Genomic DNA, 71,742 nt, shown 5'->3' with positions numbered 1-71,742 from the left:
ACATGGATGGATCTAGAGGGTATTATGCTAAATGAAATAAGTTGGAGAAAGACCAGTACTGCATGATCTCACGTATATGTGAATCTAAAAAACAAACAAAGCAAAATAAAAACATGCTCATAGGTACAGAGAACAAACAGGTAGTTGTCAGAAGGGTGGGGGTAGGGGATGGGCAAAATAGGTTGAAGGAGATTAAGAGGTATAGACCTCCAGTTATATAATCAGTAAGTCATGGAGATGTAATATACAGCATAAAGAATATGGTCAATAATATAATAATGTTATATGGGGACAGATGTTTACTAGACTTCCGGTGATCATGATATATGCAAATGTCAAATCATTATGTATGAAACTAACATTATATTGTACGTCAACTATATTTCAGTTTAAAAAAAGAAGAAGCAGGTAGAGCAGAGTATTAGGAGCTGTGAGGACAAGAAGAAGTTATTTATACTAGCCCATTACTCTATTTCATTTGTTGCTCTGCTTATGGGTTTACCTAGATTCTGTTGGGTTGAGGGAAGACAGTCCCTTGGTGAGCATGAAAACCGGTGGAGACAATGATGGGTCCTTTCAATATTTTCTCCTGCATGCCTTGTTTTATTATTTTACATTTACTTTTTGTTACCCAGTAATTCTGCATGTTTATCAGTTAGAAAAGCAGTGATCCATTCTTCCTCTGACATTCTTCTCATATGCTTCGTGTAGACAGAGGGGGAATATTCTTATCAATGGAGTGTGTCTTCCCATTCTAGCCATAGAAATGTTTGACTTGGTAACTATGAGGAAGTTTGTCCAGTGGTTCACCTTGTTATTTGGAGTTTCTACCTGTGTAGAGAATTATTAGTTATTAGATGTTGTTTAAGATATAGGAAAGAACCAACAGCAGGGAGTATCTAGAGTAGTTGCTATATTGATATAGGGAGTTGGGAATCAGTATTGCAGTATCTGTTAGGAGAAACAGGTTTGTGTTTTACTTTAAAGGTTGCCCTGGGAAAAGTAAAGAGCTTCCTTTGGGAAGTCTGTAGAGAAGGGCAGGATTTGACTCTCTTGGCCGTGATTCCTTAACTTGTTTGGGTCTAAGACACCTCTGACCAGCCTTAGAAAGCTATGGATCCTCACCCTAGAAACCATCCATTGTATGTATACATAGAATTGTACATACAATTTCAGAGCTTTACAGATTCCCTGAACGTGTCCTGGTTACTCCACTAAAAGGATGGAGTTCACCTGGCACTTTGATAGAGTGTAGTGCTCAGAGACTATTACTGGGAGGAATCTGTTGAAAACCCCAGGTTGTGGTGTGGCTTTGCAGTTTGCCACCTCTTTGTTCTTTTCCTAACTAAATATTGCAGAATTCTTGATATTGGAAGTGACAATGAATAGGCCAGTTGTAGTGGGGGAAGTTGGCTTCTTTCCTATTAATTTCATCTTCTTTCTATCACTTTTTAAAAAAGACTGACTGCTCCTGGGGCAGAACACAGCAGCTACACCACATCGTGGGCTTTGGAGCAGAAAACAAAGAGTCAAAAACTCTATGGGTAGCTTTAAAGAAAAACGCATGAACTTACAATTGATAATTTATCCAGATTCTAGGGAAATTATCTAATCACAAAAAAATTATGACTCTCACCCATACATAATCGGAGATCGTCAGTGAACCTGGAACAGAATATCCTTGGCTGTTGTGAGAAGGCATTTATTTTAGTCCTGAATGTGAGCAAAGATGCTGCAGGAATGCTGTGGGTTGTGGCTTTGGTTGGTATAATTATCTGATGGCTACCTTACCTGTGCAGTTTAGCAAATACTCTCAAGTCAGATGTGTATTTTGCTTGATGCTGGGAATTCAAGTAGTTGCTCCTGCTCTTGCACTTGCAGTCAAGTGGCCTACGATGTGTACTCAGGTAGAAAAAAGTTTATCAATCCAACTGATTTTCTCCCCCTCCATTTTTCCACTCAGCTTTTCCCCAGACCTGGCTCTGGACTCACCAGGCACTGACCACTTTGTCATCATTGCCCAACTGAAGGAAGAAGTAGCCACTCTAAAGAAGATGCTGCATCAAAAGGATCAAATGATTTTAGAGAAGGAGAAGAAGGTACTGTTTAGTTAGTGCTTCCCAGGTCAGAATGAGACAGGCGGGTAAGATATGTGGTGCAGGGCATGATGCTGTTTTTTTGTTTTTGTTTTTTATAAATTTATTTATTTATCTTTGGCTGCGTAGGGTCTTCGTTGCTGTGCACGGGCTTTCTCTAGTTGCGGTGAGCTACTCTTTGTTGCGGTACATGGGCTTCTCATTGCGGTGGCTTCTCTCCTGTTGTGCGGTTTCTCTCTTGCACCTGGGCTTCAGTAGTTGTGGCATATGGACTCAGTTGTTGTGGCTCGCAGGCTCTAGAACGCAGGCTCTCAGTATTTGTGGCGCATGGGCTTAGTTGCTCCGTGGCATGTGGGATCTTCCCGGACCAGGGCTCGAACCTGTGTCCCCTGCATTGGCAGGCGGATTCTTAACCACTGTGCCACCAGGGAAGTTCCAAAAGTTGATTTTTCTTTCTTGCATTTGGAGGAAGCTTCCACTTCTAAGGGAGGACCGATGTTGACCAAGCTTACAGAGATGATGTGTAAAACTATAATGTCTGCCTCTTAATTCACAACTGTAATGTCTGCCTCTTAATATAACAGAGTACTACTCTTTTCAGCATAAGCTGTCTAGGAAGCTTGTAATCAGAGGTTGCTGAATGAGCACGGAGTTGGGACAAGAGGAAGTAGTTACATAATTGGAATTTTTAGTACTCTCAGGCTAGGAGAACCTGATGCCTCCGTCTCTATTATTGGGATGGCTGTGTCCAGGGGACAGTAATACTCAAAATATGTGGGCCAGGTCTCTCTCCTCCCTGGACAGTGTTCAGGTAGGCCTTCCTCTGTAACTGCATCACTTTGTTTCTATTGCTGATAACTCCCTTCCTGAATGACCTACTCTTTGAGCTCATTAATATCTTCAGTAAAGCCTTATTCTGGTCTAAGAGCCATCTCCCCCTCTTTCGGGGAATTTTTTATGTCCTTGTTCTGATTCATATCTATTGTTTCTTATTTTCAGATTGTTAGAGAATATCTCATTTTTGCCTTAATATTTTAATAACAATAAAAATAATAGCTAACTTTTTTGGAGGCTTACTGTGTGCCTGACCCCATTCTAAGTGCTTATATATATTAACTCATTTATCCCCATAACAACACTTTGAGGTAGGAATTATTGTTATCATCATTTCATAGATAAACAGTACCTTCAGTATTTTTCCCCTTAGGGTTCCAGTCCCTTCCTCTAGCTCTGTTTTCTTCCGGAGGCTGTTATGTTGTTTTGCACTGTGTTCGGAATGCTATGATTCATTCTGAATGGCTAACAAAGACATTTATAATGTTAAAATCTTTATGTGCATTCTTTGCATCTGATTTCTACCTCATCTTACAGATGAGGAAGTGGACCCAAGAGGATTAAACGACCAAATTAAATGTCTGAATCACACAGCTGATAAATGACAGAACAAAGGAATGAACCCAAATCTTCCTGACCCTACTGTGCTGTGTTTCTACTCTGCCAGTAAGGTGGAGATTCATGGGAAGAGACCAATATTCTTTCCAATTTACTACATGACTGTCAGATGAAAGCAGACCCAAGTATATTTTCTTCATGAACTAGATAAGAATGACACATAAAAGGATTTTTGCAAAATAGAGACAAAAGGAACACTTGTTTCTAGTGCTTTGCAACTGCGGGATCTTAGTTCCCTCACCAGGGATTGAACCTGGACCAGGGCAGGGAAAGCGCTGAGTCCTAACCACTGGACCGCCAGGGAATTCCCACAAAGTTAGGGTTTTAGAAAGCAAAAACAAGTAGTAGATTATTTCCCATAACTTTCAGGATCAAGGTCACACTCTTGGGTTGGAACACAGGCTCTTCCACATCATGCCTGCCTATCAGTAGCCTCATCTCCTGACACTCTCTTCAGTCATTTGAACACACTCTCAATTATCTCGCACTCTGCCTGTGCCCATACTGTTCCCTTTGCTCGGATGCCCTTTTCCTTACCTCATCTGCCAGTTGCTGCTTGTACCTCAAAACTCAGCTCACACATCACTTCTCTGATTTAGATACCTCTTCTCTGTGTTCCTTGAATAGCATAGTCAATAGAAGGCCTGGAGTTTGAATTCTAGCTCTGCTACTTGCTAACATGTATGATCTTGGCCACTTTACTTAACCTTTTCTAAGGCTTTGATGTTCCCATCTATAAAATGGGAAGAATAACATTACTGTCCCACAGGGTTGTCATAGGATTGAATGAAATAATATAATCAAACAGTTTGCCTGGAACAAGGTAAAAATTCAGTAAATGGCAGCAGCTGTTATTCTCATGGCTTCTCTCAAACTGTCAGTCATACTTGTTATAATCACTGATTTATTTGGAGGTATTTGAAAGATTATTGCATATATTAAATACATGAAATATCTAAAACCTTCTAGTAAGTGGTTAAGTATCAAACATGCTATTTCAGGATTTTGTGTAATTTTCAGGAAATCATTAGAAAGAATAGGATACACAGTTCCCTGGCTTTGATTTAGGTATGAATCTTTAGGAGAGCCCTGGATTTCATTAATTTGGGGGACCATTTAGCACTCTGGTGCCAAAACATTTCTCATTGCACAGAGATTTCTTCTGGTCACTCTGCCTTTTTTTCCCTCAGATCACAGAGCTGAAGGCTGATTTTCAATACCAAGAATCTCAGATGAGAGCCAAAATGAACCAGATGGAGAAAACCCACAAAGAAGTTACAGAACAATTGCAGGTGACTCTTCCTATTTAATATGGTAACTCTGGTTTATTTAGCTGATGGTATTTTAAGTGATCATCTCTTAGATTTCTTTTTTCTCAGAGAATTGACAAATCACATTAATCCACCTTATAGATGTCTTTTAATATTTTCTCTTGGATGTGTTCTGATCTTTTTCTCTCAAAAACAGTGGAATTAATAAATGTATTCTTTGATTTTTGGGTAAACCAGATGTGATTCCAGATGTCTGAATTGTAAATTCTGTTTATCCAGCACATTAAGGCACTCCACAGTTCGTTTGTGTTGCATAAAGCATCCTTTTGTAATAGTGGATCCCAGGAGATTGAAGTACACTGATTAATCTCCAGCAAATACTTTCTTCCCTCTGAACCAAACCCTAGAGCTTTCTGTTGTTTTCTGCCTCTAGAATTTGTTCACCTCTTCCTGACCTCTGCATTGTCTCCCTTAGCATCTGCATGAAAAACATAGCCTATCCTGCTAAAACGTCTTGTGTGCACTGATTTTTTTTTTTTTAAAGGCCAAAAACCGAGAGCTCCTGAAGCAGGCAGCTGCCTTGTCCAAGAGCAAGAAGTCAGAGAAGTCAGGAGCTATAACCTCTCCATGAGAGACCACAAGGACGCTCCTGGCAATAGCAATGGATTCCTGGGTTAGGGTGGCAACGTAGCTGTTCTCTGGGAATTGCAAGCTTTCTTAAGAAATCTCTATTTTACTATAGTTATCCTTCTTAGTGCGATTGCAGTGGGGCTGAGTGGAAACACCTGGTTTGTGCTGTATTATGACTGCATGCTTGAATGTTTGGGGTTTCAGGCTCTCTCTCTCTCTCTCTCCCACTCTCTCTCACTCTCCCTCACTCCCCTCTCTACCCCCAACCCTCCTCTCAGTACTACTGTCTCTCTGTCTGTCTCTATTTTGTTACTTTTTTATGTGTGTGTGGTGTTCACTGCTCAGTGTTATGTGCAGAATGGTTTGGTTTTTTTTGTTTGGTCCATCATGGCATCCTGCCATACCCATGAGCAAATAGTTGGCATTAATTACATATCACTGCCACCCTCTGAACTTTGAAAACTGCCACCTTAAGACTTGGTACAGTGGAAGAGAATTTTTCTCTCCAGTAAACCTTTTGCTTCAGGGTATACTCTTGGGTTTTTTTCCAGGTGTATTATGTACTTTGTACTATGTATAGCCAGAGTTTTATTTATTTTTTAAAAAAAGAAACTTTTTCTTGATAAAGGAGTAATGGTAGCCTAGCGTGTTCTTCTTGTAAAAGTGATGCCTCTTAAAAAAAAGTCCTACTCTCTAGCGTTTAGTAAAAGAATCAGATCTTTTCTTTCTTGTTACCTTGGAGTCTTAAAAACTGATTGCTAAGGTGAAACAATTCAATATATAAGTATGGAGTTAAGTGCCTTTTGGAGGATTTCTTGGAAGACCATGTAAGAAGATACTTAAGGGAGGTAGCAAAGATTTGGGCAGTCTGTCTTTCTAAGTAAAGGCAGAAAGAAGGGTTGTCCAGGTTGTACTGGACACTTCTCTCCCCCACCCCTTTCTTGATTGTTTTACGTGACTGATTTTAAATTCTCACACTGCCACCTCTTTTTTAAAAAATGCCCTTTACTTATATCAGTTGTCATACTGGGCCATTTTCAGGTAACTTTTTTTTTTACATGATTCAAAATGGGATAATATTCAGACTACAGAGCATTTTGGAGGTTAGTATGAGCTGCTCAAGTATGGACTGTAAGTCCTGGGAGAATGATATCACTGTACCTTTTCCCCACTCCTCCTCACCCACCCCAGCCTGTACACTCCCTGCCTTTAATGGAAATGTGTTGAAAACAGCTGCTTCTCAAAAGCAGCTTGGCTGCAGCCTGAACTGTGTCCTGTTTTCCTTTCTTGACCCAATAGGCACATGGATTCTCTTTTCCAGGTGAGAGGATAGATTTGCATTTCTAGCTGTACTCTCAGGTCCTCTAGATGATGTTTGTGAAAGGAACTAGAGATGTGTAGTGTGCCATGAAACAGTAAAACCAGCTACCTTGGAATCATTGATGCAGGGGGTGGTACTAGAGTTAGAGGTAATCATAAGGGCAGATGACATTTGTACCTCAGTCTACCAAAAGTGTAGCAGTAAGTTTAACTTGCTAGGCATTTCCTAGGAGCAAATGCTTCTAATCTGTGAGCATTCTCACAAGTGGAGCCATGCACATAATTGGACAGAGATGTGGCAATGAGTGGCTTCCTTCTGGTAAGAGGAACAATGGACCATGTTACTTATCTATCACTCTAGTAGAGGATGTAATTTTCCCTTCTAAGCAAGGGAAATGGCAGTGCTAAACAGTTTTGTAACTTTTTGAATGAGAAACTTTTAGGTAAAGATAAACTGTCAGATAATATTTTCAGCTGCATTTACATTGACTATGGGGAAAAGATTGTGAAAAAAGTTAGTCATTTTTTTTTTAATTTTAAAGACTTGAGAAATTCTGTTACGTGAAGTGACAATGTAAAAACACATTTAGTTTTATACTAAATCTTTTTTTAAGGTCTTGGCATTTAATATAAAGCAAATCCACACATTTTCTAACTTTCCACAAGTTCCAAAAAGGGAAGGAAGAAACCTCAGTCTTGAAATTTTGGTTTTTAAAAATCATGACACTGTTTTACCGTGAAATTGAGTAGCTAACTTTTGGTAACACCTTTTGTTTATTTGTATGTTTGTAATAATGGACCTTTTAAAACACAGGAATGTTTTGGTTTGTACAGACTTTGAAAAATGTGTGTTAATAAAAATTCATATTGACTTAAGTATAATTGTTTTTTTTTTTCCATTTCTTGCTGGTTCACCAATAGACATATCCCATAATCCCCTTCAACAACTGAAAAGAGTCAGTTTGTCTTGCTTGTAGAATTTAAACAATTAAAAACCTAACAGTGCTAATAGGGAGTTTTGTGTCCATAAAATCATTCTCTTTCTTCTTTGAGTTTATTTATTCAGTTTAAGTGCTTGCTTTGTTATAAGCACTGGTAGGCAATGAGGATACAGCAGTGAAGACAATTGACAAAGTTACTCTCCTCATGAGGCTCCCATTGAATGGAATATTGGACACCACCATTGTTCCTTCATTTTATATTTACCATTATTACTCAAAATTAATACGGGATGAATCTTTATAAGGTATGAGTGAAAGGTTTTTGAGATGTCATCTCAAGGAGAGGAATGTATTGGTTTGAAACATTGGTGCTAGTAGGTTTCTAAATAACAGGTGCCTTTCAGACATTATCACTGTCACATCCTGGTCATTCTGTTCTATAGGTGCAATGACAACTTATTTTCTCTAAATAAAGATAGTTTTATAGGTGCTATGGTCTGAATGTTTATTGCCCCTCTCCTCTCTGCCAGATTCATATGTTGAGATCCTAACGCCTAGAGATGGTGGTGGTAGGAGGTGAGGACTTTAGGAGGGGCTTAGGTTCTGCCCTCGTGAATGGGATTAGTGCCCTCATAAAGGATGCTCCAAATAAATCCCTTGCCCCTTCTACCATATGCCAGCTATGAATCTGGAAGAGGGCCCTCATCAGAATGCTGACCCCTTGATCTTGAACCTCCCAGCTGCCAGAAATGTGAAAAATAAATTTCTGTTGTTTATAAGCTACCCAGTCTGTGATATGTTGTTATAGCAGCCCAAACAGACTACAACAGTAGGTTATGTTTATGACCACATTTATCGTGTGAATTACCTTAATTTACCCATTTACACAGCCGTATAAACGGCTGTAGGGGAAGAATATAGTATAAACAGAGAAAGATATCTAGTTCTTCAGGAAGTTCTTCAACCACTCTAACTAACCTTAAAAGCAACTTAGCAGGATTTTGGTTGCATCCTTTTCAGTTTACGACCGTATGTTACCTGCAGTATAGCTATCTTCAGCTAATGGTCAGTTCGAGGATTTGGGGGGAGGGGCCGTTTTCGGGAAGGTCCAAACTGTCAGGACCTACAGAGTGTTGTGGTTATTATTCCTGCATAACAAATTACCCCCAAATTTAGGTGTTTTGTTTTTGTTTTGTTTTTTGGCTGTGCTGGGGGCTTGCAGGATCTTAGCTCCCTGACAAAGGCAGTGAAAGCACTGAGTCCTAACCACTGGACCGCCAGGGAACTCCCCAAAATTTAGTGTTTGAAAACAACCATTTTAATATGCCCACAAACTCTGTTGATCAAGAATTTGGACAGGGCACTGTGGGGACGACTGGTCTTTGTTCTTTAATGTCTGGGTCCTCAGCTGGGAAGATTCAAAAGCTGAAGGAAACTTATTGGAACTGAAATCATCTCTCTGAAGGCTCTTCTTACTTGTGTATCTAGTGCCTGGACTGAGATGACAAAGTCTAGTAACGCTGACTGAAGCACCTATGTAGGGCCCCTCCATATATACCTTGCCTTCTCCAGCATGATGGGCTCAAGGTAATCAGACTTCTTCCATGGTGGATCAAGACTCCAAGCGCAAGTGAACAAATCTGAAGCTGTGTTTCATCATCTGACCTGTCCTCAGAAGTCACATTACCTCACTTCTGCAGCATTTTATTGGTCAAAGCAGTCAGGAGTCCATCCAGACTCAAGGGGAGGGGACATAGATCCCTTCTCTTGATGAGAAAGTGACAAAGTAGAAGAGCATGTGGGATGGAAGCTACTGTGGAGGCTATTTTAAAAAATATAATCTGCCAGACTTCCCTGATGGTGCAGTGGTTAAGAATGCGCCTGCCAATGCAGGGGACACGGGTTCGAGCCCTGGTCCGGGAAGATCCCACATGCCGCGGAGCAACTAAACCCGTGTGCCACAACTACTGAGCCTGCTCTCTAGAGCCCGCGAGCCACAACTACTGAGCCCATGTTCCACAACTACTGAAGCCCGTGTGCCTAGAGCCTGAGCTCCGGAACAAGAGAAGCCACCACAATGAGAAGGCCACGTACCACAGCGAAGAGAAGCCCCTGCTCGCCGCAACTAGAGAAAGCCTGCGCGCAGCAGCGAAGACCCAACAACGAAGACCCAACGCAGCCAAAAATAAATAAATAAATTTATTTTTTAAAAAAATATATAAAATCTGCCACATAGAGAATGGATTTTGGAAACAAACCGAGTTTAAGAGAACAAGGCACAAGGCAGAAGCTGCAATGACTTTCATGGCCTATCTTTGGATGTCACACTGCATCATTTCTGCAATACCCTATTGGTTACAGAGGACAAATTACACTGGACTTCCCTGGTGGCATGGTGGTTAAGAATCCGCCTGCCAATGAAGGGCACGCGGGTTCGAGTCCTGGTCCGGGAAGATCCCACAAGCCATGGGGCAACTAAGCCCATGCGCCACAACTACTGAGCCTACATGCCCCAACTACTGAAGCCCGTGCGCCTAGAGCCTGTGCTCCGCAGCAAGAGAAGCCACCACAATGAGAAGCCCGCGCACTGCAACAAAGAGTAACACCCGCTCGCTGCAACTAGAGAAAGCCTGCACACAGCAACAAAGACCCAACGCAACCAAAAATAAGTAAATAAATTTTTTAAAAAATTACTGACCCTATTCAATGTGGAATGGGACTACCCATGTGCATTCATATCAGGAGGCAGAACCACTGGGGTGCATCTTGGAGACTGGCTACCACATTGACCTTTGACCAATAAGATTGATTAACAACTATGTGAATCTCTGGATTTTGAAGGCAGGAATGACAGTTGGCATTTGGGGGAAAGGAGTTCATATTTCTTAGTTATGACTGGAGTCAAATAACCACTTTGCCTGCCAGTGTTTGTCAGGCTGTCACTGAAGCAGATGATCAACTCTACTTGAAAAGTGAGACTGTGTCAGGCTGTGGTTAGCTCTAAAGTCAGACTGCCTGTGTGTGAGTTCTATCTCTACTTAGGGTTGTTGTGAGGATTAAATAATGTATGTAGAAGTCTCTAAAACAGTGCTTGGCACATAGTAGGCACTCGATTTTTTAAGCTATTATTATCACAGAATCTACATTTTCTGTTTCTTGAGAGAGAAAACAGTGACAAAATAGAGTGAACATATATGTTCACTTTTTTAAAATTTATTTTATTTATTTTTACTTTTTTGGCTGCATTGGGTCTTCGTTGCAGCGCACGGGCCTTCTCCAGTTGCGGCAAGCGGGGGCTACTCTTCGTTGCAGTGCGCAGTCTTCTCATTGTGGCGGCTTCTCTTGTCGCGGAGCACGGGCTCTAGGTGCACGGGCTCAGTAGTTGTGGCTCACGGGCCTAGCTCCATGGCATGTGGGATCCTCTCAGACCAGGGCTTGAACCCGTGTCCCCTGCATTGGCAGGCGGACTCCCAACCACTGCGCCACCAGGGAAGCCCTGTTCACTTGTTTTTTGTTTCCAAAGTTACTTTATCTCCAGATCACTTTATCCCCAGATTCACGCAAGACACAACTTTTATATCTTTTTTTCAACTCCACATTACCCACCTCATGCGTGCCACTTCATTACACTGATCCTTAGAGTGCCATTTTTCTTTACGTTTAAAAAGATATAACTTGCATATGGTAAAATTTATCCTTCTCAGTGTATAGATCAAAAAGATTTTGATGGATGTATGCAGTTGTGTAGTCACCACAATCAAGACATGGAACATTTCCATCAGCACAAAAACTTCCCTTGTGCCCCTTGGCAGTCAGTTCCCTCCCCCAGCTCCAGGCCCTGGCAACCATTAATCTGATTTCTATCCTTATAGCCTTGCCTCTTCCAGAATGTCATATAAATGGAATCAAACAGTATGTAGACTTTCATGTCTGACTTCTTTCATTTAGCATATGCATTTGAGATTCATCCACGTGGTTTCAAGTCTCAGTAAATTTATTCCGTGTTTCAGTAGTTTGTTCCTTCTTATAGCTGAAAAGTTTTCCATTGATAGATGTACCACAATTTGTTTATCTATTCAGCAGCTGACGGATATTTGAGTTATTTCTAATTTTTGGTTACTATGAATAAAGCTAACACATTTGCATATACATCTTTATATGAACATGTGCTTTCATTTCTCTTGGGTAAATACCTGGCAGTGGGATTGCTGGATTGCGTGATAAATTTATGTTTAATTGCCTAAGAAACTGACAAACTTTTCCAAGTGGTTGTACAAGTTTGCATTCCCACTGGCAATATATGATGAGTGCTAATTTTAACACAATCTTCTTTGCAAACTTCTTTGAATTTCTCCACTGACTCTTCCCTACATTTCCCAGAAAGCTTGTTATATTGGTGATAATGATACTTTATTTTTAAAATATGAGATGTATTTACTGAAGTGTAGCATATATACAGAAGAGGACACACATCACAAATGTATGACTTGATGAATTTTCACAAAGTAAACACAGTTATATAATCACCATCCGGATCAAGAAAGACTGCTACCAGCACCCTAGCCCATCTCATGTGCCCATTCCTAGTCACTCCCTCTCTTCCTCAAAACTGAGAGTTCCATGGTGGCCTAATGCTTAGGATTCCAGGTTTTCATTGCCGTGGTCCGGGTTCAATCCCTGGTCAGGGAACTGAGATCCTGTATAGCTGCACAGCAAGGCAAAAAACCAAACCAAACCAAAAAACTAACTACATGCTACTCTGAATTTTAATAATATAGATTCATCTTGCTGGTTTTGAACCTAATAAATATGGGATAATACAGAGTGTACTCATCTTTGTCTGCTTCTTTTGCTAGACGTTATGTTGGACAAGGTCACCCACATTGCTCACATAGCAGTGGGCCATGAATTTTCATGCTCTATGATACTACAATTTATCCATCCTACTGTCAATGTACATTTGGGCTGTTTCCAGTTTGGAACTTGTGAAAATAAATGCTGCTCTGGCCATCTTCATAATAGCTTCGAACTGGAAACTATCCAAATGCCCATAAATAAGAGAATGGATAATCAAATTGTAGTAAGATCATATGATAAAATACTACTCAGCAATAAAGACCAAACCACTGACATATGCAATATCATGGATAAATCTCAAAAACATTATGTTAATTGAAATAAGCCAACACTAAAGAATACATAACGTATGATCCCTTCTTGATGGAGCCTGAGAATAGGCAAAACTAATCTGTAATGATAAAAATCAGACAGTGATTTCTGGGGATGAGGAGAATTGATTAGAAAGGAACACAGCCTGGACTTCCCTGGTGGCGCAGTGGTTAAGAATCCAACTGCCAATGCAGGGGACACGGGGTCGAGCCCTGGTCCAGGAAGATCCCATATGCCGCGGAGCAACTAAGCCCGTGTGCCACAACTACTGAGCCTGCTCTCTAGAGCCCGCGAGCCACAACTACTGAGCCCATGTGCCACAACTACTGAAGCCTGCGCACCTAGAGCCCATGCTCCACAAGAGAAGCCACTGCAATGAGAAGCCTGTGCACTGCGACGAAGAGTAGCTCCTGCTCGCCGCAACTAGAGAAGCCTGCGTGCAGCAACGAAGACCCAACAGAGCCAAAAATAAATAAATTTAAATAAATAAATAAAAATAAAAAAGACATTGGTGACTTACAAAAGAAAAGCATCTCTTAAAAGAAAAAAAAGAAAGGAACACAGCCTGAGGAAACTTCCTTGGGTAACAGTGAAAGTGTTTTATTTCTCAGTTTGGATGGTTGTCACGTGGGTATATACAAATGTCAAAATTCATTGAAATGAACACTTAATAACTGTGTACTCTATTGTGTGTTAATTATGATGAAATAAAAATTAATACAGAGAAATGCTGCTTAGTCATAAAAAATGCTGTCATGAACTTTCCGATACTTGGTTTTTGGAACACATATGGATGCACATCTGTTGAGTATACAGGTAGGAGTAGAATTGCTGGGTCATAGAATATGTATGAATCATGGCTCTGCAATTTAATAGCTGGATGACATTGGGCAAGTGCCCAGAACCTCTAGAGAACACCAGTTTCCTTATCTGTTACCAAGGAGCTAATCTCACCTTGATGGGTTCGAACCATGAAAACTGTTTTTGTCAATTAGCAAAAAGACATAATGCTGAGAAACCTCATTTTCTAAAAGCACTGCTTTTTCAGAAAATTTGCTATTTGAAATATCAGTAAGAACGGAATATTCCACTCTCGCCTGGAGGATCTGAGTTACTTTGACACAGAGAAGCAGCCTCAATTTCCAACCCAGGTGCAGAGCTTCAGATAAGGGGTTTCCAGATACAGCATTCCACATTTATCTTCACGCTGTAGTTTCCAAGGAAACAGGATTCTGAGTCTTCTTGTTAGCTCAGGCCTGATGATAATCCCTTTACACATAGCCTGGTGTGCTTTGAGGCTATCAAAAACACTGCTTCTTTTAAATTTTACCTACACTCCATCTTTCCAAATCCTGGAATAATTCTATCTCTCCTGTGCTTGGTGAGATACCCCATGATTCCTCTGGTGTGTAGTCCCCCTTGCAGCAGTAAATTAATAAACCTAACTTTGTCAGACCATATAAAGATAAAGCCACTTTATCAGATGGGCTTCATCTTGGGTATTACCAATAACTTTGTAAAATGTGTTCACATTACCTGGATGGACATTAAGAAATGATAGTTATTTTTTATTATTCACGTATAAATTCAATATATGTTCATTTGACATCTAGTATTTGTGAGGCACAAATGTATTGCTATGAGAGATAGCACAAGATAGCCATGGCACAGATGGAAAACCACTTTTTATTTTAGCTGGAGAAAGAAACCAACAATAACAACCACCACTATGTTTTCAATCCTAGGAGAAAAATACCTTTACTGAACTTCACTTTAAATAGAATCAAATGTAAATGAAAACATTCTCAAGACTATTTTATAGGTAAAAAAGTACAATGTACACGATTTACTATAAGATAGGACATAAAACTATGGATTCTAAGAAATCGTATGGTTTTAATAACCAGAATGAGAGGACCCAAATGTCATCTGTCCTTTTCTTTTTTTTTTTTTTAAAAATAAATTTATTATTTTATTTATTTATTTTTGGCTGCATTGGGTCTTCGTTGCTGCGCGCAGGCTTTCTCTAGTTTCGGCGAGCAGAGGCCACTCTTCGTTGCAGTACCCACGGGCTTCTCATTGCGGTGGCCTCTCCCGCTGTGGGGCATGGGCTCTAGAGCACAGGCTCAGCAGCTGTGGCGCACGGGCCCAGCCGCTCCGCAGCATGTGGGATCCTCCCGAACCAGGGCTCGAACCCGTGTCCCCTGCATTGGCAGGCGAACTCCCAGCCACTGTGCCACCAGGGAAGCCCTGTCCTTTTCTAAAGAGAAAAAATTGCTCTTATAAATGCTCCAACGAAAAATAGAGACAGCATTGCTTACAAAAGCTCTAAGGCTGAATGCAGGCTCATTCACCCATTTAGGGTCCCCTCCTACACAGGCAAGCAGCTTCCTCTCTTGGTCATTCCCCAGAGATTGCAAAGCAGACTGGAGTGAAGCGGGGTGGAGAATACAGGAAACAAACACTGCCAGTTCCCCTTCACTTCTATCTTGATCTCCTCCCAAAGCAAAATCCTACTCTTGTCTTTCCATCTAACATACGCTCACAAAATGCAGTCTTCTATGGGAACATTGAGGTCATACACTCCAAATTACTTAAGAGAATGATTTTAAAAATTTGACAGTCTAGTTCTCCAAGAAATCCTGGTTTGGGATATAGATAGAGAAGTTATTTGGGAGGGATTTAGATGGAGAATGAATTTGGTAATATGAGAATGCATTTTAGGGACATAGCAAGATGACAATACAATTAGCTTAGTGTTTGGGTTTTGCAGTCAAATCTCAGAAAAACAAATTAACCTCTATGGTCTTAACTTTCTCAACTGTAAAAGGGAAAATAATAATGCTTACTCTGTCGAGTTACTTTACTTCAACATTAAAAAAAATCGATTGTCCGTTATCTAGTCTGAAGGTAAAAATATAGTTAGAACATCGTCCCTTGCTGTGAAAGAGCTTATGAACAACTGAATTGCAGTGAGGGGATCACAAATAATACGTGCTCAAGAAATCTTATTATTATCATTTTATTGTTTAGACTAGAAGAGGGGTGGAGGGAGAAATGAAAGTAATTTGTAAACCATAAAAGTGCACTCCAATAAAGATGTAAAAAAAAAAAATAATAATAAAAAAAAGTGCTCCACAAATCCTAACAAAGCCCTAGAGGATGGAAGCAGAGTGAGGAATTTCAGGAGTTTGGTTACGGATCTGGGTTTCAAGGCTGTCGAATTCTCCATATTTGGGCCTGAATGCTCAGAATAGAACAGAATAGGATGTTAGGGCTGAGATCATCTGGTACAATTTTATGCTAATCGAAAAATTCTTGCCTTCTGTCACCGTGCCCTGGCGATAAACAACACCGCCACCTCAGATTCTCCAATCCGAGCCCCAATGGTATGATGTCATCGCCCCGCCCCGCATCCCCAAGCTCCAGGGCGTCACGTCTCTAAGCTACCGGGCCTACACCAGTTCCAGAGGCGCCTGCGCAATGTGGGGGAGCCAGGGCGGACGTGTGCGCGCTGCGAGGGGGCGGGGCTAGCGCTCACGCAGCTTTAGCCCCTTCCCCGCCCTTTCTCTTCCCGGTTTCCCTGTCAGCCTGCTGGTCGGGTCTGGCGGCTGCTTCCGGTAGGAGCGCGGTGCAGGGCGAGTCGGTCTCGGCTCCTCGTCATGTCCTACGGTCCCTTAGATATGTACCGGAACCCGGGGGCCTCGGGGCCCCCGCTCCGGGACTTCAACAGCATCATCCAGACGTGCAGCGGCAACATCCAGCGGATCAGCCAAGCCAGTGAGCCGGGGTACCGGGCTGGGGGGCGGGGGCCGTCCCGGGGACAGGCCCGGGTGGGGCTGCCGGGACGCGGAGCCCGGCTTGGGCTACGGCCAGGGCCACACCTGAGGCCGTCTTGGGTGCTCTGCTCTGGGTACGGCGGGCTGCTATCCCCGAGTCTGCCAGGCCCAGGCACCCCGAGGGTCCGAAGCCCCAGCTGCAGCTCGAGTTTCTTCTCAGGAGTTCTGCTCTTACCGTGTTGGGGCCAAGACAGCAGTCCTGACAGCCGCAGGGTGGGAGGGTGTGTGTGTGTCCCCTCCAGGCAGTGAATGAGTCGACTGGCTCCAGTGGTCAGCCTAGTTTTTCCTGTCATCTGCCTCCCTCCACCCACCTCTCTTTCCTCTTTGGCCAGCTTGGATCGGGAGCTGTTTACTGGTTTAGACTTTACATTCTGCTGAGCTTCTGGCTTCTTGGAAGTCAGAACCTTTCAATTAAGGGAAGTGGAGAGTGCATGTGTTTTGGTGACTTTAATACAGTTCTTCCTGTAAGGAATTTGGAAATCAGATACAATGACTTGTATTCGAGGGGTGAGATGACTTCTACTTTAATAAAGAGAATTCACCAAAAACATTTTAGTTTACATTCTTTTGTCTTTTGTAGCAAAAGATTTGCATGTATTTTTGGATTCCAAGCCAATGAGGCTTTTGTTTTCCTTCCCCACCTAGTTACTCTTTTGAACAAGCATGATACACAGAGAAGCTCAGGGACATGGCCACAATCACATAGCAAGTAAGACATGGTAGAGGTGGTGGTGGATTTCAGAATGTCATTGCTTGTCTTAAAACTCCCTCCCCACCATTAGGGTCTGAATGATACTATAGTTGAATGAGTCAAATACACGTTATTCCTTGTGGCTGAAAATTAGCTCAGAGCCTTATAAACAGGAGGTCAGCAGCAGCAACTACTTGGAAAGAATGGTATCATGATCCTTGTTGTTTATTATTGTGTTTTTGTGAGCTTGGCTGTACCCTGTTAATAGGTACAACTAGTTGGTCCTGAATTACAATTATGTTCTATATTTTAAAGAACAATCTATCACTTAGCTTTTAAATTTAAACATACAATGAGAGAGGGAAGTTTCTGATGGAAAGCATTTGAATCTGGGCACTTTGGAAGTGGAAAGAAGAATATGTGGTCTGTTAAATCCAGAAATTTGAAACAAAAATTAATGTGACCACTGGTTAGAAAGTATAGTACTTTGTGTTCCAGTTTCCTTTTGTGAGGGAGCTGTAATACAGGTTAGATCAGAATATTCTGGTTCAATACTGAAAGTTTCTTATTGAGGCCAAATATAATTTTAATGTCTATTTGTGAAATTTTCATTCTGCATGTATTTGGGTCTGAGGCATGTAGTATATATAGGAACTGACATGGATTCCTTCAACAGGGAGCCTGTGGCGTACATAATGACTGAAAGCGATCGCTACTATAGAAGAGATTTAATAAAACTATAGATATTCAGGAGAGAAAGACACCTTTTTCACTTGGGAGAGGCCAGGGAAGGCATTATTGGCATTTGAGCTAGGTCTGGAAAGATGGTGGAAAGTATTTGAACTTTCGAGAGTAAAGAAGGGAAGAGCATTCCAGGAGGGAATAAAATGAACAAGGCATGGTAGTGGGAAAGCATGTGGTGTGTACAGAAAAGTAGAGTGATTTAATTTGGCTAGACTGGTGGAGTCCAGAAAGTAGTGGAAAATAGGATTGGAAAGGTAAGTTGGGGCCCAAACATGAAGTGCTTTAAGTGCTACACTAAGGGGGTTTGGATATAATTCTTTAGAAATGTGTAAATTGAGTTGGAAGGGAGAGAGACTGGAATCAGAGACACCAGTTAGTATCTGAAAATGAAAAGAAGGAAAGGATAGGAGAGGTGTCTGGTGATAGAATTGATAAGGTTTAGCTGTTGATTAGGCATCAGGCTCAAGGGATAGTTGAATTCATTTCATTAATAACATTAATAGCTCACATTTGAGTACATACTGTATGCCAGGCAATATAAGTGCTTTACATGCATTATCTTAATTTTGTAACAAACCTGTGAAGTAATTACCAATATTATTTCTTTTTATGGGTTAGGAAACAGGCTGAGAAAGGTTAAATAATTACCCAGCTTACAAATGGCAATACCTAAATTTGAAACCAGATCTGTCTCTTATGACCAGCATTCAGCCTTTTATAATTTTTAATTAATATTACAGTTTTATAACAGTTAGCACTTCAAGTTACAAGTGACTTTTCTTTTTCTTCCTTTTTTTTTCCCTCTTCATAGGAAGCTATGGGGAGTACCTGAGGCTGTGGAACTTTCTCTTCTTGTGGTGTGTCTGCCTCTCCTGCTAGATTGTTAGTTCCTTTGAAGAAATGGGACATGACTTATTCATCTTTATATTTCTAGTACTTATCTCAGACCCAAGTATATGTTAGATTCATTCATTCACTGTTCAACAAATATTCTATGAGCACCTGCTATGCACTGGGGATGGAGTGAGGAGCAGGACAGAAAAAACCCTGCCCTGATTGTGTGTATGTGTGTGTGTTTGTGTATGTGTACGTATACACACATATGCATACATGCACATATATAAACAATATTGAGAAATAATAAGTGCTATGAAGAAAAAAATAAGGGGACAGAGAGTGAGGAGAGCAAGAGGGTGGGTGTGCTATTTTATATTTTTACATCAGTTGGTCAAGGAAGGCCTCTCTGAGGGGGTGATGTTTGAGTAGACACCTGAATGAAGTGAGGGAGAGAACCTCGTGAGTAGCTGGGGGAAGGCATCCTAGGCAGAGGGAATAGCAAGAGCGAAGACCTCAGTGCTTTCAAGAATAGCAAGGAGACTAGTATGGCTGGACTGCAGTTAGAGAAGGGGAGTGTAGTAGGAAAAGAGGCCAGGGAGGTAGCCAGGGATCATATCATTTAGGGTCTTGATGCTTAGTAAATTGTATTTAGTAGATTTGAATGAATGAGGTTTCTCTACCATTTTGGAACTCTTCCTGACTCATTTACCTTGTGCTGTGTGGTTCCTACCACATCTTATGACCCTAGTCAGTGTGAGTTGGAATTCTCCCCTTGGGATTGTTTACTGAGGCACTGGGAATTTGAAATTGGTAGGGTGACATTGCTTCTACCCACTTATCAGGCTGGTGCCCATCCCCCAGACGTGGCCAGCATACCTAAGTATACAGTCTGAATGTGACCTCCCAGACATATGCCCACATCCATATAGTCCTGCAAGGACCTGTATCTATTGAAAATTTGAGAGAATAGCTATTCTTTTTTCTCAACTGTGGGTTTTTTCACATATGTGGGTTTGGAATTGCTGAGCATATCAGCCTGAAATACGGCAGGCCACTGCATGGGTTGTTATAGGTACAGCTAAGGTTGACTGCCTGGTACAAGGGGTTGTTATCAGTATGTGTGGGCTACAGAAGAAAACTGCTTGACTCTGTCTATTGTGAAACAAAGGGTCTGGGCAAGTATTGCTGAGGCAGATATAAGGAAATAACCTTAACAGGCGCCAAGTTATCTCTGAAGAGATTAAAGAACATCATTTCTGTTCTTTAACGTTGCTAATTTTTTTAAAATTTATTTATTTATTTATTTATTTATTTTTGGCTGTGTTGGGTCTTTGTTGCTGCGCGCGGGCTTTCTCTAGTTGCGGCGAGTGGGGGCTACTCTTCGTTGCTGTGTGCAGGCTTCTTATTGTGGTGGCTTCTCTTGTTGCGGAGCACAGGCTCGGGCATGCGGGCTTCAGTAGTTGTGGCACGCGGGCTCAGTAGTTGTGGCTCACGGGCTCTAGAGCGCAGGTTCAGTACTTGTGGCGCATGGGCTTAGTTGCTCTGCAGCATGTGGGATCTTCCTGGACCAGGGCTTGAACCGATGTTCCCGGCATTGACAGGCGGATTCATAACCACTGCACCACCAGGGAAGCCCAACGTTGCTAATTTATTGATATGGTTCTGTTTACTAAAAAGATTAAAAGCAGTTGAACTTTTAAAACTGATTATCGTGTGCAATCCTCTGGGTTGTTCTTTCAGAGTTATTTTCATATTGGCCCCTTGCTCTTTATTTCATTGTCCTCCTCATAAGTCTTCATGATCTCAGCCTCTGTCGTCCAGCAGCCTAGTCTCAGTGTCTCTGTTCCCATTCTAGTTCATCCTGATAAGGCTATCAGCAGTATGTCTAAAGTCCTGTTTTCATTATACCACTCACCTCCTCAAGAGCCTATGGCGGCTCTCTGTTGTCTGCTGTATCAGATCTTAACATTCCACCTTGCTTTCACTGTCTCTGTCATCTTAACCCAAATTAGCCATATTTTCTACTTCTCTTTGTTACAGGCAGGCTGTTTTTCTTAACATCCCTAAACACGGGGTTTTGCTGCAAGTTTTTGCTCTTTCTGTTCCTCCTTTCTTTAATCTTTCCCTATCTCACTAGCTACCTAAATTATAAAAATCCTTTGAGTTGCGCTTAAATCCTGCCCCTTGTAACCAAGCCTTCCTTTGCTTTTGAAAGAGTGAAGTCAGGAAGAGCCTGGGTCTTAAGCTCAGTAGATCTGTGACTGAGTCCTTGCTCCTCTGTGTTGTACTGTTCACCTTGGGCAGGCTAGTTCCCCTTTCTGTCTGTTACCCCATATGTAAAATGAATGGTGTTGTTAAAGTGGGACGTTTGAAAGTGCCTAGTCTAGTGCCCGGTACATAGTAGACATTCAGTAAATGGTGATATCATTGGTTGAGCCCCCTGCTCCACTATAGTTTAGTAGTTAAGTGAGCAGGCTCAGGAGTCAGACTGCCTGGGTTTGAGTCCTAGATCTGCTTCTTACTAGCTATGTAAACATATTGCTGTACCTCTCTATTTCACAGCTTCCTCATCTATAAGATGGAGTTAATGATAGACTCTACTTCACAGGATTGTGAGAATTAAGTGAGGTAATTTATATAAAGTGCTTAAAGCAGTGCCTGCAACATTGTTTAAGAAATGTTAGCTATCATTTTGGTTTTTTCCTTTGAACTTGCAAGCTTAGCACTTACTTTATTCTGTAGTCTTTAATTCATGCTTTTTGACCTTGTTATTCCAACTGAGAGATTACTATTAGTTTTGTTGTGGGGATAGTGATCACACATTGTACAGCTGTCTTTAGCTTCAGTGCCTGGCACAGCAGTGGATATGTGGTTAGCATTTGATATGTACTTAATTGATTTTATCATTGCTAAGTACATTTTTCTTGGTCTCGAGTTTGATAATAATAGCTATCCTTAATTGAGCTCTTTTAAGTGCCAGACGTGTTCTAAATTTAGCTTCATATTATCTTAGGTCATCCTCACAACAACCATATGAGGGTTCTCTTGTTTTTCCCATTTTTTAGGTGAGGAAACTGAGGCACAGAGGAATAGAAACTTTTGCTAGGAAGTGGTGGAACCAGGAATAGCACGCAGCAGTCTTAACTGAGAGTCTGTGCTCTTAACGAGTTCGTGTCCTGTCATGGGTATGGTAAATAGAAGATTATACCTTTGATGTTTAGTATTCATGTTCAGTTTAGTTTAGAGCTTTACTATTGTAGTATAGCGGCTACTTTTTTTTTTTAGTTGTTTTAATTTTTTAGCTGCATTGGGTCTTCGTTGCTGTGCGTGGGCTTTCCCTAGTTGCGGTGAGCAGGGGCTACTCTTTGTTGCGGTGCGCGGGCTTCTCGTTGCTGTGGCTTCTGTTGTTGCGAAGCACGGGCTGTAGGCGCGTGGCTTCAGTAGTGCGGCACACGAGCTCAGTAGTTGTGGCGCGTGGGCTCAGTAGTTGTGGCTCGTGGGCTCTAGAGTGCAGGCTCAGTAGTTGTGACACACGGGCTTAGTTGCTCTGTGGCATGTGGGATCTTCCTGGACCAGGGTTCGAACCCATGTCACCTGTTTTGGCAGGCGGATTCTTTTTTGTTGTTGTTGCTAGAAATCTCTCCTGTCTTAGGAAGTTGACAGAGAGATGCTACTTTTTTTTTTTCTTGAATTTTATTTTATTTATTTATTTATTTATACAGCAGGTTCTTATTAGTTAATCCATTTTATACATATTAGTGTATATATGTCAATCCCAATCTCCCAATTCATCACACCACCACCCCGTGGCAGGCGGATTCTTAACCCCTGCGCCACCAGTGAAGTTCTATAGTGGCTACTTTTAAAAAGTCAGGTCATTTTCATCGTAGCTTTGCAAAAGCAGTGCAAACCTAATTTTCAAAGACACTGAGATGACTTCATTGTAATAATGACCACATAGGCTATCGTTTTCTCATTTAATGTAAATAATGCTCTTTCTTTGAATTTATATTTGCTTGTTTAATATACTGATTTAGAGCATTCGAGTCTCTCAGATGAAGAAGTTTTTACCTGTATGGTAGTTGCTTTTGATATGACTAGACGTTGATTTGGATTAAGGTTCATTTGCAGATTCACATTCTGCCTATATCAGCTAAAAGCACACGAAGAGTGTTCAGTTTAGAGTAGTTCCTAGTGTGGATGTTAGCTGTAATGTGCAATAAATTGATTTGCTTCGTAGTCTTTTAAAAATTTTAGCCAGGACATGCTTTTAAAAGTGAGAGGTCAGTGATAGGAGAAATTGAGGCCTAGTTTTAAAAATAACAAAATTGCTTACACGGCACTGAGGCCTAGTCATCTGGTTTCCAGGATTATGTAGCATTTCATAGAGAATAGATACCCAATTATTTTCATCCAAAATATTGTGACAAATCAATCTAAAGTAAAACTTTTATTTACTAGAATGCTTAGAAAAGGAGTTTTCTCATTAACCAAGCTGACCAGAAAACCCTTTTAGATGTAGCCCATTTTGGTAAAAATTGTTCCAAGAAGTATCACTGTACTTTTTGACATTTTAAGTACATTCAAGTGAAAATAAGCATGTATGTAAACATTCACACTATTCTATTTCTTTTTGTGCTTTAGGTTTAAGGGATACATTTCTTAGTTGTAAAACAGATGGGTCATTAAGTCACTATTTTCAAATAAACCTCTGATGTTGGTGGTTATGGAGGGCGGTATACAAAACAATGATACTTCCAGTAGATGTAGACACCACTGTCTTTATCGTTTGAGTTTTGGGGCATCTGATACCTGAGTCTTGCTGGAAACTTTTAGGAAAATATCAATATGCAGGAATTTAGATAGAATTGATGGAGGCTTGGATTCATTCTGGTGCTAAACTAGTAAGTGACCCTATAAAGTCCTCCTCCGCCCCACCCCCCATCCCAATTCAGGTAATCTCAGCAAACAAAAGAAGTCAGAAAAGTCTAGATAAATAAAAGCTCTCAGCTGAGAATATACAAAGAGCAGCTGAATTTCAATTGATTTTTTCCCCCCCAAAGTCTGTAAAGTCCCCTTTGCTCTCTAGGGCATTTAATATGGTTTGATAGATGATTAACAACTTGAAACTTTGACATACCTGTAGAGTTTCTAAGGAGAATGCTCTATATAAAGACAGTCAGTAAGATGAAATGTTTCCTTGAACTGCCATACCAGTAACATTTCCCTTTATATGTCACCCTGTAACCAGCTATTTTCTGGAGGGGTATGTATGTGTGTGTGGTTATGCAAAAATGAGTAGAATGTGGTCAGTGCCATCAGAGGCATATAGTCAATCCAGTCCCATTTGTACACAGGCAGAGTCTCTCTAAGCCAAACTCTGGCTTAAAAACACTGCTTGGTTACACAGCATCATTCTGGGACTAGAGCTTCTTCATTATTGCTGAATTTTAGCATTGAGCAGTGGTGGGAGTACTTAGAGATCATTTAGTCCTTACATAGTTGTAATAATTTAATGAATACAAAGCCCCACACAAATAGTAAGTACTGTGACAAATAGTAAGTACTCAATATATGTTAGTTAAACCTGAATATCATATACAATTGGTGAAAGAGACCCAGCAACATGAAATGACTTGTCTGGTGCCATACATGTAGTTAGTGGTCGAATCTGGCTTAGAGTTTAGGTCTCATTATTCCTAGCTCATGTTTATTCATATCTTCTGCCTTGAAAGTGGCATGACATAAAACAGAGGCTAACTCAATTAATCAGCAGTTACTTATTACCCGCTGGGTGCTGGCACTCTGCTGAACTCTGGTGAGTACACAGGAACCTTACCAAAGGTGGGAGGGAGTCCGGGAAGGGAGCAGGTTAGAGCAAGGGCATCAGCCTATCTGGAGCAGAGAGCTATTAAGTTAGGAAGCTATCAGATAAGCAGGTGGGGCGAAGTGGAACACTGGGAAACGGAGGCCTGCCCTAAGTCACTAGTTCTGTGTATTTCCTTTAAGCGTCAGCCTTTTGAGAGAACCTAGTGTGGCATAAAATATATAGTCATTGGGGGCTTCCCTGGTGGCGCAGTGGTTGAGAGTCCGCCTGCTGATGCAGGGGACACGGGTTCGTGCCCCGGTCCGGGAAGATCCCACATGCCACGGAGCGGCTGGGCCCGTGAGCCATGGCTGCTGAGCCTGCGCGTCCAGAGCCTGTGCTCCGCAACGGGAGAGGCCACAACAGTGAGAGGCCCGCGTACCGCAAAAAAAAAAAAAAAAAAAAAAAAAAAAAAAAAAATATATATATATATATATATGGTTATTGGAATTAGCCCTCCTGGGTTTGAATTCTGGTTTTTATGACACTCTGCTCAAAACCATCAGTGGCCTCACATTTCTTTAAATTCGAAGTCCTTGCTCTAGTTTACAAGGCCCTGTGTAATCTGGCTCCCCTCTCTCTCGCTCCCTCTAGGCCTCCTGTGCCTCCATCACAAGTGCTCTTGCCTTGGGGATTTTGTGCTTAATGCTCTCTGCTACAGAGCTCCCCCAGAAATTTCGCATGGCTTGATCTTTCAGTTCCTTTAGGTCTCTGCTCTGTGTCACCTTATCAGAGAAGTCTCTGACCGCCCCGTGTAAACTAGTACCCCCTCCCTACCAGCCTTTATCTGAATTTATTTTTCTTTATAGCACTTATCACCACCTGATATATGCTTATTATCTCTTTTCCTTAAAATGTAAGCTTCTCGAGAGCAGTATCTCATAGAGCATATAACAGTGTAGAGCAGGTATTCTGAATGAATGAATGAATGAGTTTTGTAACACTCAGTGTGAGCCTCAGTGTGCCCATCTGTAATAATGCTTATTTAATAAGATAATACTTATCAAGTGTGAAGGAAACACGCTTCTGTGTTTCCTCCACTGTCAATACTTCTGACACCAGATGTGTGGATTTACCACACACCAAGCAATTATCATATTCTCTGGACTTCAGTTGGGTGTCCTCCAATTTAACTCAATTCTGACACTACCTGGAGTTAGCATCAGATTCCACAAATTAAGGACTTAGTCCCACAAGACTCCCCCCACCCCACCCCCTTCAGATGCCAATTGTAAGTCCAAGTTCTTATCTGTGCTTCTGACCAGTGAGCCATATTGGAGGTTCCCATGAGCCCCTCCTCAGGTTCAGCTAGTTTGCTAGCTCAGCTCACATAACTCAGGAAAACATTTACTTACTAGATTACTGGTTTATTATAAAAGGATATAATTCAGGAGCAGCCAGATAGAAGAGATGCATAGGGCAAGGTATGTGGGAAGAGCTCAGAACTTACATGCTCTCTCTGAGCGCTGACACCCTCCCCGCATCTCCGCCCCCCCCACCCCCCCACCCCCCCCCACCCCCCGCCTTTCCAGAGGTTGATGGGTAGAACTGAAAGTTCCAACCTGATAATCACTTGATCTTTCTGGTGACTAACCCCACCCAACCTGAGCCTATCAGGAGCCCTACCCTAAGTCACTTCAATAGGTAAGCTCAGTATGCTCCAAAGGAACCCTTTATGAATAACAAAAGACACTACTATCACTCAGGAAATTCCAAGGGTTTTAGGAGCTTTATGCCAAGAACTGGGAACAAAGACCAAACATATTTTTTATTATACCACATCAAGTATGTAGCCCAGTGTCTGGCACATGGTGAATGCTCAGTAAATGCTAACGTCTGTCCTCTTTCTTAAATTATTTGTTTGGCCACCCAGTAGATAGCTTTGACTCTGATTCCCATTTGATGTAGGTAAGAAGGACATTATACATCTTAGTGATGAAAAATGATTATTTATATCTTACATAGTGTTTTTTTAGCAGAATGCAGTATTTTATAGTGCTTACATTTTCCAATGGAACCAATAAGCTAAAAACCCTCATTTAATAGAATAGTTATGTTTTAGGAAAGTTTGTCAAAAGGCAACTTTTTAATCAAGTGAATTCTATATTTCTATTGTAAAAGTGGAGTTATAGTTTTACTTAAAAAATGGCCTCAAAATAAGATAAAATCATAATTTGAAGTGTTAAAAACCAATATATTCTTGACTTTGCAAAATTTTGCTTTGTTACACCCATGATGACACAGGGATTTGGGCTAGCGAGTGTTGACCTAAAACAGAGACTGCCAGATATTTCTCCAGCAAAGAGGGGTTTATTCACGGTCAGCAGAGAGTTGCAGTTTGGGGTCTGCAATCTTGGCTAGCCAAGTGGAATCCCCCTCCTGGCAAGGGAAGGGGAAAAGGAAGTTGGGAGGGGTATAGCAAACAAAGAGTCCATGGCTTTTCATTGGCTGAGAGGAGTCTTCTTCATAGCAGTTGGGCTTGGCTGTTGTGGCAGGGTGTGCGAGCTCCCCCTTCTGGTCTCCCAACTCTGTTTAACTGAAGTTTCTGTTTATTAATTTTTTACAGGAGAAATAACTTGTACATGCTGCTAAGGACTAAGTTGTTCAGTTTCTACTTAGGAGAAGAGTCACTCAGCAATCACCTGGAAGATTTTGCTTAATTATTGTTTCTTAACAGACTTAGAGGCTATTAACACATCTGTGTTTTTGTAAGGTAACTGGTACTTAATAAACTTCGGCTTGCCTTTTTACTACCCTTGGTGACCGAATAAGGGCCAAGGTTATGACTCTGACCCCCAAATTTTGTTATTTAAGAAGCATCTTATCCTAAGAAACAATTAATTTTTATTTATTAATTTAAAAAAATATTTATTTATTTTGGTTGTGCTGGGTCTTAGTTGCGGCAGGTGGGCTCCTTAGTTGCAGCTCACGGGCTCCTTAATTGTGGCACGTGGGCTCCTTAGTTGCGGCAGATGGGCTCCTTAGTTGTGGCACGTGGGCTCCTTAGTTCTGGCGTGCGAACTCTTAGTTGCGGCATGCATGTGGGATCTAGTTCCCTGACCAGGGATCGAACCTGGGCCCCCTGCATTGGGAACACGGAGCCTTAACCCCTGTGCCACCAGGGAAGTCCCAGGAACAATTAATTTTTAAAATTTAAAATTCTAGTAAGTGCAATTTCGTTTTCATTGGACATTGAAGCTTTGTTTATATATTGTTACTATGAGATATATACAAATGATACAGTATACAGTGGTTTCCTCATCTTCTTCCACTACGCCAGTCATTTAGCAGTCTGGTGTTTCACAGGTGAAACTTGGGCATTAATCCTGAGAGGGTAGGAAAGGCCCTCACAAAGGACACTGTCTTTTGGCTAGAGGAGCCATATATTACCTATTGTGTTATAGTATCTCTTGAAGTTCTAGTGAGACTTGAAGATAATTAATTGTGTTTCCCCTGGGCAAAAAGTACTCTATTATTGTGTTCTGTATTCCAGCTACTTGCAATAGAAGACAGGGAATGCTCTTAAAATGCAAGCGTGTAAACAAACAAAAAAGTCGTACAATAAAATTCCAAGCTCTGCAAATGAATGAATGAATGAATCTCCCTCGTCCTCCCTGCCAACCAGAAAAAGAAAATAGAAAGCAGGACATGGGAAATCAGGGGCTCTGTTCCTGTTGCAGAGGTCAGTGAGGGACAAGGGTGTTCAGATTCCCAGGCAGGCTGGTGTTTCTCCTTATTGAGAGATAATCCATTCCTCTGCTTTCCTAGTCCAGGACTAGGGGCTTAAACATCTAGGATTCAAACATGACCATTCCAAATCTTAGCACAATATCTAGGTAGAGTAATCTGAACAAAACAATACACTGTTTGTCTACAGACAGCATAGTTAAAATATAGGCATTGCAGTCTGATGTACCTGGGATTGATTTTTTTGCCCTGCTACTTTTTGTGTGCCCTTTTATAAGATATTTAACTTCTTTAAATATATTTCCTCATCTGCACAGTGGAGATACATCTACTTCAGACTGTTGCTGTGAAAATTAATAAGATTATGTATACAAAGCTCCTAATATAGTATTTGGCACATAGAGGTGCTCAGTGGTAACTTAATCATAAGTGTACATTGTCTTTCCAAAAATGTTTGCCGTATAAAATATTGTATATGAGTGAATTTAAATTTTTACTGTTGTGAATTGATATTTGGTACCAAGGCCATTGCAAAAGCAATGAACATTTTAACCAGTGCCATGGGAAATCTGGCAAAATGTGGGAGTTCTTTGGGAGTGACGAACAAAACCACCACCCTCTACTTAGTGGCACAGTTACTCTAGAGGAGAAAGGCGGACCTTATAAGTAGCTTTAGACGGGAATATATATGCCAAGGTCTTGATCATAGCATGCTTTCTATTAGTTGTATGTACTTATTCAGGATGTGGAGAGAGACCAGTGATCTGAGAATTAGGATGCTCGTGATGAATGTATTTTTCTTTTTTTAAAAAATTTATTTATTTTATTTATTTATTTTTGGCTGTGTTGGGTCTTCATTGCTGAGCGGGGGCTACTCTTCGTTGCGGTGCACAGGCTTCTCATTGCGGTGGCTTCTCTTGTTGTGGAACACGGGCTCTAGACACGTGGGCTTCAGTAGTTGTGGCACGCGGGCTTCAGTAGTTGTGGCTCACGAGCTCTAGAGCCCAGGCTCAGTAGTTGTGGTGCACAGGCTTAGTTGCTCCACGGCATGTGGGATCTTCCTGGACCAGGGCTCGAACCCGTGTCTGCTGCATTGGCAGGTGGGTTCTTAACCACTGCGCCACCAGGGAAGCCCTGTGTTTTTCTTTTCAATAAATCTTTTTTTCTTCTCTCCCCAGCTGCTCAGATAAAGAATTTGATGAGCCAACTAGGAACTAAGCAAGATTCAAGCAAGCTACAGGAAAATCTGTGAGTAGCTTCCTAACAAGGTTGGGATTTGTGAGGACCTTCTGGGGACACGCTTAATACCCTTGCTGCCTGGCAGCTGAGGTTTCAGGCCTGTGAAATCAGAATGAGAGGCAGTGGGATATGAGGTCATAGCTGGATCTAGAAGGGGAGCAACAAAATATATTAATGGGTTGTGATCTCCGTTGCCTCGCAGAGTCCTTGAACGCTGCTTCTTTCCTCCCTTGGGCAGTTTAGCAGAACAATTTAGGGAAGCAGAGAGGGAATCCCTACCACTCCTAAACTACATTCTGCCTAAATGAGCTTCCTTGTTGGCAGAGGCCTCCTGATGAGCTACAGCGCTCGTCTAATCTGGTTGGATTTCCAACTGTCTATCATATTAGAAAAATGTATTCAGAATGACCCGAGGAGAGTCTGAGGGAGAGAATAGTGGAATAGATTCTTTTTATTATGTCCTTCTTGACTCCATCTCTGCTTTTAGAAGTTCTAGTTTTCATCTTTAACACGCACTGAACAATATTCTTTGTTTCCTGTCCTACACATTGTGAAGTGAGAGAATGACTTACTACTTTGAGCTTTTTCCAGGGAGATGTGAGACAGCTCTGGGTATGTTAGTACTGCCTACGATGCTCAGGCTTCTGATTGGCTTCCCTCTTGGGGTTTTTTTGTTTGTTTGTTTGTTTTGTCTCCCTCTTGGTTTTGACTCCTTTGTTTTATTTATTTTTTTATTTTTATTATCTTGGAGGCCCCTTTGCAGTGAAAAAAACATTAGTAATTAGTGGTGTGGTTTCCCTGTCCTCCTTTAAACCCTTTGTACAAATGGCCAGATAGTAGAGGAAACCATGACTAAAGGAGCCTTTTTTTTTTTTTTTTTTTTTTGCGGTACGCGGGTCTCTCACTGCTGTGGCCTCTCCCGCTGCAGAGCACAGGCTCCGGATGCTCTCCCGTTGCGGAGCACAGGCTCCGGACACTCAGGCTCAGTGGCCATGGCTCACAGGCCCAGCTGCTCCGCGGCACGTGGGATCCTCCCGGACCGGGGCACGAACCCGCGTCCCCTGCATCGGCAGGCGGACTCTCAACCACTGCGCCATCAGGGAAGCCCTAAAGGAGCCTTTTTTGTATTTCTACTACCTTTCAATCCCACTTAATATAGCACACATTCTTCCCTCTTTAATTTCCTTCCCCCTCTGCTCGTTACAGTTTTTTACACAGTATAGGGCTTCTTTGTTTTGGAGGGAAGAGCCAGAAAGTCAGGCCTAAGGGACAGGTAGGGAGCCAAGGATAAAGCTGAAAAAGCATGAGCTTTAAGCAAGAGCGTGGGAGTAGATCTTTGGAGGTTGTTCCCTAGGGTGGAAGCTGTGCTTCTAATGCACATTTCGTCCAACCTCCAGTGCCTGGATTCTGTCACTGGTCAGTGGACTGTGACAGACAGTACCCATGCAGGACTCCTGGGCAAATCAATATGAGAGTTTTGAGAGAGCGTTCAGTGTGTTAAAACTCTTAGATTGAGGTGTGGGGGCAGTTGCTCTTCTTCTATCAGAACTGCTGAGAATGCTTTTCCTTCCTCCCCGAGGAGTTAAAATACCCAGTCAGCAGGTTTCCTTGAGGCAGGTTCTTTCTACTCAGTAACATGAAGACGACTTGAGGTGAGTATGACTGGGTAGTATTTCCGGAATTTTGTTGTGAACCTGGGCATCTAGGAACCCATTTCTTCAAGTGCCCTTTCATTCCCTGCGTTGTGAGACACTGAGAATGAACTGATACCAACAGCTCTCAAGAAGTGAGAATATCCTAAAACATATCTTTTCTCTCTTAGGCAACAGTTACAGCACTCTACAAATCAGCTTGCCAAGGAAACAAACGAATTACTGAAGGAATTAGGGTCCTTGCCCCTTCCTTTATCTACTTCAGAACAGGTTGGTATTTTGTGGGGTTTTGGCTTGTTTTTTAATAAGAAAGGACTTTGTTTTTGTGGAGAGGCAGTGTGTGAAACAAAAATAACTTGGCCTTTGGTTCTAGATAGACCTTCTCTGAACCTCAGTTTCCTTATTCATAAAATGGATAAGTGTCTTTTGTGACAACAGAAAGAACGCATGCACCAGATCTTGCAAAGTGCCTAGCATTTAGTAGGTACTCAATATGGGTAGTGGCTGCTCTTATTAGTAATAATATATCAGTAAAATGGGTTTAACTGGAGAAGAATGTCCATGTTTGCATCTTGTTGGGGTTTGACCTGCAGCTTTATGCTTTCGGGCTTGATCCTAGTTTTCTTATATCCTGTATCTATAAATTTCAAGCAGACGTCTTTTATATTTTGTGGTCACGTTCATGTCGCATCATGAATCATTTATAGGTCTCAGGTTGAGGAAATGCTCAGGGAAATAGATTCCTCTATTTAAGTCATTTTCTTCAGTGGCCATTTAAATCCTTTAAAAACACACAATTTTTCCTGGAATTCATTGTTCCCTTGATATGCGTGCCTTTTCTTCAGACGTTCCTGAAGTCAGATGTGCCCCCTCTATTGTGGCTTGACTTTTTAATCTATTATTCATGGTCTGCCTCAGGCCTGAGATCCTCTCTCTTCCAGGGCAAAAACCTTCTCCATCTATCTTAGCCTATTATGATTCTATTTTGCTTTTAGTTTCTGTACCATTCATGGGAGCACTTAACTTACATTTCTTTTTATTATTGAATTTTTTTAAATGATGGTATCCTATCTCTGATGGCTCTAAAGATGAAGCCTACCACCTCCCTATCCCGGGTTGTCTGTGCATTGTGACTATTGGAACATAAAACAATTTTAGTGTGTTATGATCATCATTTATAAAAATGAAACAAAGTAGAAATATCAGAGTGTGTAACCATGTAATAAGGGTAAATACTGTTAATGAAACTTTCATACATATGTATATATATGGTGCTAGGTCAAGATGTCACATTCTTATTCTGTGTCTCCATCAGAAAAGTTTGAAAATCATCAGTTTAACCCATTCCTGGCAAGTCATTTAATGAAGTATACGTTCAGTCTTTGGCGTTTTGGCATCCCCTTGCACAAAAGAAAAGAACCAAAACTAGGTGCTTTTGTCATCCTGCTACAAAGTAGTAACCTTAATGTAATCACCCTTTGACTATCCGCATGTGCTGTTTGTTTTGTTACTCATCCTGATATTTCACCTATGGACCAGTTCCCCCTTGCCATTCATTATCTCAAATTGTTCCCAAATCACCCCTTTCCTCCTCCCAGCTGTGCACTTAGGGAATACACACTTGCAGATAGTTTTAGCAGTAATAAAAAGGGAGTCTAAGAGTCTGATGTAAACAGAGTATTGAAAGTACTTAAGTGTTAAGTAGTAGCCTAAGCAAAATATAAAGTTCAATCTGCTTAAAAATAAATCTAACGTATTCCAAAATCAAATAGAATTGAGTTTTGGATTATGCATGCTCTTGTTCCCTTACGTTATCTTGGATCATTAAGAACATGAAATAAATCTACAGACATATTCTCTCTGGTGAAATACAAATCCTTGATTCCCTTCCTCCTATTGTGCTGAATATTCTTTGCCCTTTCAATTGTTTCTTTATCTAATTAATGTTAGCCCTGTCACCCATCTTTTTGTTACTGGACTATCAAACCATACATCCTACTCTCAGCATTTTTCTCATACTTACGTGCTATCATCAGTAATCTTCTAGTTGCTAAATCCAGTGGCCTTTTTTGAGTTTATTCACTTTTCTTTGTTTCATTTGATCCTCTTGCCCATCCTGTCTTCGCTGAAACTTTCTTCTTTCCATGATCTCTGTAGTAAAGCCTACAAAGTAGTTTTCATGTCTCCCAACTCTGGTGATCCCTTTCTGGCCTATTTTCTCTTACCCCAGGTTGAGTCTCAGCCTCCTTCTCTGACTTTATATCTTCCTAGAAGTGGGTGTGCCCCAAGGCTCTGCCATTGATCCTGTAATTTTATTACTCTATGCTTTCTCCCTCAGGAGTCTTTTCTACTGTACTTTTATGAGCTTCCTGTCACCTTTATGAATGTGATCCCCAGATCTTTTTCAAGCCCTAGCCCCTAAACCTCTAAGTATTTGGCCCATATTGCCAATTCCTGCTCTAACATCTCCTCTTGAATATGCTGCCTTCATCTAAAATTTAATGTGTTGTCTTATACTGAATTCCTCCTGTTTCAGCCAAACCCCTTAACTAAGCTGATTAACAATGCTTATTGTCATAAAAAAGTTTGTGCCTTTTGACCTAATGTTCCCACTCATGCAAATGTGTCTGCGTTCTAAGAAAAAGAAACCAACTATATACTCTGGAGCCAAATTTCCTGGATTTAAATTCTACCCTGCCTGATCATAGGCAAATTGCTTAACCTCTCTGTGCCTCATTTGTCTGATCTGTAAAATAGGTACTATAATAGTACCTAATTTATAGGTTGATGTATGGATCAAATGAGTTATTATATAAGGTACTTATAACAGTACTGGTACATGATAAGCACTGTATAAATATTAGCTGTTACAATGGGGCTCACTTTAGCTTTATTTATAATGGTTAAAAATGGAACAGTCTAGAAGGAATGTTTACCTAAAATTTACTAGATCAACTTGATGGAGTATTATATAACAAAGACCATAATTGTGAAGAGTATGGTAACATGGAAAATGTTAATGATATACTTAAAAGATAGTACTTTTGTATAGTGAGATTGGGGAGTGATGGGTTTTTTTCCCCCATTGTTATAATGTTTATGTAAAAATTAATATCCAAGAAAAGGGATAAAAAGTCCCTTATCTAAATTTGCTTTTCAGTATTACCATCACTCTCCCAGGTGTGAAATTTGAGTCATCCCTTGACTTTATACCCCTTTCCCCACAGCCAGTCACATAATATTCCTTAGATTCATTTCTTTGTGTTCCCATTACTGATACCACGTCTTCCTAACCTTAAATCTAGATTATTGCAGTCATCTTTTTGACTTGTTTCTTTTTCCCATTCCATCACCATCACAGACTAATTTTTCTAAGTTATCATTTTGTACCCGTCGTGTTCTCCACACAGAAATCTTCGTTGCTCTTTGTTCTGTAGAGGTTGAATCCCAAACTCATTATCTTGGCATTTAAAACCTGCCGTGGCCACCCCCTTTCCTCCTTTTCCAATTTTATCTTTTAGCTATGCTCATGAAAAAGCCTTTGGTTCAAGCCAAACTATCTTTTTCTAGATCCTCTGCAAATTTCTGCCACCATGCCTTTGCTCACACTGTTGCCTTGCCTGGATTCGCCTTACCCCTTCTCTCTGCTCTTCACGCCTTACTCTTCCTTCAGTGCCCACCTCCTCTGGAGGCCTTTTGATCACTTAGATTCTTACTGATCATACTTGCCTCTGTATAATGTGTACAGTACTCTGTATAGTACTAATTGAATATAGCAATTATTTGTATTGATTTGTTATTTGTATATCTAAATTCTTTATCTCCAAATAGATGATAAGCTGTTTGAGGTCAGGGGTGACTTTTTACTTCTGTGTTCTCAGCACCCAGCAAGTGCTCTCAGTATGTGTTTTTTGAGATGTAGCATCAGTAAGCTTAGTAAAGGTAGCTTGTAACTCTACAAAGTAGTTTTCAGGTTCTCAAAGATTTTGAACCTCACTACAGTGTGAAGGAAAATGATTCCATGGTTTTCAGGTAAGCTGTGAACTCAGTATAGATGAATACAGTTTTAACATTTTAGCAAGAAAACAATCTCTGTTGGGTATTCTGCTTTTAGATTCTCCTGGGAGCTAACATTTTGAATTGTGGTTCCCTCTGAGATTCCCTTACCAGGTAAATGATACCCAATTCCCAGGTTTGTCAGAATGAAAGAAGGAAAACTCTGACTTGGCCTATAGTATTAACCAGGGATTTGAGTTAGAAAAGGACAAATTTATTAATTTAAGGAAGAGCCTATTTCATAGTAATTTTCCTAGTTGGAACTCTTTAGGAGGTATAATTTTGCTTTTAATGGGAATTAAAACCAAATGATTCTGGGGTAATGTGAAATTTCAAGTTCTTATTTAATTTCCTTAGCGCCAGCAGAAACTTCAGAAGGAACGTCTCATGAATGACTTCTCTGCAGCCTTAAACAATTTCCAGGCTGTGCAGAGAAGGGTATCTGAAAAGGAAAAGGAGAGTATTGCCAGAGCAAGAGCTGGATCTCGTCTTTCTGTAAGTTTATTTCCAAAAGAAGACCTTTGCAAATTTCAGGATGTTCTTTCCTAAGTTTTTAAAAATTTTTTGACCATTTTCTTTGCTTACTATCCCTCCAAATAATAAACATAGACGTTAGCTGCTGTGAAAATGTCAGATTGGTTTACCCTTTGTTTAAAAAAAAAAAGTGTACATATGGTCACTTTGTACACTAGACTAGAAAAGAATGTGCCCGAAGATTTACAAAAGTGACAGGTAGAATTGTGTGTAATTTTCTTTTTCCTTTTTTCTTGTCATGTTGATCTTATGTTAAAAACTTAAAAAAAGAAAAAAGAATACATCTGTTTCCTAGAATATCGCAGGCTAGGTTATTTGGACTAGCCTTCTCTTTGAAAAGAATTAACAAATACTAGATTTTAACAACCCAATTTCTTAAAAATATTAAGAGCCATGAAAATATTAAGGTCAAAGTCTAAGAGAAGGTGTGAACCCATAGACATAAGCAGAGCACTGAAACTGCTTTTCCACTGAGTGCGTTTACTGAGGGCCAGCTTAGATTCAGTTTTGATGTCCTCATGGCATGAAGGGGGACAAAAGTCAAAGCCAAGGATCCATGCATGGTGGATAGTCTAAAAGAAGGTGCTCCTCAAATTAAACTGGGCCCTAAAAAATGAAAAGTAAGCCCTCCTTTCCCCTAGCAGACTGCAAAAAAGATCGCATTAGCACTGAGGATGGCAGGAGGGAGGGGAAATCCAGACAGTAAGTTGTACCACAAAGTAACCTTCAGGCAGATTTACTGCCCAAATTCTACCTGAATGGTCCAAAAGCCTAAAGCTTCAAGTAGTCCTGGTCTGGTTGAGTACCTACATGCCAGGCAGAAGCAAATACAAATCCTTTCTGTTTAGAGGCCTTTATCCTAGCCCTAAAAGAATACCCTCAAATAATTTTTGAAGTGTAATGAGCAGCCCAGGGTACACAAATAAACAAATAACCCTGGACAAAAACTAGTAGAAACAAAAGTGAGGTGAAATAGACCTATAAAGACTTAATGTATTAGAATTATAAGATAACTATACTTATTGGGTTTAAAGAAATAGAAGATCTTGAACACATCTGCAGGAAGAAGGAAACTACAAAAAGCTTTGTAAAGAGTCAAAAGATTTTCTAGAATTGAAAAATATAATGTGGAAATTAAAAACTTAACGGGTGTGTGGTTTAACTGGAAAATAGGTTAGAAGGTATTATCCAGCATGTGGGACAGAGGGTTAAGAAATTAAATAGGGAAGAAAGGTTATGAGAAATGGAGACTGAAGTAAAAGGATCTAAAATAGTTTTTTTAAAATAAGTTTATTTATTTATTTATTTATATTTGGCTGCGTTGGGTCTTTGTTGCACGCGGGCTTTCTCTAGTTGTGGCGAGTGGGGGCTACTCATTGTGGTGTGCGGGCTTCTCATTGTGGTGGCTTCTCTTGTTGCAGAGCATGGGCTCTAGGCACACGGGCTTCAGTAGTTGTGGCACACGGGCTCAGTAGTTGTGGCTCGCGGGCTCTAGAGCGCAGGCTCAGTAGTTGTGGCGAACGGGCTTAGTTGCTCCATGGCATGTGGGATCTTACTGGACCAGGGCTCGAACCCGTGTCCCCTGCACTGGCAGGCAGATTCTTAACCACTGTGCCACCAGGGAAGTCCCTATAATAGTTTTAATTAGAGTTACAGAATGAGGGTAGAGCAGACATAGATCAGAAGTCATATTTGAAGAGATAATGGCTGGTAATATTTCAGAACTGTTGAAAGTCACTAATCTACAGTTTCAAGAACCCCAACAAATCCCAAGAAGGATAAATTTAAAAACTCTCATTCTAGGTATATCAAAGAGAAACTTCAGAACACCGAAGACAAAGAGAAAATCATAAAAATAGCCAGGGAGGGCTTCCCTGGTGGCGCAGTGGTTGAGAGTCTGCCTGCCGATGCAGGAGACACGGGTTCGTGCCCCGGTCCGGGAAGATCCCACATGCCGCGGAGCGGCTGGGCCCGTGAGCCATGGCCACTGAGCCTGCACGTCCGGAGCCTGTGCTCCGCAACGGGAGAGGCCACGGCAGTGAGAGGCCCGTGTACCGCAAAAACAAAACAGCAACAACAACAACAAAAAATAGCCAGGGAAACAATAGAATATCTTCAAAGGTGCAATAGTTAGACTTCTCAACAGCAACACTTGAAGCCAGTAGAGTGTTGTCTTTAATGTTATGAAGGACGATAATTGCCTCCCTAGGATTCTAAACCCAGTGAAAATAGATAACCAGAATGAGGGCTAATTAAAGACGTTTTCAGTCAAAAGAGAGTTTGCTATCAGCACACCTTACTTAAGAACATTCTAAAGAATGAACTTCAGGCAGAAGGAAGGTGATCCCAGATAGTAAGCCGGAAAAGCAGAAAGGAGTAAGAATAAAGAAAGTGGTAAATATGTGAAAAGACAAATCACAAACAGGGAGAAGATACTGCTGTTTGTACAACTGACAAAAGACTGGTATCGACAATATATAAAGAATTCTCAGGAATCAATATGAAAAAGACACAACCCAACAGAACAATAGTTTCTTAAACTTTTTGATTTCAGGGCCCCATTATACTCTTAAAAATTATTAAGGACCCCAAAGAGCTTTTGCTTGTATGAATGATATCTATTGATATATATTGTATTAGAAATTAAAACTGAGAAGTTTTAAAGATGTTTATTATTTCATTTACAAATAATAACAAACCCATTACCTACTAACATAAAAATATAAATGAGATTTTAATTAATACTACTTTTCCAAAACAATAAAAAAAGTTTTAATGAGAAGAGTGGCATTGTTTTCATTTTTGCAAATTTTTTTAATATCTGGCTTGACAGAAGGAAGCTAGATATTCATACCTGCTTCTGTATTCAGTCTGTTATGATATGTTGTTTTGGTTGAGGTATCTGAAGAAAATCCAGCCTCACAAAGGTAAGTAACTGGAAAAGGAAGGAGTATTTTAATTAACCTCTTCAGATCATTGTTGATATTTTTCCTTGATACTACATCAAAACTGGACAAAACTTAGTTGCATTGTGGAATCGAAAACCATTGTCAATGACTTGTTCATACTCTGACGCATTAAAATCTTGGTCTGTCTTATGCTTTTATTGGATCTTTTATCCGTGTATGATTTTTATAACATCATGTATTTATCATTTGGAAAATATTGGTTCCCTGACTTATGCAGGTCTTCTAAATGTTGATATATTTCATTTTACAATATCAAAAAATCATGTATTATCTTCAGCTTGACCAGAAAAGTCTTTAAATATTGAGAATCTCTCAAGTTCACAAGCAGTAGATACAAGTTTGCCAGAATTCTTTTTTTTTCTATTTGAAAGCTAGATTTTTATCACTGGCAACAAACACTGTGCATTATTTTCCTTGAAGTGACAGACTCACATTGTTTATCTTGAAGACCTTGTCTTTTAAATACCCATCTGAGTAACCATAGATTGTTAGTTATTCTTTTATATATATCATATATAATATATGTTTGTGTATAATATATATGTGTATATATATATACACAAATTGTATTAAAAGTTTATATATTGTAAAAGTTTTATATATAAGTATAAACTATATTGAATAAGTAAAAATGCTATTCCCTAAAAAAAGTAGCTAGTTCACCCAGCAACTCAATTACACAAGTGCTTTTCCTGGAGACAAACATCGTATTGCTGTTTGTAGCAGGAGGGCTTTATGTATACTTCCCATTTCATCATACAGAATATTAAAAAGACGTGTACTAAAAAAAAAAAGAGAGACATGTACTGAGATTTAGTTAATTAATACATTTAATGGCTTCATTAAGGACGAACTGGCTTTTCTCCCCCTATGTGTGTTGATAAAGAATAGAAAACTCCTAGTATGGTTTGGTGCCACTGCCTTGATTTGTGTCAAAGTGCAAGTGGTAGTTTTGTCCACCTTTGTTTTTGTCAACACAGTGAAAAAAGCAAATAACATCTTAGTATTGCTTTGAATAATGGTCAAGTGGACCATTTTTAGTAGTCATGGAATTACAGATTAAAACCACCCTGAGATACTATTTCATGTCCAAAATAAGGGCAGAAAAAAAAAAAAGGCAGAAATTTAAAATTCTGTGAACAGGGAGGGTTGTTGCCATGGATATGATGCACAGGAACTTTCCTATCTGGCCAGTGGTAGTATGAGTTGGAACAACCACTGGAAAACATTCTGGCTGCAACTTCAGAACACATGCATACCTTATGACCCAGCAGTTCTATGCTAGAGAACACTGTAAGTCTGTACCAGGGTATATGTACAGGAATGTTCATAGCAGCATTATTTGTAGTACTCAAAAATCGGAAACATCCAAATGTCAATTAACAGTAGAAGAGATAGGGCTTCCCTGGTGGTGCAGTGGTTAAGAATACACCTGCCAATGAAGGGAACACGGGTTCGAGTCCTGGTCCGGGAAGATCCCACATGCTGCGGAGCAACTAAGCCCATGCGCCACAACTACTGAGCCTGCTCTCTAGAGCCCGTGAACCGCAACTACTGAAGCCTACGCGCCTAGCGCCCACGCTTTGCAACAAGAGAAGTCACTGCAATGAGAAGCCCGCGCGCTGCAATGAAGAATAGCTCCTGCTCGCCGCAGCTAGAGAAAGCTCGTTGCACAGCGACGAAGACCCAAGGCAACCAAAAATAAATAAATACATTAATTAATTTTAAAAAACATAAAAAATACAAGAAAATGATGATCACAAAGTCAGGATGATGGTTACTCTAAAGGAGAGGGAGGTGGTTGTAACTGGAGGAGGGCACATAGGTAGGCTTTAGGACACTAGCAGTGTTCTGTTTCTTTTTTTAAAAATTTATTAAATTTATTTATTTTTGGCTGCATTGGGTCTTTGTTGCTGCGCGTGGGCTTTCTCTCATTGTGGCGAGTGGGGGCTACTCTTCATTGCTGTGCACAGGCTTCTTATTGCAGTGGCTTCTCTTGTTGCGGAGCACGGGCTCTAGGCGTGCGGGCTTCAGTAGTTGTGGCACACAGGCTCAGTAGTTGTGGCTTGTGGGCTCTAGAGCTCAGGCTCAGTAGTTGTGGCGCATGGGCTTAGTTGCTCTGCAGCATGTGGGATCTTCCTGGACCAGGGCTCAAACATGTGTCCCCTGCCTTGGCAGGCAGATTCTTAACCACTGAGCCACCAGGGAAGCCCTTGTTTTGTTTCTTGATATGGGGAAAGAGTAAAAATGTTTTTTAAAAAAACCCATAGTGTTCCTCTGGGTGGGAAGAATTTTGAAATTTTCTTTATTTTGCTTATCTTTTTAATTATTGTTATCATAAAAAGGGACGGCTTTTTAAAAATAGGAAAAGATTGCTCTTTTAACATTTTTTCTTGGTTGTTAAATTATAAAAGTAATACATAATTAGACTGATTTTTTTAAGTCAGTTTGCCACTTTAGTACCTAATATGCTTTAAATGTCCATTTAAAAAAATCTTCACATATTCTGAAAATTTGTTTCCTAGCAAATTTTCAACTCCTTCCCTTAATCCACCTGCCTCCAAATTTTAAGATAGGTTATCATTATTATTAATTTTTATTCCTTTCTCCTATCCATGTTTTCTCCATCCTACTTAGTGTGGTTTCTGTTCTGAATCCAAATTGGAATGCAGATTTGCTTTCAACTACTTCACACCCATTTCCTGGTCCAGTCAGATTACCAGAGCCCTGTGTCATCTTACAGAGTCTGTTGGAGCCAAGGGATGTTACTTCTTTATATTGTAGCTAAAGGAAGCCATTGTGTGTGTGTGTGTGTGTGTGTGTGTGTGTGTGTGTGTGTGTGTCTGTGACATGTTTCTGGATAACAGCAGCAATAATGCCATCTGCTTTCTAGGTGGAGGAGAGGCAAAGAGAGGAGCAGCTCGTCTCATTTGACAGGTAAAGGAATTATTCTAATGTAGAGAATCGAGATGGGATTTTATACTTAATTTTAATTTTAAAAATCAATGAGAAAAAAGGAGGAAAAAGAAAGGGAGTCCTGGAGTAGGTAATGTATAATCCATCAAATAAAAAAGTCAAAACTGGGGGCTTTTCCAAGATCTTTGAATTATGGAAGGAATAATTTCAAAGTGAATAAAAAACTTACAAGAAATCTCTGATGTCTATGTGTTGAGGAGAGGGTGTGGCTCAATAAGAATAAGTATGAGCCCCCAAATCTACGGATTCGGAGGTCTAAATAATTTTACCTCAAATTCAGATTTAAATTATTCAAAGTTCTTGGGTCTGTGTTTACTCATCCCTACAATGGAGGCAACCCATCCTTCTAGCAGTATTAAAAGAAAAAGCAAATAATTTGTATCTGAAGAACATCTCCTTTCTTAACTTCTCCAAACTGAATTAACTAATTCCATAAAAATGTACTGATGGTATTAGTTGAGAACATAAAATGTTTTCTTATAGGTATGTATCTATCTCCCCCGCACTATACTGTGAACACCTCAAAGGCTTGGGGTGCTGTCTTATTCAGTTTTGTATCTCCAGCACATGGAGGAAATTCTTTAAATATTGTGGAGATGATTTGTGATTTATGTGTACTGTTGGAAAATGCTTAATACTGACTTTTCAAAGTGTTACATTTCTAGTATAAGATGTCGTATGCGTTTCTTTTAAATATGGTACCTGAAAAGAAGAGTTATAACATTTCACTAGCTTTTTACTTTGGCTTTCTGTTAAGAGACATTTAACCTAAAGCATAACCTCAAAGAGATTCTCGAAAACCAGGGGATATGATTCTATCGGACTAATTGGTGAAGCACTGACAGGTCACTTAACCTGCTCTCCTCCACCTGTCTAGTACCTGAGATACCAATACAGCTTGCACTTTGAGAGTGCCCTGGGAGAGAATGGGCCAGTGTACTTTGTTGATTTCAAATCTCTGCCCACTTCTGTCTAGCAAGCCCTAGCAAGATTGTAGAGTGTACCCCTGAAGGGAAACAGCAAGGAGTCCCATCCCTTATAATTCTGCATCCTCTTAGTTTTGCCCAGGAAAGCTGAGACTTTGTTTTCTTGGTATTACCAACTCTTTGCCTCTGGATGTGAAGAATGTGGCCTCTGACACTTGTATTGATACCAGAGGAGTTGGAGCCTTGGTACTGTCTTTGGGCAGGCTCTGCTGGCAGCAGAGGTGATGAAGGTATGTCTTATGCACACCTTAGAGAGGAGGAATCAACTAGTGTGCTTGTCTCCCTGCAGCCATGAGGAGTGGAACCAGATGCAGAGCCAGGAGGATGAGGTGGCCATCACTGAACAGGATTTGGAACTTATTAAAGAGAGGGAAACGGCAATTCGGCAGCTGGAGGTGAGAGCCAAGTCATGTTTTTTGTTTAACTCAATGTAGATGCAGTCTCTTAATTCACCTGGTTTTTCTCGCAGTGATTATGAAAAAGGATGAAATGAGTTGTTGTATGGCTAATGAGACATATTATGTCTCAGTGTAATCACAGTGAATTTGAACTACTCTTATGTTGATATTGGCCATGGCACCTGAGAATACCCGAATCCTCTCCTCAGTTACTATATCTTATGTGGTCTCCATGAGACTATGCATAGAGAACAGAGCAAGGCCAACAAATATTTTATTGCTCATTAAGACTTTGTCCCCAAACCTCAATGCCAACCTCTAGGTTAGGTAGGGCTCTATGGAGAGCCCTTTGCTTAGTCTGAACAGCCCAGAATAAAGATAGGCCAAAAAGGTTTGCTCCATTTTTGTGTATCCCAAAGGCCACTCCCAAGTTTTGGATATCACGTCAGTGAGTCAGAGAAACAGGAAGAGTTTTTGAGGTGGGGTTTTGAGAGAGCGGTCTTGAGGCCTCTCTTCCCTGAGTTCCCAACTTTAATCTTGCACAGTGATCAGTAAGATATCCTTAAACCTGAGTACTTTTCTCCTCCATGGAGATAGAAAACTGCCATCCCCGGGGGCAGTGGGGAGGGGAGGGTTGAGAGGGGAGAAACTTGGAGCTCCTCCTTGACCTTCATCTGTGGCAGTCGTTCTGAACCATGACTGCACTTTAGAATCACTTGGAGATTTGTTTAAAATTCCCCAGCTCTCCTCCTCCACTACCAATTACTATGTTTGGACTATATGATTTGCCTATTTTTCATAGATTAAAAATGGGCAAACATCCACAAGAGGCCCTAGCCATGGACACTTTTCGCCTTACAAACTTCGCAGCTGATTACAATGTGCAGTCGAGGTTGAGCCCCACTGTCCGAGAGCCCATCAGTGTCAGTTTTTTTGATGGGACAGCTCATCCTCAAGTTTGATTATTACCTTCAAAAATGTCATGTCTTTTCTCTGTTTCACCTATTGCTACTAATCATTGACTTGGTTCTTTAACATGAGAAATCCTGTTATAGCAGGGAGTAGAGTGAGATATATGGAGCTAAGGAGAAGAACGTAGTGTAGTAGATGTCAGGACTGTAATGGGCACTTCATTCAACAGAATTAAGGCCAAATTCCTTAGCCGGGGCTGGATTTTCATATCCAGTCATTTCCTGCATCTAACATACAAACCCCATTCTAATGGTGAAGCATCACACTCCTGTGTGTCTCTTCTACTCTCACACTACACTTCTGACACTTCTGGCCCCCAGATGTGTGGGCTTATTCCCACATCGAGCAGTTCTGCCACACCATCGGGATGTCCTACAATTCAACTCAATTCTGACACTATCTCCCTGGAGTTAGCCTCAGATCCCACAAGACTGACCCCCCTCCCTGTGACTTCAGATGCCACTCCCAAATGCAGGTCGTCACCTGTGCTTCTGACTGACAGGCTGGAAACTGGAGGTTCTCACGACCCCGTCCTTGGGTTTGATTAATTTGCTAGAGCTGCTCACAGAACTCAAGAAAACAGTTTACTCACTAGATTACCGGTATATTATAAAAGGATATAGCTCAGGAACAGCCATATGGAAGAGATGTATGGGGCAAAGTATGTGGGAAGGGGTACAGAGCTTCCATACCCTCTCCAGGCGCACCACTCTCCCCAAATCTCCATGTGTTCACCAACCAAGAAGCTCTCTGAACCCTGTGGTTACATGAACATGATTGATTAAATAATTGGCCCTTGGTGGTTGATTTAACCTTGAGCCCTCCTCTCCTCCCCAGAGGTCAGGATTGGGGCTGAAAGTTCCAACCATCTAATCACCAAGTTGGTTCCCCTGGCAACCAGCCCCCATCCTTACTGGTTTTCCAAAAGTCAAGCCATTAACATAAACTTAGGAGTGGTTGAAAAGGGCTTGTTATGAATAAAAAAAGACATCTTTATCTCTTTTATCACTTAGAAAATTCTAAGGTTTTTAGAAGCTCTGTGCTGGGAATGGGACAAAGACCAAATATATATTTCTTATTATGCATCACAATATCACACCTTATGTTATAGCCAAACTGGGCTGTTTGTTCTTTAACCCAGTTACCTTTCTGTGTATATGGCTTCTCTTTTGCTGTAAGGCACAACTCAAGTCCTACCTCTTCTGCCATAGTCTTCCTCCTCTGCTAGACTTCCTATACCATTTATTAGTCATTTACCATGTAACACCCTTTCTTGTTATTTATCTTATTGTATACTGATCCCTCCCCGCCCCCCCCCCCCACGTTAGCTATTATTAAGCCCTTTTATATTCACAGCAATTAGCAGACTCTCCCAACTATAGTAGACTCTTAGCAAGTAATTGAGGTTCTGGCAAGAACTATTCTTGCAAGTTATGATTAGGAAGTCACTGCTTTGAAGACATCATTTTTTATTATAGCATTCTGAGAGGCAGTACACTTTGAAAGAGCGTGGGCTTTAGGGATATAATCCTGGCTGCAATGCTTAGCTTCCTCACTGACGAGTTGTATGACTAGACAAGTTATATAACCTCTCTGAGCCTCATTATCCTCAAAGATACTTAATTCATAGAGTTACTGAATGATTAATTCAAGTATCAAGGAGGCATAGTAACAAAAGATCATGAACTTTTAATTCTCAGTTCTGCCACTTGCTAGCTGTGAGACCTTGGGACAAGTCATTAAACCTCTTTGAGCCGTGATTTTCTCTTCTGTAGAATGGGGATAATACATGTCTCATTGGGTTGTCATGAGGGCCAATTAAGTAATAGTTAATAATAGCTGACCCTTATGAAGTGGTTATTTCACAGTTCTAAGAACTTTTTATTTAGTACTTCTGAAAACCCTATGAGATGGGTACTGTCATTGTCCACATTTTAGAGGGGAGGTCCAGAGAAGTTCTTAATTTAAGGTTGGACAACAAAACTGGAGGATTAACAGTCCTCTGTAGCTGACAGGCTCCAAGAGACTGTGCTTTTAATTACCTACCTGGTATAGTACTTGGCACGTAGTAGTCATTTAGTAAATGTTAATAATTAACTATTTTTCATTTTCTGTTCATGGAGAAAACATGATTTATAAGCTTTAAAAACACATGTGTTGTTACTAGACAAAACTTTAGGTAAGTAGAGGAAATGAATCTTCTAACATGTTGCTTAATGTTAATTGTTTTTTTGTGTTCCTTAGGCTGATATTTTGGATGTCAATCAGATATTTAAAGATTTGGCAATGATGATCCATGACCAAGGTGATCTCATTGGTATGTATTATTGATACCTTTAACATGAAGGTGAGTTGACAGTATTTGTGTGCAAAGAAGTCAGTAAGATGTGTCTTAGGAATTTTGGAATACCATTTAAAAATCATTAAATTCATTTTCTTAGCAATTTTCTTATGTTGTCAAATGTGTAAGTTAAAATGAGGCTTCTGTGAATAGTCAGCTCCATTCACTTGCCATAGCCTCTTGGTAAGTCTTTGGCTGTTTAGGGAAATATTAGCTGTCAGCTTCCCAGTTTTTATCTCCAGAAACTTGCACAACTATGGGCTTAGAAACCCTTTTTTTTTTTAAAGCTTTTTATTTGGAAATAGTTTCAAGTTTATAAAAAGTTGCAAAAATGAAAATAATAAGGAACTCCTTGGGCTTCACTGGTGGCTCAGTGGTTAAGAATCCGCCTGCCAATGCAGGGGACATGGGTTCGAGCCCTTGTCTGGGAAGATCCCATGTGCTGTGGAGCAACTAAGCCTATGCGCCACAACTACTGAACCTGTGCTCTAGAGCCCGCGAGCCACAACTACTGAGCCCACGAGCCACAACTACTGAAGCCCACGCGCCTAGAGCCCCTGCTCCGCAACAAGAGAAGCCACCGCAGTGAGAAGCTTGTGCAACGAAGAGTAGCCCTCGCTCGCCACAATTAGGAAAAGCCTGTGCACAGCAACAAAGACCCAACACAGCCAAAAATAAATAAATTAAATAAATAAAAAATAAGGAACTCCTTTATAAATTTTACCCAGATTTACCTCTTGTTAACGTTCTACCCCACTTGCTTATTTGCACTCACTCTTTCTCACTCTATGTATATACCTGATTTTTTTCTGAACCATTTGTGGGTAAGTTATATACTTCATAACCCTCCACCCCAGTATTTATTTCCAAAGAATAGGGCTATTCTCTCATGGAGTTAGTAACTTTTGATTTCATGCCTGGATAGTTGGAGTGATGGTGGTGAACCAGGACCCATAGCATCATAATTGTCTTCAGTTTGCAGTCTTGAGACATCTGAGTGTGGTAAAACATCCACTGCCCTTCTTTTTTGCAGACAGCATAGAAGCCAATGTGGAAAGCTCAGAGGTGCATGTAGAAAGAGCCACTGATCAGTTACAGCGAGCTGCTTACTATCAGGTAAAAGCAGGTACTAAAGAAAGTCACTGTGTGCTGTAGACTTTTTGAGAGCAAGCTGCAGCCTTTTGCTTAGACTTAAGCTGGAGACAGGTAGTCATAATTGCAGTCCCAGCTCCATTTTTAGTATTTTTCTTTGCAGAGAGATCTACAAAAAGGCATCAAACTTTGAATAAACTGACATAGAAGCCTCTTAGCTGCAAAGCTAACCACGTAAGCTAGCATGATACCTAATCTGGTATAAGGCTACGTTTATAACCTAAACAGCTGAAGTTTGTTTCAATTAGGATAGTAATAGGTACAAAGTAGAACTTTGCAGATAGTTTATGTTGACCTTTGCCACAGAGGATAGACAAAGAATCAACTCCGACAGCTTTTTATGAATTAATAGGGGCTTATCATTTTGGGGTTATTTCGTATGAATAAACAGGGGTTAATCGTTCCACTTTCTGTAAAGTGATATTTTTCTACATATGAGTTGAAACTCTAGTTTTATGACTTTTATCTGGGTCTTTACCTCAGTTTACAAATATTGTGAATGAGGTCCCTCTCATTTCTCCTCAATTTGGTGTTGCATGGCTTTTTAGAAATAAATAGCATTCAGTCAGTTACCATGTTCCTAAGATAGCTGTATTTCACCTGGGACTGTTCTTAAAGAAATTCATATTTAATAATAGTGTTTCCCTTTAAAACTGAATGATGACTTTAATATCCAACAGTAAAGGAACAATTAAGTAAATTATATACATCCACTCAATGTTATGTGGGAATTAAAAGAGATGTTTATGAAGAGTTTATAATATCAAAATTTTTATGCTAAAATATTAAGTGATAAAAATATCAAACATCATACAGTATGGTCCCAATTATGTCATATAACAATATGCATGGATAAAAGATCAGAAGGAAATACAATCAAAATGTCAACTGTTTTATTATCTGTGGGTGATTATTTTCTCTTCTGCTCGTGTGTATTTTTTTACAGTGAACATAATTTTACAGTGAACAAAATTTTATACTAGGTATAAAACCTTTATTAAAATACACATGTACAAATAACTTATTTTATTGCAAATAATGCCTAGCAACATTGGTATAAACAGTTCCTTTGCAAAATTGTATTTGGGAGCCTGGAATTAGAACTTGCGCTGCTGCCTAGCACTGGTAATTTGAGATTTTTGAGAAGGTGTCCACATAGTCATACATGGATAGAGTTAATTTTGAATTACCAGGAGGCAGATTGATGAAGCACTCTTGGGGTCTTAGACTGAAACATTTTTTACTTGTTTCATGAGTGTCTTCTTTACATATTTCTCTCCTCAGAAAAAATCTCGCAAGAAGATCTGTATCCTGGTGCTTGTCCTGTCAGTGATTATTGTAATCTTGGGACTTATTTTGTGGCTAGTTAATAAATGAAGTGATTGCCTCCGAGCCTTCTCCTGCTGAGCTGTTTTCAAGGGCAAGTGCTTGCTGGAGTCTTGCCAGAACAAACTGATCACAAGAAGACAGAATACACCAGAATGTCCTGTAATAATTTAGTTGGAAACTAACTACTAACTAGTCCTTGGAATTAGTGACCTGTGGAGACAGTATTTATCAATTTATGTATACATTTTATTGATTTCTCAAATTAAGAATTAATTTATGTGGATTTTGCTTTCTCTTATACTCTGATTGCCCTTCGTCCCAAGTGTTTACTGAAAATTACATTCTAGATATTCTTGTTTTGGTAGGTAACACTATAGTCTTGTAATATTGTCTTTCTATGTACATACAAGATTTACCTTTTTACTAGCAACTGAGATAGAATTACTTTCTGTCACCCAGCATATTGGAGTCTGTCAGAAACTGTATAATAAGCCAGCAATTTTTATTATTTAATATTTGTTTGAATTTCCACGAAGCCTGCCCCCTATATGCTTTGAAAGGTTTTGGCAATGTATTTAACTAGAGAATAAAAAATTGCACAGGTGATCTAGATTAAATGAGAAGTAACTATTTGAGCTGGTCAGCTGTTGGGGTGTGTGTTAATCTGGGTTTAAGTTTATTATCTGCTAGTGTCATCGACTGCAATTCATCCATATATACACTAAATGATCTTGTTCACTTTTTGAAGAGTTTCATTTAATTAACATTATGATTCTCTGTGGGGTTCCTCTCCCACCTGTCTGTATAGAAGGGGAGAATTAGACGTTCTTCTGGAGAGCGAATAGGAATTGTTTGGAATGATTTAATCTTTTGTTGTTGTTGCTCAGTTGTGGTTCTGCACTCCTGGTAAATGATGAATGTTGCCATCAAAAGGCTGCCCCCTACCCTAATAAGGTTTGCTGGGCATTTGATGGCAGGAAGATTTTAAAAGCTAGACTGAAGTTGGTTTAAAATTTAGTCCTGTGAACCTGGCGATAAAGCAAAGGTTCTTTTTTGTAAATAATACTGGTTTGGAATAGTGATGTTAGACTTATCCTAATTTATGAACAAGAGATTAATCTCTCCATGCATAGTTTTAGACAAAAAATGTTTCAATAAAAGATTGCTGTCTTGTAACATAAATGTTGTCCACTCCCCTTTTTCACAAGTGTAGGGAAGTTAAAGGGAAAGTAATTTCTCTAGGCTCTCACATAAATGTGAATTGGGCCAACGATTTCAGTTCATCCTTTAGTGAATCAGAGGATCTCACTACCCTGGATATATTTATACTTATTTCTTCCATTCCCTTTAATGTTACTTAATCTTCTTTTACTAAACTAATGTGAACAGCAGGGAAACAGGGCTAAATGCATAAGTTTCTTTGCACTCTTGCAGCATTCCACCCACATAAGAAAATAAACATTTGAAAAGCTTTTGTAGTAAGTTTTTATGAGTTAACATCCTAATGCAGTAGATATTGGGTAATGTGCTGTCCAGAGAAAAATTGAGACCTGCAAGAAGACTGGAGATCAGGTGAGGATTGGTTTAGGGGTGGAATAGGTGCTTTCCTTGAGGAACAGGATAGAGCTATTGGGGCATCACAGTGGCCCAAGCAGCAGCTTCAGAGGTAATTCCTTGGTTATACAATCACTGCCCCTTCAGCTCTAAATTACGGTTGGACTTGAATACATCATTTGTAACATTCCAGGCAAGAAAAAAGTCTTGACTGTAAAAAAATACCAAACAAACAAAAAAAAAAACCACGAAACCTTTCAGTTTGGGTAAAATGAAGCCACCATAGTTCTGTTCTGTGTTATCCAATGGTGGTGGTAATAGTAGTCATGGGTAGCAAATATGACCTTGGCCTAGAATTTCAATGGCCTGGAATTTGTAGTAGCCACCAAGAGGTTCTGCTAAGTGGTCCTAACAAACCTGTTCACAGAATCCTCCTTGACTGTGCTTTGTCCACCTCTAGGGCACCATGGTTTAGGGCAGTGGCTCTTAACCATGGCTTCACATTAGAAACTAAAAAAATACTGATACCTAGGTGACCGTGCCACAAGATTCTAATTTAGTTAGTTTGGGATATAGCCTGGGTATAGAGACTTCTAAAAGCTCCAGATAATTCTCAGGTATAACCATGGTTGAAAACCATTGGTTTGGAGGTCAGAAACTAGACTGGGGTACAGAAGGCCTGGGGAATCTTAGCTCTGTCATTAACTTGCTGTAGGTATTTGGACAAGTTATTTAACCCATAGGCCCCTAGTTTCCTCAGTAGTTCTCTTAAAGCTATAAAATTCTTTGATTATAAAGACCATAGGGATGTGGTCTGAACATACCAACTGTATGTTTGTCTCTGTATTCCTTTCCTTTTCTCTTTCTTTCTCCTTTCTTTATAGAATGTTTTCTCTTCAAGTGAATTAAAACAGTAGTACTGTAGTATAGGGTAAAGTAGAGGTGTCATGCTGGCCACTTCCTCTGCGAATGTTCCAGAACAAGAACTTGCTAGCTGCTAGACCAATGCTCCCTGGGTAGGTTTGGTTTTGTTTTGTTAAGGGGTGGTGATACACTGCCTTGCACCACTGGGGAAAAAATATCAAAATGAAATCATGCTTCAGTCAGTGCAAACTAAAACATACCGAGCCTCCTTCATTCAGTGTTTTTGTTTTTTGGGTTTTTCCCCCTTCTTTTGTTCAGGGGCAGTTCTCAGTCATGGGAATGAAGCTTTTGCTTTTGGTCACTAAATGCAGACCAGAACCTCACTCAGATTTCATTCTATCCTGTTTCCTAGGGCTAGAAATCTGCTTCCTCCCTTTTCTAAGCATGTTTAGCGTATCCCTAGGTTTCAAGGAATTTTTCAGTATTGCTTTCCAGTACTATGAATTACATCTACTACTTTAGAATCTCCATTTAGCCAGGAAATAGCTTGAAAGGTTTTAATTCCAACCCTTGATCCTGCTTTTAGGCCAACTAAGTAGTTCATTTTAATATGTATCCAAAATGAAATTAGATTAACAATATGCTACTTAATTTTTAAAAGATAAACTTGAAATAATAGAATTTTTAATGTGGGACTCTGATTAAGGACCAAGTTTTTACAGTCCATGGAGAAATGAGAAAAATAACATAGTGGGCTTTTTAAAGTACCATCTTTGAATCTGAGCTAATGGCCTTCTCACTTTTTAAAAAGATTATGAAAAGGTGGTGATGTTAGGTGACAGTCTTCATTTAAAAATCTCAGTTGGCAAAATAAAAGTTGACACCCCTATAATACTTATTTTCCCCTGGTCCATGACATCTCGAATATCTGAACCACTCATCTATAGACTAGCCGCATCGCTTTACAACTGAAGAAGCTGAGGCCAGGAATGGCAGTATACTGCAGGAATTTAGAGCCTTGAGGAAGTGCTCTGTATGTGAATGGTCATTTGTGGGGTAATACTGGAGCCCTCACTACAAGCAATTTACTATGCTGAATGTTTTACCTTTATCATCTTACACACACAAAACTATCGAGGAGATATATTTTTCTCGTCCTCTTTTTATGGATTAGGAAACCGAGGCATAGTAAGTAAGCGACCTGGCCAAGGGCACACAGTTTAGGAGCAGTGGAGCCAGGATTTGATCTCAAGCACACAGACTTCAAAACCACACCTTTAGACACTATACACTGTCTCCATTCATCACTGATACAAACTATCCTGTTCACCACGTCTTTCATGAAGGTTTAACAATGCGGAGTAATGGCAATTTCTATTCAGTTTTCATGAATATCTTTTCTTTTGTTGGCACCTTGTAAACTTTTCATTCACCACCCTGCTAAATGAAGTCTCCTGCTGTACCATCTCTACACAAACACACAATTTTTTCAGTGTCTCCATTTGATCACTCATATATAAAAGATGTTCTAAGAAGTTTTTTGATATCAATATGCTCCTTATGTCTTTAGATTCTATTCTAAGGAAGTCTCAAAGTCTAAGAAATTAATGTCTTTGTTGAGATACCAAAATCCAAAGGCAGCTAGCCCATCAGTCTTTACATTTCAAAAGGTTGATGTCCTAGACTGCTGTCCTCCAGTTTGCTGATCTCTATTGACATCATTGGTGCCCAAAGAGCATTTTGCTTTATAAGGCCCAGGAAAGTGTAAGGTGCCATTCCATCAGAGGTCAGTGTGAATATCAGCTATGCTGGAAACAGGGAGCATGGCCAAGGAATAAAACATTATAAGGGTAAGAATATAGCTTAGGTTTCTTGGGTGTACATTCAGCATTATAAGGGATTAAATAATAGACCACCCACAGAAGCTGAGAAATTGAAAGGCAAAGCTGACATAAGATGGTATTAGGTCCCTGATAGTTAGACATGGCTTCAATACCTCTTCATGCCTGGAAAGGGCATGGGACCTTAAAGGCCCACACAACTCTGTAGATACAAGCACCTTGCTCCTTTCTGTTACACTCAAATGAAACTATTTAATTCTTTCTTAAGAATCAAGTCCTTGTGCTCAAAGGAGGAAGCTATAGCCTGGTTTCCTGAAACCAAGTTTAGAGCTATCAGCCTAGTCTATTTTTGGAATCACAAAGCTGGAAAGTAGGATATTAACCAGTTTGTGGGATAAGTGATCGGAGGGAATTCCCTGACAGTCCAGTGGTTAGGACTTTCACTGCCGAGGGCTGGGTTCAATCACTGGTCCGGGAACAAAGATGTGCAAGCCGCGAGGCACAGCCAAAAAAAAAAAAAAAGTGATCTGATCAGTTAACATCCTTGCTGGATGAGGTCACTGTGCATTTGAAGACCAGGAGAAAATGTGATCCTCCTGCCTAAGAGTTGATAATTTTAAATTCTAAGTTAATATTATGCTGCAGCTAAATCTTGATGCCTAGAGATGTCACCAAGGGCAAACTCTTTTGAACAGGCTGATGTTTGATTTAAAATCTAGAGGAACAGTAGCAAGCAATCAAGAAAAGAAATAACTCCACCATAGAAGGAGATAACTTGCTGTGCAGTCAGTGCCTCTTTATGGGTGAACAATAATTTTGCATTCGGTTTCCTTAAAAGAAAGAAAGAAAAAAAAAAGGTCAGATAATCCTCCCATGTTTTCTACAAAAGTGAAAAAGTGTTGGGCTTTAGTTGCATGCTAATATGATCACACCAACATCAAAATGTGACAGATAGCGATGATTAAAGAGCATGGCCTTTGGCATCACACTGATTTAGATTTGAATCCCACTCACCACTTGTTCTAGGGTGAGGCTGGGTAGCTCAATCTCTCTGACCCACCCCTCAGGAATCATAATACCTATTTCAAGAGAGTTGTGAGAATTAAATGAGATGATTCATAGAAACTATATACTTGCACAGATAAGTAAGCACTCAATAGACATAAGCCATTACAACCAGAGGACCTGCTGCTGGTCTCTTTCACCCAGCTGTTGGCCTAAAGCAGGCCTGAATCCTAATTCTTCCTTACACTATCTAGTCACTATGACCAAAGTTTTAAAATCCAAAGGGGCCTCAACTTGATTAACCATTTCATTCATGCACACTGAAGATCTGGACGCCTGCCATCTGGTTGGATCCGTCCCTGGCTCCTGTTTGTCCAGAGTTTAGATGACCCCCAAAGGTAGCTTCCCAGATAATCTACAGAAGCTCTCAAGTGCCGGATTTGGGTTACAATGGGGAAGGGAGTACGGTGCATGCAGCTCTACGCAGAAGGACCGGAAGAAGAGAAACAGAAAAGTTGGAGTTTTTCCAATCTCTGAGCTCTACCCTCAGGCTTCTCTCCAGACTGGGGTCGAAAGGCTGAGGGGGCAGGCCCAGAGCAAGGGTGGAGTCGCAACATTTTAGAGCCTGGGAGCGTGTTTGCAAAAAGAACGTAGAGGGAAACCGAACCCCTCCTTACGAGCCCATTTTCCTCAAACAACTCCCGGCCAAGGAAAACCCTGACCTCTGTAAATAGCGAACTATCAAGCACAGAAAAAGACCTCAAAACCCTATCCCAGTTCCCCCCCGCTACTAGAAGCGCCCTGTGCGTCTGCGCGTCCATGCGTCCGTGGGTGGGCGCGCGCGCGCGCATACGCACAGGCTGCTGGGAAGCCGCCTCTCTCCTCTGGGTCTTCCAGTTTCCCGGCGTGCTTCAGGCCCGCCAAATGGGAGGGGGAGAAGCAAGATGGCAGCAGCCGCGAACTCCGGCTCTAGCCTCCCGCTGTTTGACTGCCCGACCTGGTGAGTGGCGGGGCGACCAGCGCTGGAGTGGCCTAGCCTACGCTGGCCAGGGCTGGCCGGGCGGCTCATTTCTCGCAGCGAGCCGAGCGGCCCAAAGATCCTGGGACTGACTGAGGGAGAACCGTCTGTAGGGCCGGGCGGCGTGTGGAGGAACCGGGAACCCGGAGCCCGGGCCCAGGAACTGGGGAAACCCAGAGTTGGGGGCTCTGAGGCGCTCGCTTAGGCAGCCCCTCGGGCAATCAGCTGGTTGCCGGGGCGCTTCGGGGCCTTGACCCCGAACTTACCCCAACTCCTGTCTGGTGCTCTTGTGGAGCATCGTATCTGCCCCCCTGCTCTCTGTCCCGAGCGCGCACGAGCTAGCTTCCCGGCCCCGGCGCCCCGCTCAGAGCCCCGCATCCCGCGGTTGTTGATGCAGCCTGGGTGCGGCACTTGCCTGTCTCTCGCAGACTGGGAGCTCCCTGAGGGAAGAAACGGCTCTGACCTGCCCCCAAGCTCGCCTCAGCGACCAGCGCGAAGCCGGGCAGCAGAGGGCATCCTTGCTTGTTAGGATGAACCCCTTTCCTCCTTTCGCAAGTTCTTGGGAATAATGGAATAATTTTAGTCTTTGAGTAGAGTACACGATGAATACATATGAATTGCCTTGCAAGGAGACCCATCCGAGTTGGGGCTATTTCTGCTCATCACAGTGTATTGTTTGTGTTACTCTCTGGCCCCCGTTATATAGAGATCCTCAAAGGCAAGGGCTGCCTAACGCATCTTTATATTCCGAGTTCCTAGGCCTGAGCCTGGCACGTAGTAGGAGTTCAGAAAGCATGTTTTAGACATAACTTGGCTTTCCCTGTTTTCCAGACAAAATGGGCTTTTGTCCAATGCACTTGTCTTACTGACAACCTCCATAGAGGAGTGGGGTCAGGATTGTGAGATGACTGTGTTGCATCTTAAGTTAGATGTAAACAGGTGCATTTTTGTGTGTGCATATGTAGGGACTCTGGCAAGATTGTTCATCCTTCAAACTTCAAAGGAGCAAACACAGGAAGCAAGTGAATGTGTGGCTATTTTCTGGGTCCCTCTGCACTTTTGTAACACCCAGTTGCTTCAGTCTACAAATTCTGTGTCCATTTTGGTTCCTTGCTGCATTGATTTCAGAAGTTGGGCCAGGACAGTAAACTTATAGTTAGAAGAGGCTGTATAAGATCACCTACCATTTCCTCAGCATCTGTTAGGCACCAGGCACTGTGTTAGGTGCTTTGACATACATGTATCTCCCTTGGATGGTGTGGTTACAGGAGTGTAGAGAAAAGTTCCCTTACCCATGCCATTGTAGAATGACCTGTTCAAGGTTAACAAATATGTCTTGTATTTATTGGTACCTGGTTTCATGGGCATAGTTTTGGATTGCCTTAGCTCCCTAATTACACTTCTCTGATTTGGACTCAGAGCTCAGGACAGTACCCTCTGCTTATTCTGTGATGAGTCTAGTCTTGATCAGCCCCAGACACCAACTGATTTATTCTGCCTTTATATGGTATTAATTAATGGTAGTGGCAAATCTTAGATTCAGACTCCAAGTGACCAGACAACCCCAGCTATAGTACTTGCAGTCTTTGTGCTGCTTTCTCTCCAAGGTGGATAATCTAGTGCTAAAATATGGGTTTCTTTGGTGCTGCTCTAAATACAGATCCACTAAAATATGTTTCAGAGCAGTTGAATCACTGGGGAAGTAAGTGTCAAATGTAGAAAGGAGCTATAATAACAGTGAAGTAGATGGCATTTCTGCTTGAACGTGAACTAATTATAGGCTAGTAAGAGAGCTACAGTGTTGAATGGGATAATGATTGTAAATAGCATCTACAAACTCATCCTGAAAATGCTTTTTCACACTTATTTTTCAGGGCAGGTAAACCCCCTCCTGGTTTACATCTGGATGTAGTCAAAGGAGACAAGCTAATTGAGGTATGGAAGTACATGTCTTCCCTTTTTCTCCCACCACACTAAAGATTTTTGCCAGTGACTCACTTTTCCACCTCCTCTCCTGTGCTTTGTTTTACAGAAATGCTACTTTCGTTCATCCTGATTTTTTTTTTCTATTAAAAGCACATGGTGATATAACACATTAAAACCATGTATCTCCACAGACACTCAGTTTTTTGTGACTCCTCTCACCTTCCAAATGAAGGGTTTTAGTAGATCATGGCCTTGTAGGCCTCAGTCAAACTGGATGCCCTATAACTTGGTGAATTCCTTCTCTCTGAGTATGTGGAGTTGTATGGAAGGTGCAAGATCTGTAGTAATTGAAGAAGAAAGTGAATGATGTAGATTGAATTTAACTTTTAAGTTGCTTTTATGAGATTCAAGCCAAAACTCTTCAAAGAAGATAGTAAACTACGATAGTTGCTCAAAAAAGAGAATGGAAATGGTGACAAAATTCATTCATTCATTCAAAACATTTACTGAGTACTTACTATGTGTCAGTCATTGTGCTCGGCATAGGACTATAGCAGTGAACAGAACAAATGTGGTTCCTGTCCTCAAAGGAATCATCTGATGGGAACAACAGAATCAAACAAAAATTTGCATGATTATAATTGAAATAAGTACTATAAAGGACAAGTTGAGCAGAATTCCAGCTTTTCTATAAGTCTCTAGAATGAAAACCACATAGGACTTCAAGAGAACATGAATTTTGATTAGCTGTTAGGTTGTGTACTTTTTTTAAATCCTTATGTTACCATTTATTTACCAAGAGATGGAGATTAAGCCCACTCTGACTGTGGAGTTGTGAGTCTCTGTGTCTTCAACCAATTTTATGTTTGCTTGCTCAGATAGAATTTAAGTTCAAGGCCCTATTATTGAGTGCAGTTATTTTTCTTTGGTATATATAGTAAAAACATTGCACTCCATAATGAAAAGCTATCTTTGAGGTCTCCTGCAGGATGTTCTATAAATACAGTGTTTTCACTTTCAGGATGTTGTAGAGATATCCATGTATTTTGCAAAGTATTAAGGCATGAGTTGTGATGAATTCTCTTATTAATTCATCAAGCCCTGAGCCAGTCACTTAGAACCCCTTTGTCATGTGTTCTTCTGTCTTAAAGATTACAGAGTACCAAGATTATTCAAGGGAATAAGTTAGCTAAAATGTTTTTTGTTTTGTTTTGTTTTGTTACACTGTAGACTGTTCCACACATATAAAATATTGTTGCTAAATAGACATATAGGAGTCTTTTTTTATATATAACCAGAATTTAGTAAATCTTTAGTTTACTACAGGAAGAAACAGACAAGGAGGGCTAGCTTTAATGATAATGTCATATTTCTCTGCGAAATTATTTATACTTTCAAAGCACTCTGACTTGTCAAACATCCTTCTAATTACTGGTTTCCATTAAGTGATAATGTTCTCTTTCAGTGCTCTTAGGTGTGCTGAGTTGCCACAGAACTGTCATGTTACAATACTTAGACATCACTGTATTGTTTCCGAGAGGAATAGACACGAGATGTGCTTATTTTTTAAGGATTTAGGCAGCACTTGATACTAACCGAGCTATCTATGTCCTAGCCTTATGTCAGAGGCTTGTGATGTGTTGTGATAGCTGGGTTTAAGAAGTGCAATATTAAAACAAAAGCCATGAGTCTTTTAAGCCCAGTGTGTAAAGATACACTCTGAGTTATAACTCAGAGGCACAACTGAATAATGGTACTAGCCATAGCTAGTTAAGAAATTGTGGCTTAGTGGCTATTGAAAGACCAATGCATTATTTCATTCACTTGGACAGAAGAAGCATATTGTCTAAGAATTCACACATTTTCTTGCTTCTGAGGCATACTTTTTTTTCCCCTACATTTTCACATTTCTATAATTGAGATGCCTTTAATAGTGAATGTATATATTTAATTTGGAGGCACTTTCTTTTTTTTCCCCTCTAAACACCTAAATCGCTGGTACTGGCAGCTTAGAATCATAGAAATGTGGTCAGTTTTATATTAGAGCCCAAGTGCTGGTGATCTTATGTACTGTTTCTTTAAGTCTAGCCTGTGAACACTTTGGTTAGCAAATTTAAGCTTATGAGGACATAATCTATGTGCACATAAATATGAATGAGAAATGCAGTGAGATTCAACCTGCATAGATATTATCTAGAGAGAATAAGATGCTGAAATTTCAGGGCTCTCTCAATTCTGAAGCATTGTCTTATTTTTAACCCAAGTCTTAATGCTTGGGTCTGAGCAGACATGGGGATGCTTGTGTGACTGAGCTGTCAGGCTGTTGTTGAATCTTGGTGCTCCCTAGCACTAGGGGCCTGGGACAAGCTCTGCCAGCAGCAGGTGGGCACTGCTGGACAGGGTTTCCCAGAGGTGACCCCCATACCTATTTTGAGCCTTAAAGGCTAAGCTGGGAAGGAACTGGGTAAGTGATTGTTTAAAAAACAATTAAGAGTGTGACCCATAGTACTTGTTCACTCCTTAAAATGTTTTTTGCCATATGGTGGATTTTTTGATGCAGGAAGAGTGAAGAAAATATATAATGTAGTGGTTTAAAAAGCTTAGACTCTGAAGTCAGACAAACCTGAAATTTCTAATCCAGTTTATAAATATCTAGCTATGTGAACTTGCATATATTAATTAATTTCTTTGTGCCTCACTTTTCCTATCTATAAAAATAGGAATAATAGTGCCTGCCTACTTCACAGAGTGGTTGTGAGGATGAAATGACATAGCATAAAACTCATAGCACATAGGCACATAAGTACTCAGCAGTTGTTAACTGCTATTAGTACGTGAGGTGTATTTCTGGTTTTGTAAGAACACTAAAGCATAGGGGAGAATTGTAGCCCACTGTGGATTCAATGACATAGCCAGGAATGAAATATAAGCCTCTTGATTCCTAGCCTGGTACATCCTAGTTTGACTATACTTCCCTACTCAACTTTGTGCTGTCTTCTCTCAGGGATTTTAGAAGGAGCATAGTGTGAAATGTGAACTAGAGCTTAGTGAGACCTTGTGTTTAAAGGAAAAACAGGGAATTCCCTGGCGGTCCAGTGGTTAGGACTCGGCACTTTCACTGCGGAGGGCACTGGTTCAGTCCTTGGTGGGGGAACTAAAATCCCTGCAAGCCGCGTGGCACAGCCAAAGAAAACCCCCAAAACTTAAAGGAACAACATAATGTATATGAATGAGGGTTATTCTTCAAGTACTCATATTGTAGACTTTAAGAACTGAAAGCAGTGTTAGCAAAAATTTATCCAGAGTCCTTCATCTATGATGGCCCAGTCTACAACCAGTCTGTGGCAAAGGCTTTACTGATCATGGACTAAAAGAAAAATAAAGACAGTGTAGTGAGTTTTTCATAAATTCAGCACAAAGAGTGGTCCTTTATCCCTCTTCTTACTTATTTGTTAAAATGACCTATCTTTCATAAAATGATTATAATACTGATTGGTGACAATTAAAAATATAGTTCTCATATGGCAAAAGAAAAGTTAACAATACTATGTCAGCCCCTACAATTTTTAAAATAATAGATTGCTGGTCTGCGAAATCCTCTTTTCTGCTATTATATTGGGGCCTTATACAGTTTTGTTTTTTCCAGTACCACAGCAGTGGCTAGAAACATTTTGGAGCTCTTCTCAGAATTGTTTCAGACCCATGGCACTGTTGTTTAGAATGTTAGCATTGCAGGTCATTTCACACCTGAGTTTAAACCCCAGATCTGCTACTTAACCAGCTGGACTGCCTTGGATACGTGGCTTCACCTCTCTGAATCTATTTTCTTATGTTTAACAGTAAAGGTGATACTTGGTTCACAGAGTTGTTTTGAGGATTAGATGACATAATACTTAAAAATGCCTAGCAATAATAGTTCTTCAGTAAATGTTTAATCCCTACATCCCCTAACCCCCAAACCTGGAAAATCTTTGCCCTGTGAGGTTGTTCCGTATTTGGACACAGCAGATACTCATTTAGAGTTAACTTTGAGTAATGCTTTTTTGTGGGCAAAATGAAATGGGACAATAAAGTTAGATTTAGAGGCTCATACAATGATGTCTAATGTAATTCTAGTTTCTAAAGAGGGTTCCAGAAATACTCTGGGTCTCTGGCAGCATGATTAGAATATAGATAGGTGTTTATATCCCCTTCCTTTTTGAACCAATTGATAATCTTCATTTGAATATATATTTTTCTGAAAAGCGGTCTTATTACTTTATAGTCATGCTTTGTGTTTCCTGCTTGACCTAAAATTAAGATTCAGTGAAATCTTAAATTTCCAATGGTCAGAAGACAACCACTCTTGCATGCCATTTACATCTAATACGATTAGGAAAGTTGTTTTCATATCAACACTAAACATTTGACCACTACATTTGGGGAGATTAATTGCCATCCATCCCCCAATGTTAGTAAATTATTCTGAGCTCTTTATCTTGAAGAATAATAGTAAATATAAATATTTCCTTTGACAAGGAATTTTATCTTAAGATGCTCTACTTAGTTTATTGGAAGAATTTTTTGCTAAACTCTGTTGAAACAAGCTTTAAGTAATATTTAATTTAATTTATTTAGAAACTGATCATTGATGAGAAGAAGTATTACTTATTTGGGAGAAACCCTGATTTGTGTGACTTTACCATTGACCACCAGTCTTGCTCTCGGGTCCACGCTGCCTTGGTCTACCATAAGCATCTGAAGAGAGTTTTCCTAATAGATCTCAACAGTAGTAAGTAACTCATATCCCATCCTATTTCACACATTGTCTTTTGGGCAGTGTGAAAATGCTCTTTGGGTTCTTCAGTTTTGAAATTGTGTTTTGTTGCTCATCAAGGAAGTTTATGTTTGGTTTTTAAATTAGTTGTTCTCCATTCCTGTGATATTTCCTATTTTACTGGAATAATTGATGACTGGAGAGAGAAGAGGGTTTTGGGGAGCACTTTCCTGGAGAGAGCAATAAGTATATACAGAGAACAGAAAAAGCATCCAGGAACTAAAGAATGTGTTTATAGGCCCATGATAGATTGTGGTCCAATTTAAGCAGAAGCTGTGATTAGCTCCATTAATGTAGTAGAGTTGTAGTACAGTAGGACATTAAAAAAAAAAACAAAACTTGTTTTGACCAAAAGTTAATTTTTTATAATGGGCTCTTTATCCCAGCTACATTTTGCTGTGATATTAATAATATCAATTTTAATTCTATGAGCACACTCCAACTAATAAGATTTTCAAGGTTGTCAAAGATAATCCCAGAAATGCAGTTGAGACTTGACTGCATGGGGCCTTGAAATTTGTTCATTTTTGCCTATGTATAATTACAGCTTGAAATGTAAAGGATCTGCTTCCTGGGTTGATCGTGTTTTACTCCTTTCCCCGCTCCCCATACACATGCACACATCACCCCAGTATGCTTATATAATGGTTTTGGAGAGCATTGTCTCATAAGTACTTACTTGCAAATTTATCTCATCTTTTCTCTCCATTTCATAATATGCAGAATGCAGACATGGAAAGATATCCAGACTCTCCAGTAGGATTTTGGCTTGCCTTGCCATTGATATTGCACCTGTTTCAGCCAACCTCATTTCTTATCCTGGGGAAACCCCAAGCATAACTGCCACCAGGCCAGCAATTTCTATGTTCCTTAGACTTGGGGCTGGAGAGGTCAGACCATAGCAATTCCTGTCTCCTGCCTTAGCGGGCATGCCTATTGCTGGGTTGGAACCATTCCTGCTGGACCCAGAATGGAGCCAAGCCTGTCTGGCAGCAGAGAGCAAGCAGTGGTATTTGTTATGTGGGGTAACAGCAGGTCTGAAGATGTGTAAGAAATCCACTGAAGAGATTCAAGATTCAGTGAAGGAGTTTCCTTTTCATTGTGACCCATGACAAGGGATGCAAAGTGGACCCAGTGCCATTTCCATTTTAAAAAGCAAAACTGATGTGCTGGCAGGAGCTACTCTCCCTTCTACAACTCAGGTTTGTTTGTTTGTTTGTTTGTTTGTTTTCCTCTCTTACATTTCTGATTTGGTTATTCCCAGCACACGGCACTTTCTTGGGTCACATTCGGTTGGAGCCTCACAAGCCTCAGCAAATTCCCATCGATTCCACGGTCTCATTTGGTGCATCCACAAGGGCATACACTCTGCGTGAGAAGCCTCAGACATTGCCATCGGCTGTGAAAGGAGATGAGAAGATGGGTGGAGAGGATGATGAACTCAAGGGCTTACTGGGGCTTCCAGAGGAGGAAACAGAGCTTGATGTAATTCCATTGTCTATGTCATTGTTATGTCTTTTGGGACGCTGGCTTTTGCAGTGTGTAGCTGTTCTGTGTAGTTTGAAATGCCAGTGACTTAGCAACTGGAGGTTTTCTTGAGCCCAGTGATAAGCCTTTGCCACTTTGGCAGTGTGGTGTGGCCCTTGGAGAGCTGCATTGTGTGGGTTTGGTTATGTATAACCAGGGCTAACTAGGAGACTGGGTCTCCGGCCAGTAGACCCTTATGGTTGTCTTGTGCACTTTCAGTGGATGTTAGAAGCCAAGGCTGGGAGTTACATTTCTCTAGAGCTGCACTGTCCAATGCAGTAGCCACTAACCACATAGTAATCACATTTGGCTAGTGACTAACCATATTGAATAGCACTGATAGAAAACATTTCTATCATCCAGAAAGTTTGTTTGAACAACACTAGCTTACAGAGATTGAAGCTCTTATTCATTTATGTAGCTGTTTTTGATATTGTCCAGTCAGCCCAAGAATCTTCTGAGTAGAACTAGATTACTTTTGCTCTGGGCCTGGCTGCCCTGAAGGCCATGAATTTTACAAGTTTTAATTTTAATGTGCTAAGGTTTTCTTTTCTAGAGCTGACCCCAGTAGTTTGTGATGTAGCTTTTGTCTTCACGTGTCTATCACTGCATTGGTGTGACTGGTCTATCCAGGTAGATCAAACGCCAGCCTGTCCTTAACCACCCACATGCATTTACTATTCTTGTATACCGCGACAGTTTCCCAGCCCTTAGGAAGAAAAGCACAGTAGCAGTCTTACAACTTAGAAGTTATTTTGTTCTAATGAAGTAGCCTGATAGCCAGGGACCTGGTTGGCAGTCACTCTTGCACATTCTCTTCCAGGCTGCTTCCATGCCTTCCTGTCTTTTAGTTCAGTATGTTAGGTCATCTCTGGGTCCTTGTTCTCAAGACATTTGGGATGTCTCAAACTGCAGTACAGATTGGAATAAGTCCAGGTGATTGGGAAGAGGCAGGCAGCAGTGATGAGGCCAAGTTAATCACTGAGATGGATAGATAGTTATGAGTAGAAATGGGGCCAGATGAAGGGATGGGGAGTGACAAAACATTAATGCCAGATATTCAGTGCACTGGTAACGTCCTTACAAGTTTTAAAGGAGAGAGCTACTGGGAAAGAAGCTGTCAGTTGTCCTTTCTCGTCTCTGTTACTTAAAAACAATTCTTGGATTTCTTCCCAGTTGTATTCCTTTAATTCTCAGCATGAAGACGTGATAAACTTTATTCAGAAAAACCCAAAACCTCAACTCAAGGGTTTTTGCACAGATGACCTGTCTTCATTTCAAGGTCCTTCACTCCCTTTTGAATATCACTGCCGCACTAGTCAATGAAGATGTTCCACATTCTGTCAAATTGAGGCTTGCTGGTATTAGCTGTCTAGGGACAGTAATGAATCTTTTCTGAATGCAGAAAAGAATCTCATCTGTGTGGAGAGGTCAAGGTTAGCTCCTAATATCTTCCTGCCCTTTATTTGGTAATATTCTCCTTCAAATTCCTTGTGTACTTATTCCTGTCTTTCCTGTGTGAACCCTGTCCCAGAACCTGACGGAGTTCAACACTGCCCACAACAAGCGGATTTCCACTCTCACCATTGAGGAGGGGAATCTGGACATTCAGAGACCAAAGAGGAAGAGGAAGAACTCACGGGTGACCTTTAGTGAGGATGATGAGATCATCAACCCAGGTGAGGTATCTTCCTAGTTTTTTCTGATGAAAAAGCTGTGATGTCAGAGAGTAGTGTACACAACCTGTAGGTCAGTTGTAATGTTTCTGCACAGGTGCTATATTGAGGGGAGATATTTTTGTACAGAACAGGCATACCTTGGAGATATTGTGGGTTCAGTTCAAGCATTGCAATAAGGCAAGTCACATGAATTTTTTAGTTTCCCAGTACATGTAAAAGTTACGTTTACACAACTTCAGTCTGTTAAGTGTGCAATAGCATTATGTCTAAAAAACACAATGTACGTACCTTAATTAAAAAATACTTTATTGCTAAAAGATGCTAACCATGCTACTCTGAGCCTTCAGTGAGTTGTAATCTTTTTGCAATAGTAACAACAAAGATTGCTGATCACAGAGCACTGTTACAACTTTAGTAATAATGGAAAAGTTTTTTTTTTTTTTTTTTGCGGTAGACGGGCCTCTCACTGTTGTGGCCTCTCCCGTTGCGGAGCACAGGCTCCGGACGCGCAGGCTCAGCAGCCATGGCTCACGGGTCCAGCCGCTCCGCGGCATGTGGGATCTTCCCAGACCAGGGCACGAACCCGTGTCCGCTGCATCGGCAGGCGGACTCTCAACCACTGCGCCACCAGGGAAGCCCTGGAAAAGTTTTAAATATTGTGAGAATTACAGAAATGTAACACAGAGACACGAAGTGAGTGAATGCTGTTGGGAAAATGGCACTGATAGACTTGCTTGATGCAGGGTTTCCACAAACCTTCAATTTATAAAAAACTCAGTATATGTGAAGTGCAGTAAAACAAGGTGTGCCTGTACGTTGATGGAGTGCCCTGAAACTCAAGCATTATCCAGTTGCAGTGTGAAAGAAGTAGATGAAGGAAGGCTGTAATTCTCCTTTGCTGATCCAGGTATAGTGGAGCTTAAGTATAGGTCAGAGCAGACACTATTGTCATGGGGTTCCATGTATGATTGGTAACTCTAAGATTGGAGAACTTTCTGCTACTATTAATCGCATTGAAGACTTGCCTCTGTAAGGTCCTAATTTATAGATAGTTTGTATGGAAACGTCAGCAAGATGAGAGCATCAGTTTCTGGGAAGGCCATTGAGTTTACCCATTTGTTCCATCATTCAACGTTCATTTATTGGGCTCATGTTACATCTCAAGTACTCTGGGAGGTGGATGGCATGGAGCTGGGAGGTGCAGTTTATACAGTGAAGATGGAATTGGGATTCCAAAAATCTTGTTTGAAAATAAACCTTCATGGATGGAAACAAGGATCCCAGACTAACAAGTTGCTTTTATATCCCAAATTGAAATGCAGTGAGAATAACTTTCAAGTCCTGTATTTAGTTTCAGAATGTCAATTATTTAAATGGAGAAAATCTGCTCCAGTGACAGCTCATGTTAAAAAAAAGGTATAAGGATTTTAGTTAGTTAAAAATGCAGTCTGAGTCATCAGGGGGATATGGAAACTAATCAAGTACAGTTTAAAATTGCATTAATAGAATAATGGGGGACAGTAACCCGGTGGCCTGTGTTCTGAGCAGAACTCACCCAAATGTGTTACTAAATGCAAGCATGGCCTTAAGTACTAAATGTGTTATGTAGTCTTGAGGGAAGGAGGAGACTCCCAGCTATGGAAAGTGGTCCCTAAATGCTGGGAGCTGTACATGAGGGAGAGTAGCTTGGAGGGAGGCACCCTGAGGTGGATGTTTGCAAGGCTGACCTTTGGGAGGACGCAGTAGGCGAAACCAGAGCCTGTGAGTAGCAAATATTTGGTTCAGCATGAAAAGCAACAACAAATCCTTCTTATATTTAGAAGAAGAATTAAAAGAATTCCTGTGAAAGAGATTGGGGCATTCATTCTAGTGACTTTTGTTCACTTTTTGATGATGTGTGAAGTGGAATGAATTACTTCTCAAGGTACTGAATGCCCAAGGGAAATGTTTGGGCAGGAGCTGGATGACTAATCTGGGAAATTTATTTCTGAGTGCCAGGTAAGAGTTTCTAGGGGTTGGACCTAGACATTTGTAGTTTTAATAAGCTCCTGTTTGTACTGATGAACAGCCAACAGTTTGGGAATCACTGAACTAGATAATTTGTTAAGTCTCTTTCAGGACTTGGGGACTGATATGTTCTGTTTTTCTCCTTGAAAATTATTGTGGGACTTCCTGGCGATTCAGTGATTAAAACTCTGCACTCCCTGGTTGGGGAACGAAGATCTCACATACCGCACGGCATGCCCAAAAAAAAGAAAAAGGAAAAAAAAGAAAATTATTGTCCTGCAGCTTTATTAAGGCAGTACGTTCAGACAGAGTATGGCATAGTGTTTAAGGGCGTGGACTCTGATCAGAGGGCCTAGGTATGAAATCCACCTCTCCGCTTAGTAGCTCTTTGACCCTGGCCAGTGACATGACTACTGGTCTCAGGATTGGTGGGGAGATTAAATGATTAATATATGTGAAAATACCTCATATCTGTGCTTGGCACTCAGTAGCCCTTGGTAAGTGTTAGCCATTGTCCTCATCATCATCCGCCACCCCTTTTGCCTTTACCTATGCAGACTTTCCTATACTAGAAGTAGACTTAGCAAGAAACTTCTCGGTAGATCTTCCAGGAGCAGAGATTTCCTGCAATGGGCAGACCCCCTCTCTAGGAGTCGAATGGCTAGAGAATGAGGAGAGGGTGAGAGGCCTGAGCACCATTCAGCCAGCACAGGACAGGGTCCCCCAGATGGCTTAGCCCCCACTTCCGCAGGCCTCTTGTGTTTGTGGGCCACATACCCCGTTAGCCATGCCTCTTGGGCTCCAGTTGCTCTTGCACTTGATTTAGCTTTCCTGAAGGGATGATTGGAGCAGGGCTGTTACGGTAATGAGAGAGAAGATAAGGGTGCCTTTTTTAGAGACCTCTCCTTCCTGATGAGCCTGGATATCTTTTCCTCTTTCTTCTTCCATATAGAAGCTATTCATTCATTGAACATCGATTGTTTGTGAAAATAATTCCAGGGTATGTTCCTTAGAGGCACCCTAATATGTGAAAAGCCAGACTTAAAACAAATAAACCAGGGACTAATTATTCAAGTTAAATAAGGAATCTTTGTATTCCAAAGGGACTCACAAGAGTGTTTCTTAAATAGCAAGTGCCCTCAACACATTAAAATAAGGTGAACAACATCTATTAGGGAAGCAGCTCCTTTCCTGCCACTGCATTAAGATAAAAGGGCCCTCGAGTAGTGTTTCTAGTAATGATAATAAGTCTATGCTTGCCTGTTTCCCCACACTCAGTCTTCAGTGAGAAAACTGTTCATTCTAGGTGATCCAGCCCAATCTCCCCTCTGTGCTCCAAGAAAACTATTTTTGCACCACTCTTCAAGCACCTCCATTGTATTCTAGCCTGTCTGGCTTTACAGCTGTGAACTCCTTACAGGCAGGACGGTGTCTTGTTCTTTATTTCCGTGCCTGATGTCCAGTAAATGAGAGACTGACTGACTACAAGCATGTCCCTTACTTGGTCTTAGTGCATTCTTCTGGCACAGTGAATAAATGAAGCTAGAAGCTTCGTAGGGTTCAATAGTGTGTGTATAAGCTGTGAAAAGGGAGCCGCTGTCCCACCCTGCCTGGACAGGGGCTTCAGATCCTTTAGTGAGTCTTAATTGTACAGGCATACCTTGGAGGAATTGTGGGTTTGGTTCCAGACCACTTCAGTAAAGTGAATATCAAAGCTAGTCACACATATTTGTTTGGTTTGTCAGTGCATATAAAAGTTATGTTTACATTATATTGTAAACTGTTAAGTGTGCAGTAGCATTATGTCTACAAAAGCAGTGTACTTGTTTCTTTACAATGCCTTAATTACAAAATACTTTATTGCTAAAAAATGCTAACCATCGTCTGACAATGCACGGTTGCCACCAACCTTCAATTTGTTGTTTTTTTTTTTTAAAAAAACAATATCTGCAAAGCACAGTAAAATGAAACTCAATAAAACAAGGTATGCCTATATACAGTTGTTCAGGTTGAAAGGCGAAGTTAAGCTAGAAGCCTTGGGTCTGAATCCTAATTCTGTCATTTGCTAATGAGCGGGTGTTAGCAAGGTATGTGGTGTGTGACCTCTTTTTATCACTAACATGAGATTATTGATGTCTTGCCTCAAAAGAGGGAGGTGTGTGGAATGGGAAAGAACCTGGGGGAGCCAGTGTAGCACATAGTCCGGAGCACAGGCCTGTTTCTGGCTGCTTAGATTTATATCCTGGCTCCTCTCCAGCAAGGTGACTGGGCCGGTCACTTTCCTTCTCCAAGCCCGAGTTTGTATTCTCATCTATTAAATGCTTATTGTAGTGGTACTTACCTCGTAGGGTTGTTGTGAGGATTTAACACAGTACCCAGTAAACACTTGAAGTGTTGGCTGTATTTTACTGTTTTAATATGAATTACTGTGATTGCTTTATTCGCATTGAGCCCTATAACCTAATCCTCCCAGCTGATTACTGAACTAACCCTGCCCTCGTGTCTTTTTGCAGAGGATGTGGATCCCTCAGTTGGTCGCTTCCGGAACATGGTGCAGACTGCAGTGGTCCCAGTCAAGGTAGGAAGCATGTTGTGACAGTATTTGAAATGTCATATAGTCTGGTTTAAAAACCCACTCTTTTATATGTAGGTAAGTGTTAAGTGTGTGCTTAATTTTACAACATTCTTTGCTCCTTTCCCATTTTTCATACTGTGGAAATCCATTTACCCCATCTGTGTGTAGGGATCCTGGAGTGCCATAGAGAGGCTGCAGGTGACCAGCTAGCTTGATCCTGCATGTAAATTATGGTGTGATGTGGGTCTGTAAATTTACCTCCCAGCAGGGTGCAGAGAGACCCACCTTTCTTTAACCTTCCCTTCTTGACTCAAAGTAAGCTATTAGGCAAAGAAGAGACATTGTTGCATTTCTGCATGGCACCTCTGGCCTTTACCACATCTTTATTTTGTGAATGGGGATGGCACAGATAGGAAAGCCAGCCCGCATTGGATTAGGTTTAAAGAGCAGCTCTGTTGAAGAACCAAGAGGTGGAAGTTCCAGAGGTGTTCTGATTGCTCAACATGTGGAGAACCACCTGCCAGCTAGGGCTCCAAAAGGGAGCAAATGGCCCCTGGAAGTAGATCCCTTTTAGTAGAGGTATTCAAATGTGATTGGAAGATCCTGGTCAGAGATGCTATAGGGAGTTTTATTTTTTTTTTAAATCTTTAGAATATATTAGAATAGATTGATAAAATGTGTCAAGTTCATGCAAAAGGAGTAGAGGGGTGAGGGAGGATCTTTCATTGAACTTTAGTCCAGTGTGAAAAAGTATAAGATGAAATTTTTCCATACAACTCCATAGTATTTGTGTCACATTTCCCCTTGGGCACTTTTCTCTTTTTTCTTCACCCTTTGGAATTTTCTGTTGTCTTTAAAGTATAATTTGAATTTTGACAGATATATACACCTGGGTAACCACCACCATAATCAAAATACAGATTTCCATCACCCCAGAAAGTTCCCCTGTGTCCCTTTGCTGTCAGTTTCCTCCCACTCCCAGGCAACCAGTAAGCTGCTTTCAGTCACTACAGATTTGTTCTGCTCTCAGATTAATGTTTAAAAATTAGGTGCCCAACAGGAAGATACTAACTTTTTATTTTCCCCCCAAAAAAGAAAAATTGAAATACTTACTCCATCTATTATCACCTCTGATTCCTGAAAGGGCATTTTAACATTGAAAACGAGGGAGGAGTATGACCTTAGGGTAAAGAATGGTCACTTAAACTGGATAAGTCTTACTTCATGAAAAGTTCACACACTAGCCTCATTTTTCTCAGTTTGACGTAGGATGGTGACCACTTTGTGTGGGGCAGTGTTCGGGAGCCGTGATGTTACATGACCACTGTAAGGTCTCTTCAGACCCTGAGATTTCAGGACAGTGAGATGGGTTGTTTAAGAAACAAAACAAGTTAGAGGTTTAGGGGCCTTCCCCAGTTTTTCGAGGACTGCAATAGAACAGGCTAACAGCACTCTTGTGTCTCACTTCTTGTCTTCTCTATAAACCACAGAAGAAGCGGGTGGAGGGCCCTGGCTCCCTGGGCCTGGAGGAATCAGGGAACAGGCGCATGCAGAACTTTGCATTCAGTGGAGGACTCTATGGGGGCCTGCCCCCCACGCACAGTGAAGCCGGCTCCCAGCCGCATGGCATCCACGGGACAGCACTCATCGGTGGCTTGCCCATGCCATACCCGAACCTCGCTCCTGACGTGGACTTGACTCCCGTCGTGCCGTCAGCAGTGACCATGAACCCTGCACCAAACCCTGCCGTCTATAACCCTGAAGCTGTCAACGAACCCAAGAA

The 71,742-nt window shown here is 40.8% G+C and overlaps 3 protein-coding genes across 4 annotated transcripts in view; all 3 read left to right on the top strand.

Moving 5' to 3' along the window:
• The window catches only part of FAM76A (family with sequence similarity 76 member A), a 25,555-nt gene extending 19,876 nt beyond the window's left edge, over positions 1–5,679 (top strand). For both annotated transcript variants that reach the window (XM_082862552.1, XM_082862551.1), the window contains 3 exons: positions 1,964–2,099; positions 4,739–4,840; positions 5,364–5,679. In XM_082862552.1, coding sequence (XP_082718678.1) covers positions 1,964–2,099; positions 4,739–4,840; positions 5,364–5,450 — 325 coding nt within the window. In that variant the 3' untranslated portion in view covers positions 5,451–5,679. The remainder of the gene's footprint in view (positions 1–1,963; positions 2,100–4,738; positions 4,841–5,363) is intronic.
• A 10,795-nt stretch (positions 5,680–16,474) lies between these two features.
• STX12 (syntaxin 12) lies at positions 16,475–49,965 on the top strand. Its single transcript, XM_082832994.1, has 9 exons — positions 16,475–16,659; positions 29,722–29,791; positions 31,605–31,704; positions 35,848–35,985; positions 41,887–41,930; positions 43,245–43,350; positions 46,570–46,642; positions 47,700–47,782; positions 49,103–49,965. Exons 1-9 carry the CDS (start codon positions 16,542–16,544, stop codon positions 49,193–49,195), a joined length of 825 nt encoding a protein of 274 aa, XP_082689120.1. The 5' UTR covers positions 16,475–16,541; the 3' UTR covers positions 49,196–49,965.
• A 5,366-nt stretch (positions 49,966–55,331) lies between these two features.
• The window catches only part of PPP1R8 (protein phosphatase 1 regulatory subunit 8), a gene marked incomplete at its 3' end in the record, with an annotated part of 16,472 nt that continues 61 nt past the window's right edge, over positions 55,332–71,742 (top strand). The window contains exons 1-7 of the mRNA XM_082861247.1: positions 55,332–55,411; positions 57,304–57,364; positions 61,973–62,126; positions 63,436–63,656; positions 65,233–65,377; positions 69,898–69,962; positions 71,450–71,742. The exon at positions 71,450–71,742 is cut by the window's right edge and continues 61 nt beyond it. Of these exons, the coding sequence (XP_082717373.1) occupies positions 55,356–55,411; positions 57,304–57,364; positions 61,973–62,126; positions 63,436–63,656; positions 65,233–65,377; positions 69,898–69,962; positions 71,450–71,742 (995 nt within the window). The 5' untranslated portion in view covers positions 55,332–55,355. The remainder of the gene's footprint in view (positions 55,412–57,303; positions 57,365–61,972; positions 62,127–63,435; positions 63,657–65,232; positions 65,378–69,897; positions 69,963–71,449) is intronic.

This window comes from Leucopleurus acutus (genome assembly GCF_964270905.1).
Source record: "Leucopleurus acutus genome assembly, chromosome: 2".
Classification (NCBI taxonomy): domain Eukaryota; kingdom Metazoa; phylum Chordata; class Mammalia; order Artiodactyla; family Delphinidae; genus Leucopleurus; species Leucopleurus acutus.
This window is presented reverse-complemented; position numbering and strand designations above follow the sequence as displayed.

Bases quoted from the DNA above. Each gene is read 5' to 3' on its own strand.
- STX12 (XM_082832994.1), top strand. From the start codon at position 16,542: ATGTCCTACGGTCCCTTAGATATGTACCGGAACCCGGGGGCCTCGGGG. The intron at 16,660-29,721 runs GTGAGCCGGGGT...TTCTCTCCCCAG, and splicing joins CCAGCGGATCAGCCAAGCCA to CTGCTCAGATAAAGAATTTG. The intron at 29,792-31,604 runs GTGAGTAGCTTC...TTTCTCTCTTAG, and splicing joins AGCAAGCTACAGGAAAATCT to GCAACAGTTACAGCACTCTA.